The 72,089-nt window shown below is 36.7% G+C and overlaps 3 protein-coding genes, 1 long non-coding RNA gene, 5 other non-coding genes and 1 pseudogene across 20 annotated transcripts; 4 read left to right on the top strand and 6 right to left on the bottom strand.

Moving 5' to 3' along the window:
* Positions 1-4,297: 4,297 nt before the first annotated feature.
* LOC111776879 (ras-related protein Rab7) lies at positions 4,298-8,137 on the bottom strand. Of its 2 annotated transcripts, XR_002812313.2 has the most exons (8): positions 7,777-8,137; positions 7,659-7,685; positions 7,408-7,507; positions 7,168-7,314; positions 5,950-6,030; positions 5,725-5,870; positions 4,533-4,682; positions 4,298-4,413 (listed from the first exon to the last, which is right to left on the bottom strand). XR_002812313.2 is itself a non-coding variant. In XM_023656274.2 (7 exons), exons 1-7 carry the CDS (start codon positions 7,833-7,835, stop codon positions 4,595-4,597), a joined length of 648 nt encoding a protein of 215 aa, XP_023512042.1. In that variant the 5' UTR covers positions 7,836-8,137; the 3' UTR covers positions 4,298-4,594. The 2 variants fall into 2 exon arrangements, 1 of the variants encoding a protein (XP_023512042.1); XM_023656274.2 differs by having other exon boundaries at positions 4,298-4,682.
* An 18,657-nt stretch (positions 8,138-26,794) lies between these two features.
* Positions 26,795-30,792, top strand: LOC111776976 (putative WRKY transcription factor 51). The gene is made up of 3 exons (XM_023656406.2): positions 26,795-27,079; positions 27,167-27,313; positions 30,407-30,792. Exons 1-3 carry the CDS (start codon positions 26,826-26,828, stop codon positions 30,573-30,575), a joined length of 570 nt encoding a protein of 189 aa, XP_023512174.2. The 5' UTR covers positions 26,795-26,825; the 3' UTR covers positions 30,576-30,792.
* Positions 30,793-34,110: 3,318 nt separating this feature from the next.
* LOC111776716 (small GTPase LIP1) lies at positions 34,111-40,881 on the top strand. The gene is made up of 7 exons (XM_023656039.2): positions 34,111-34,596; positions 37,215-37,306; positions 37,392-37,533; positions 38,787-39,091; positions 39,461-39,514; positions 39,622-39,752; positions 40,412-40,881. Exons 1-7 carry the CDS (start codon positions 34,506-34,508, stop codon positions 40,605-40,607), a joined length of 1,011 nt encoding a protein of 336 aa, XP_023511807.2. The 5' UTR covers positions 34,111-34,505; the 3' UTR covers positions 40,608-40,881.
* A 3,127-nt stretch (positions 40,882-44,008) lies between these two features.
* Positions 44,009-44,088, bottom strand: TRNAL-UAG (transfer RNA leucine (anticodon UAG)). Its single transcript has one exon. It is a non-coding gene; the product is annotated as a tRNA-Leu (tRNA).
* Positions 44,089-52,904: 8,816 nt separating this feature from the next.
* On the bottom strand, positions 52,905-52,984 carry TRNAL-UAG (transfer RNA leucine (anticodon UAG)). Its single transcript has one exon. It is a non-coding gene; the product is annotated as a tRNA-Leu (tRNA).
* A 128-nt stretch (positions 52,985-53,112) lies between these two features.
* On the bottom strand, positions 53,113-53,192 carry TRNAL-UAG (transfer RNA leucine (anticodon UAG)). The gene has a single exon. It is a non-coding gene; the product is annotated as a tRNA-Leu (tRNA).
* Positions 53,193-53,663: 471 nt separating this feature from the next.
* On the bottom strand, positions 53,664-53,743 carry TRNAL-UAG (transfer RNA leucine (anticodon UAG)). Its single transcript has one exon. It is a non-coding gene; the product is annotated as a tRNA-Leu (tRNA).
* A 75-nt stretch (positions 53,744-53,818) lies between these two features.
* On the bottom strand, positions 53,819-53,898 carry TRNAL-UAG (transfer RNA leucine (anticodon UAG)). Its single transcript has one exon. It is a non-coding gene; the product is annotated as a tRNA-Leu (tRNA).
* Positions 53,899-58,648: 4,750 nt separating this feature from the next.
* On the top strand, positions 58,649-61,656 carry LOC111776714 (UBP1-associated protein 2A pseudogene; annotated as a pseudogene). Of its 10 annotated transcripts, none has more exons than XR_015412150.1 (3): positions 58,649-60,260; positions 60,356-60,468; positions 61,428-61,656. The product of XR_015412150.1 is annotated as a UBP1-associated protein 2A pseudogene, transcript variant X8 (transcript). The 10 variants fall into 10 exon arrangements; XR_015412148.1 differs by having other exon boundaries at positions 61,410-61,656; XR_002812284.2 differs by having other exon boundaries at positions 61,388-61,656.
* A 3,483-nt stretch (positions 61,657-65,139) lies between these two features.
* Positions 65,140-65,727, top strand: LOC111776717 (uncharacterized). Its single transcript, XR_015412102.1, has 2 exons — positions 65,140-65,382; positions 65,537-65,727. It is a non-coding gene; the product is annotated as an uncharacterized LOC111776717 (long non-coding RNA).
* The last annotated feature ends 6,362 nt before the right edge of the window (positions 65,728-72,089 follow it).

Here is a 72,089-nt window from a genome sequence, read left to right as displayed (position 1 = left end):
TACTTAATTGACTCGTTAGCATTTAAAAATTAGTTCAGGTATTAGTATTCAAACGTATAGTGTTAGCTCGTAAACCAATTTTATAATGACGAACTTTTCCTTCAACACTACCACTCTAGGTAACTAAGTAATTACAGTAGTGTATAGGATATTACTATCTATCAAACTTCTTTGGTTATTTTCATTTGAAACAATTCACTGATATACGTGGACACATCTTTTTTTATGTTTCTGAGATCGCTGATTTAATCATATAACCTTCCTTAGCAAAGTATTTTTCATGCGTATATTAGTATTAAGTAGTCTGTTGATATATTTTCATAAGACTATATCTCCACAATCACAATCACACTGACAATCACACTGCAATCTTGTCCAATCTAACATGTTATAAATCATCAAGACGTCAGATAGCATTCACATTCCATGCCTACTAAATCTTAAAATATAACTATTTCCCACGTAACATTGCATCACATTGCACACAAGGATCAATCTTAGGGTTCATTATTTTTAATCTATTATTTTTCTGTAAGACATAGTTGATGGTAACGAGACGTTCGCTACAAAACCATGGGAACATTTTGAGCCTACATCATAGACTAGTCTACAAAATCTAAAAGCCTATAGCTCTGATACCAACTGTAACGACCCTATTTTTCTACCATTATAAAGTCGTTACTACATGCATGACATGACTGTTAAATGCGAAAACATTCATTTAAAATATTTCATAAACGTTGTCATAGATTTAAATCTTAGTAATAAAATCTTTAAAATAATACAGTGGAAAAATAAATAAATGAAGTTTTAAATAAGATAAGAAAGAGAATAAAAAAATGCACTGATCTAACCTAAGGGCTACAAACAACATAAATGCATCTAACCTAACTTCAGTCTTATAGGCATTATCGTGTCGTCGTCATCTATGCAAAGATGTCTTACTTTCACCTAAAAAATAAGAATAGCACATAGCTTGAGTATTTTAAGAAATACCCAGTAAGTAACTCTATTACCGGCGTCACGAAATGCAATCATTGGGACTTATCATTTCATAAAATATCATAACATGGTCTTAGTCTCTACTTTCTGTTCGGATAGAATTGGATGTAAAATACGTTTTACACAGAGCCCACGTACGTGCACAAAGATCTCCAAACGAGCTCGTATACATACTCTATAAATTTCTTATCAAACATACGTTGAATAACTTATCCAACGTACAAAAGAACATGCTTAATAATATTTGAAGAGAAAACTTATTAGAGAGTTAAAATTGTGTGATTATTATAGCGATTTGCTAAGTAACCCTTTTGTCCTTAACCCATCATTTTCCAATTTGTTCATATGTCAAAGTAGCAACCTAACAATTAGGGTTTAATTATTCCTTTGGGGACCCACTAAAAACAATGGGTTATATGAAAAGTCTATGCCATTATTACTCTTGTTTGCCATTATAAGCTACCAAATTGGTAACATTTTTCTAACAAGCTAATAATATTTTGATACTAAACCTATTGAAGAGCATATGATTCTGTGAGAAAAGTCACCCAAATCATTACCCTTCTTTTCTTTTTGTTTTGTTTTGTTTAATCCCAAGGTATCATTGGATACTCTCTTTTTAAGGAATTGAAAAAAAAACAAGATCATTTAGGTCTAGACATCGATGAATTTACCTACCACTTTTCGAACCTCCCCCACAATGCACCGACCGCCAAATTTAATCCTCATTCAAAATGAATCGAATGATAAACTGTATCGATTTTAACTCTAAATTTTTATTTTGATTGATTTAAACTTTGAATTTAGTGGGTTGTGTTAGTTTTAATCATGAACTTTCGATAAGTGTATCAATTTACATTTTCGGTTTAATTTTCGGTTTAATCTTTATTAGAAAAGTTTTTCGTACATGCCCAGAGTCACGTGTTACTCTATATTATAAATGAAATTGGTTGAAGTGTTTTTCAATTTTAGAGCCGATTGTTTCTTTCTTTTCTTATCTTCTATGATTATGGTACTCATTGGTGGATTCCACTCGATTTTGTTGGTCTTTAACGATGTCACTGCCTGGATCTTCTCACACTTGTCATGACTAGTTAAGACACTGAAGACGAGTGGGAAGACAACGAGTATGTGTGGGTCCTACTTTTAAGAGTCTGATCTTGAATATTTTAATTAGTTTTTTTTTGTTTAAATGTAACATTAGTATCCATTATCGAGGAACATGTGAATTTGAGCAAGGGTGGAAAATCATGCTGACATTACTAGTTAAGGCATCGAACACGAGAGGGAACATAGGAGTCTGTGTGGATTCTACTTTTAGCTAGGTTCGTGATTTTCATGGTGGCAATCATCGAATCTTAAATGATTGAAATTGATGAAATTAAAAGTTTAAAGTTGACGACTAGAATCGATAAGCTACCGAGTTTAGACTAAAAAAAATGACTTAGTTTTCCAAAAATATAAGAATAAGTCATTAATGGTAAGGGAATAGGGTTATGTAGACTCAAAGACAAGCCCAAACTCACAAATGGGTATTAGTTTCTTCGGCCTTTTTGGAAGACTAGCACTTCTTGGACACAATATGATATCCACTTGAGAAAGACAGGCGTAAACCAAAAACAAATTCATTATTTTATAGTTCATCCCATTGTTAGCCTCATAATCTCTCATAAATCAAAGGAAGCACCACTAGCCATGACTACTAATTCTAGATTTTAGAAGAGATATGAAAACGTATTAGTCTGGCTTCATGTCTTCCCGGGTAATGGGACGCCTCTCGGCTAGTAATCGCTTTGTGCTTTCGAGGACATCGAAGAAAATGGAACCCCCAATGCCTATCCGTAGCACTCGAGGTCCGATGCCCTCCAAGAACTTAACATATCATCATAACTTGGCATGTATCCTCTTTTAGGTCACCGGAAACATCACGAGCTGTGTATGCTAACGACGGAGACAAGTGGGAACACAAGGATTTTTAAAAACCTTGAGGGGAAGCCCGAAAGGGAAAACCCAAAAAGGAAAATATATGATAATGGTGGGATTGGGCTATTACAGAAGGTATCAGAGCCGAATATCGGGCGATGTGCCAGCGAGAAGGCTGAGCCCCGAAGGGGATGGAGTTGAGGTGGTGTGCTAGCAAAGGACGTTGGACCTCGAAGGGGGTGGATTGGGGGGAGCCCACATTGATTGGAGAAGAGAACGAGTGCCAGCGAGGATGCTGGGCCCCGAAGAGAGGTGGATTGTGAGATCCCACATCGATTAGGAGGAGAACGGAACATTCTTTATAAGGGTGTGGATGCCTCTCTCTAGTAAACGCGTTTTAAAAAAATCGTTCTAGTAAAATACCCAAGAAAAAGGTTGAACAATTTCAATTGGTTTGGTTGACTCATTTCCACTATTTTGGACGGTTTCGAAATCGTTTCTATGGTAATTCAACCAGAAAAAATTAGTATAGCTACTTTTTGGACAATTAACAATATTTAACATTGTTTAGGATTGGTTTTAAGATAGTTAAGTTATGGTGGCTCCATAATATACTCTAAACTCGATTTTTTGAATAAATAGAATATTATAGGTGAACCTGAATTCCAGTTGAGCTAAACCTATGAACGATTAGCTAGGATGAGCTTAAGAACACCAAGATGTCTTATATTTCATACTTCTAGATTGATCCCCAAAATATCTGATATTTATATCTTTATCTCTAAGTTATCTAGATATTATCTCCTAAATTTGAAACACAAATCAAAACTTGTTCAATCAAGTACAAGTCAAGCTTATTGACTCACAATCTCTCCCGTAAGCATGACTTTGCTCGAGATTCTTCACTGCGAGTAACTATCTATCACTTCTCAACACTCATAGATGAAGTGGAAACAGTGTCGATGTGTTTGCTACGTCCACTCATAGATGAAGTGGAGTGAGTGTCGATATGTTTGCTACGTTCACTCATGGATGAAATGGAAGTGAGTGTCGATGTGTTTGCTACGTCCATGCCGTGGACATAGATTGGAATTGCCACTTTTGAGAAATGGTTCCTAAAATTAGAGAAGTTGGTAGTCTATTCTCACCCCCCTTGATTTTAGTAAATGCTATCAAAGGGAATTAAAGATAATATTCATTCAAAGTCCTCCTCTTTCCCCTTACTTTTTCTTTTTCTTAACTTAAAAGAAAATCTCAGTTAAAATTCACTCCAAACCTAGAAAAAATTCAGCACATAAACTCAGACATTTCAAACGAATGAAGAATTATATTTCCAAAATAATGAATTTGAAACTTAACTAAACATCTATCATCTAGAAACAACCATTCCAATTAATATGATAAAAACGAATAAGATTAGTCTTACTTGGTACGACCGGGTGCGTTACGACCAGTGCACATTATTGGTTCTTTACAAACTTTATTCAACTGTTTTCAGAAGTTCACAACAAAAGGAAAATGAGAAAACACCTGATCTAATCAGGATAAATAATAATTTACATAAAATGGAATGAACAGCTCAAAGAATAAGTAACATTATATAATACCAGGAAACCTCCAATCAATCAAAGAGTTCATGTTAAGGTTGTTGAGTTTCAGGAGAGAGATATTAACAAGCACAGCCTCCTCCTCCTCCGCCTCCTCCGCCGCCTCCTGCCTCCACTTCTGAAACAGAGTCTGAGATACTTTCAAAGTAACTGCAGCAAATGAATGAACATTTAATGTAAGCTCCAATTTCTGTATCAATTCATGTTCCTCCACTTCTACATGTCTATTATGATTCAAAATCAATTTTGATAGTGTGAAAATCGAGTTTAAAAGTGTAAAACTAACCATTAAAATGATTACATGAGAACCGCTTTTTCATAAATCACTTGTAGACAATTCGTTTTCGCTAAAGCCACCCTTTCTAATATCACTATCAAACATGTGTTTAGTACTAAATCATTTTGATGGTTCGTCCTATCTTATAAAGTTTTTTTTTTTTTTTTTGGGATAGTTTGCCAAAAGCACTTCTAAGACACCTTTGATTTGTTTCCTAAAGCAATTCATATAACTTTCAAACGTGAAAAAGGTTTTTTTGGATGGTTACCATTCAAGTAGTAGAGCCAAAAGCACTTCAAAAGACGCCTTTGATTTTTTTTCCTAAAGCACTTTATATTACTTTCAAACGTGAAAAATATGTATGAAAAGTGCTTTTAGTTATTGCAAAGTGCTGATGAGCCTACTACAAACAGTCGCCATCCTAGTTTAAGCGTTATTTGAAGCACCTTTCTATAAGCATGCTTGGAAAAAAGTACTCATTAAGCAAAGCATCGGCACGATAGAAAATTGAAAAATCTACTAAACAGGCATCAACACGTATGAACGATTCTTTATTGGAACTATTATTGTAACAACTCAAGCACACCACTAATAGATATTTTCCTTTTCAAGTTTTCCCTTTCGGGTTTTCCCTCAATGTTTTTAAAATGTGTATATTGAGGAGAGGTTTCCACACCCTTATAGGTGGGCCCCGAAGGGGATGGATTGTGAGATCCCACATCAGTTGGGGAGAAAAATGAAACACCCTTTATAAGGGTGTGGAAACCTCTTCCTAGAAGACGCGTTTTAAAAATTTTGTGGGGAAATTTAAAAGGGAAAGCTCAAAGAAGACAATATTTGCTAGCGGTGTGCTTGGGTTGTTACAATTATGCTATAAAATATTATCACAAAGGAAATTAGATTTTTCAAACTTACTGGTCCTGCTCTTCTTCATTGGTTAATGCAGCTTTTGCAATGCATAGAAATGCTTCATTGACATTATAATCCTCTTTTGCTGAGGTCTCAAAGTACGGCATATTTCCCCTGGAATTACACCATTGTCTTGCCCTTTTCTCTGAGACCTGCACTCAAGGAGGATTCATATAATTCTTGGACAACAACTTTATCAATAGTTTCGGAGAAAGATTTGATAATCCTTACAGCTCGGCTATTTCCATTGTCTACATCGATCTTGTTCCCAAGTAATAGGAACGGGAATGCTTTTGGATCAGCTGGCCCTGCCTGTTCAACATTAGAAAAATTCAATGTGGAAAATTAGATATTAATAACGAAAGGAAAATATATTATCAAGAACAGATATTGAGTTGAACATGCTTCACTTGTATGGTTTGGTAACTGCAAAATAATGAGGATAATTGAAAAAGTATAAAAAAGGCAGGTTGACTTTAGTTTAAGTTTTTACAATAAAATTTTAGACCGTTTATACTCCAAAAGTATTTTTAATACTCAAGTAGAAGTTTCATTTGGGGAAGAAACAACACACTTATAAGTAGATAACAAAGTAGCCAAACTCATTTATTAGATAAGAAGGTGTAGCATGTTGACTTTAGTTTCTCGAAGTTTCTATTTTTTTTTAAGCTTTTGTCTACTTGGTTCCATAACTTTTAGAAGGTATTGAACAAGATTATAGACTGTGAGATCCCAATCGGTTGGGGAGGAGAACGAAACATTCTTTATAAGGGTGTGGAAACCTCTCCCTAGTAGACGTGTTTTAAAAACCTTGAGGGGAAGCCTGAAAGAGAAAGCCCAAAGAGGACAATATCTGCTAGTGGTGGGCTTGGGCTGTTACAAATGGTATCAGAGCCAGACACCAAGTGATAATACCAGCGAGGAGGCTGAGCCCCAAAGGGGAATGGACACAAGGCAATGTACCAGCAAGGACGCTGGCCCGAAGAGGGGTGGATTGGAGGGTCCCACATTGATTAGAGAATGGAACAAGTGCCAACGAAGACACTGGACCCCAAATGAGGGTGGATTGTGAGATCCCACATCAGTTGGGGAGGAGAACAAAAAATTCTTTATAAAAGTGTGAAAACCTCTCCCTAGCAGACACGTTTTAAAAACCTTGAAGGGAAGCCCAAAAGGGAAAACCCAAAGAGGACAATATCTACTAGAGCTTGGGTTGACACATAGACTTTCAACTTTGTGTCCAATAAGTCTCTAAAAAATTGTCTAATCGATTCTTAAAATTTTGATTTTGTAATCAATACCATAAATTTTCAAGTTGGTATAAAATAGGTGATTCGAGGATTAGACAACACCTAAGAATTTAGGAATTGATGTTTCAATTTAACCAACAAGATTTAGAGACAAAACCACCTGAGGAATACAATAAACCATGCATAAGCAAGACCAAACCTGCTTGAGAAACTCCTCATGCCAACTGCTGAGTGATTCAAATGATTTGACCACATTCACATCATAGACAAAAACACAGCAATCTGCTCCTCTGTAAAATGCAGCCCCTAGACTCTGAAACCTTTCCTGCCCTGCTGTATCCCAAACCTGTTTCAAACACAAAAAAAGAATCAGAAGATTTGCTTGACTAGATCATGATGTTAAAAGAAAATAATAATAATAAAGCTATGGTTTACCCACTTGCAATGTGACAAGCTGGTCATCAATTTGTAGCTCCTTTGTCATAAAGTCAGCACCAATCGTTGCTTTATACTGTAGACAGAACTTCTTATACACATATCTAAATCAGTTGTTAACAGTCCACAACACCAAAAACCGAACAAAAATTCTCTCAGGCATTTCAACAAACACTTAGAAGTATATATTTCATTCAGCACTAAGAAACACTTGGAAGTGAAGAACAAAACGCGATTATCAATCAGAAAGGATACCGATTCATCAAAGAGGTTTTCCCGACTCTGAAAATTTCAATAAAACAGCAATCTATGTTGAAACAGATTCATGAAATTGAAACGAAATTAAAAGGTAACAGAAGAAAATGAAGCTCACCCACTGTCACCGAGGAAGATGACTTTGAGGAGCCTTCTTTTTGTAGCAGAAACTTCCATGGGTACAGAAAATGGAAATGTAAATCATAAGAGTTGCAATTTACACCAAATTTTGGTCTGAAACGAGTGAAATTAAGAAGAGGGTTTGCGGGGAAGAGAGGCAATTGAAGATGGTGATCAGTGGAGAAAAGTTGAAACCAAATTTGTTTTCAGGTGGGTGTTCTTGAATCTTCGCTGTGATCCTTTTGCTCTGTGTTTCTACTTTTCCATTTATTCGGTCGGTGTGCGTTGATTGATGCAAAGGGAATGACATGTGAGGCTTCGCCAAACCAAATCCCTGGGCGCCACCGGACCTCTCTTTTTTTATTTTCAAATCCAAATATTTACTTCAATTCAACCCCTCTAAATTATAAATTTAAATTTTTCTATTTTATTTTAATGCTCAAAATTAAACTTTTTTTATTTGTTAATTTTTTTTTTTCAAATTTTAGGTTTAAATATTATAATTTCTTACTAAATTAAAGTACGATGGTTATTAGACAAATGACACCTAAAGACGTACTAGGTTAGAATGTTTTTTTTAACTAACCCACGACCCCAACAACCTAAATAGAGTTTACAATCCAACCCTGTATGTTTTAATTAATTTGGATTGAATTGTCAGTTGTTTTTCTTTTTTTAATTATTTTTTTTTAAAAAATCTATTTATCCTCGTATATATTACATTAAGATTTCATAACACTCAAATATTAAATATTTACTAGTCACGCCACATCACCAACATTGTTAAATATTCTTAATCTTTTTTAAAAGTCAGGTTGGGTTGAATTATAACTCTATTTTCAGATTGATCATAATTTTATTTTCAGGTTGGTCGGGTTGAATTATAACTCTATTTTCAGATTGGTCAAGTTGAATTATAATTTTATTTGCAGGTTGGTCGGGTTGAATTATAACTCTATTTTCAGATGGGTCAAGTTGAATTATAATTTTATTTTCAGGTTGGTCGGGTTGAATTATAACTCTATTTTCAGATGGGTCAAGTTGAATTATAATTTTATTTTCAGGTTGGTCGGGTTGAATTATAACTCTATTTTCAGGTTGGTCGGGTTGAATTATAACTTTATTTTCAGGTGGGTCGAATTGATCTGACTAAAAAAATGTTAACCCACACATCGAATTGACTTTTCAATTTTTTAAGAAAAAAAATCGAATCCAAGTCAACGTTTATAATTTGATCCCTCGTTGTCATCTTAAACCATAGATATTATATATATATATATATATATATATATATATATATATATATATATATATGATATGGTAGAGAATAAAATAAATAAGAGTATTAAATAAAGGTGGAGGGAAGGGGTGTGGAGGGTTAGGTTATAGAAATTTGAAATTGAAACGGTTGAGTGATAGTTATTATTGGGAAAGGACTGGTGAGGGGTCGTGGTTGCCTCATCTTCTTCTTCAAGTGGACAGTTGGCAGATATGTTTTTAATACTTTCCTTTTTAAATGTTAAGAACCAATTTATGAATCCCTTCCTCACGTACCCACGTCCTGCCCCCATCTCCACATTTCAATTTCAATTTCAAATTGAATTCAAATCTAAGCTTACCCCTTGTGTCAAGGACTTGTTGGGAATACCGTCGAGTGAGGAAGACAGATAGCGGATCGAATTCTGGGTTTAGACGGTTGACTCAGGCAATTCGGAGGAAAACGTCGACGAAAAACTGGTCGAAGGAAGGTTTTTTCGAAAGAAAAAATAGTGCAAGTAAAAGGAGAGAGAGAGATGTGTTAAAGACTCCATGTTTTATTTCTAATTTAGTTGAATTGTTTAACTAACAAACCTAATTATAAAAATAGAAAGAGGGGCTAAAACTTAGCCCAAATTAGCCAAAATGGCTGTCCAAATTTAATTTTACAAGGTCAAAACAGCTAAACTACTTTTAAGGACCATAGCTTTTATTTAATAATCTTCTAAAGGTTGTGCTATGTCTACCTTATTATTTGAACTCCGATCTTTGAGCGTAGTTCTTCAAATTTTACCCGCGCCAGGGACTTCGTGAAAATGTCTCCAAGTTGTTCTTCTGTTCGGATGAAATCAATCTTGATGAGCCCTCGATCTGCACATTCTCGAATGTAGTGGAATCTGATTTCTATGTGCTTGCTCCGGTCGTGCAAAACTGGATTTTTTATCAGGGAGATCGTAGCTTTGTTGTCCACGTATAGCATTGGTGGATCGCTTTCTCTCCCAATGAGTTCTTCCATTAGTCGCGCAAGCCAGACCCCCTGTGTTGCTGCCATCGAAGCGGCGATGTATTCTGCTTCGCAGGAAGACAAAGCAACTACCTTCTGTTTTGTTGATTGCCAGCAGATCGCGCCGCCTGAGAGGAAGTAGATCACTCCGCTGGTGCTCTTACGATCATCAACGTCACCGGCCATGTCACTATCACTGTAGCCGACCAGCTTGAGTTTCTCCTTTTCTCTCCCTGCGCAGTATCTTACACCCTAGCCTCTGGTTCCGACTACATAGCGCATTTGCGCTTGACAGCCACTAGATGCTCCTCCCTAGGTGCTTCCATAAACCTGCTCACATATCTAACAGAATAAGCAAGTTCAGGACGAGTGTTTACCAGATAGCGCAGACTCCCGACAATGTTGCGGTAATTGGTGGAGTCGACTGTCGTCGTAGTGCCGGCCTTCCTTAGTTGGAGCCGGGCCTCTACTTGCCATGCCCGTGCGTGTACATGCCATGCTCAGAGGCATAGCGCTTGAATTTTAGTGACAGTAGGGTACTGTCGAGCTTCGTGTTCCAGGCTCTTGAGGCTTGTCGGAGCCCGTAGAGTGCCTTGTGCAGGCGCAGTACCTTACCGGGATTTTCGTTGTCCAGGAAGCTAGGTGGTTGTCGGACGCAGACAGTCTCCTTCAGCTCTCCGTTAAGGAAAGCAGACTTCAAGTCCATATGGTGAACCTCCCAAGAGTAATGTGCCGCAATTGCCAGCAAAAGACGGACGGATTCTAACCTTGCCACGAAGCCCACTCCTTGCTTCTGGACATAGCCCTTCGCCACCAGACGGGCCTTGTGCTTCACAACTTCTTCTTTTTCGTTGCGCTTCAGTTTGAAGACCCATTTGAGCCCTATGGCTCAGTGTCTCGGCGGCATATCCTCTAGACTCCACGTTGGTTCTCGGTGATGGATGTCATCTCCTCTTACATTGCCTTTATCCAGCACGGGTTCCTTTCTACTTCGGCGAAGGTGTTCGGTTCATCTACACTGATGGCATGCAGTTCGGCCACTTCTTCGAGCTCGCGCGCTACCGGTCCAGGTGGTTCACCTCCACCCACTAGGTCGTCCATCCTCTGGTACTTGGCCTCCAGATCAGCATCGTGATCGGCATCCAGCGTCGAATTCGCAGTCCGTGGTGTTGCGAATTTCACTGGTTCAGGGGGTGCACCTGCTGGCGACGGCGACGGCTCCTGATGCCTCCTTCTTCTGGCTCGGTGACGAGGTACTCCACCGTGAATTGATTTGGATTATGGTCTGCCTCGATCACGTCATTCCACTGCCAGAAGGTGCTTTCATCGAAGACGAAGTCGCGAGACACGTGAGATCGCCCCCTACAGGATCATAGAGTCTGTACGCCTTGCTCTCGGGTTCATAGCTGATGAAGACGACCTTCAGCCCCCTGGGATCGAGCTTGGCGAGGTGGGGACGTGTTAACTTCATGTATGCGACGCAGCCGAACAAGCGGAAATGATGTACCGCTAGCTTTTTGGTGTACCAGGCCTCATATGGCGTCTTCCCGTCGAGGCTTCGGGTTGGTGACCGATTGAGGAGATAGACAGTCGTCATTACCACCTCTCCCCAGAATCTCCCAGGCATCCTAGCCGTCACCAGTAATGACCTCGCTGTCCCAACGATGGTCTGATTTTGGCGCTCCACCACTCCGTTCTGTTGGAGGGAGTAGGGCGCCGTTAGGTGCCGTTGTATGTCGAACTCATCGCAGTACTTACTGAAACTTGCTGAGGTGAATTCTCCACCTCGGTCTGTGCATAGCACTCGCATCTTCTTCTCATATTTGGCCTCCGCTCACGCTTTAATGCGCTTAACCGCCTCTGTCGCCTCACTTTTCGCTTGCAGCAGGGTCAGCCATATGAAGCGGATTTTGTCATCGACTAATAGAAGGAAGAGACTCTTACCGCCTGGGGTCGCCGGCTTGATAGGCCCGCAGATATCGCCGTGTACAAGCTCCAACGGCTCATCGGCGCAGTAGGATGTCCGAGACAGAAAGGCTGCGCGCCTCTGTTTACCAATGAGGCACCCGTCGCACAGCTTGTTCACGCCTTTGATTGCCGGCAAACCGTGCACCATCTCCTTCTTCTGTAGCTTTTCTAGAGCAGGAAAGTTTAAGTGCCCGTACCTTGCGTGCCACCTCCAAGATACCTCTTCGGTCTTGGCCGAGAGGCTAACGGGTTGCTCTATCTCTAACTCCAAGATATAAAGACGGTTTGTCGTGCGCCGGACCTGCGTGAGCATCCGTCGTTGATCATCGCAGATTTTGAGTAGCCCGCGCTCGATGGAAATGAAGCAGCCTGCCTCATCGAGTAGCCCGCGCTCGATTGTTACAATAGGTTGCTTCTTTGAAGACCAGCAAATAGCTCCTGAACTCATCATGAAAATACTTCCTGAAGTACTTTTACGATCATCTATATCACCTGCATAATCGCTATCTGTATAGCCAACCATCTTCGGATCATCTCCTTTCTTGTAGAATACCCCCAAATCAAACGTTCCTCTCACATAACGAAGTATCCTTCTTGCTGCATTGAGATGTTTTTCCGTTGGATGCTCCATGTAACGACTTATCATACTAACCGCATACATGATGTCTGGTCTTGTTGAAGTTAGGTACATCAAACTTCCCACAATTTGTTTGAAGTACCTATTATCAACCTCTCGCCCGTCAATATCCTTGTGCAACTTCAAACCCAATTCTGATGGAGTTCCAAATGTGCGCTCATCCAATTTAAATCTTTCAAGTAATTCTTGAACATATTTCTTCTGACAGATAAAGTTACCTGCGGGAGTTTGAGTAACTTCTACTCTAAGAAAATATCTCATCAAGCCAAGATCTGTCATTTCAAATTCCTTCATCATGCTCTTCTTAAAAAATTCAAACATTTCTTCATTATTGCCAGTAAATATTAAATCATCAACGTATAAGCAAATAATGATAATGTTACCTCCTTTTTCAGTTTTCACATACAACGTATGTTCATACGGGCATTTAGTGAATCCCATCTTTTCAAAATGAGAATCAATGCGACTGTACCATGCCCTCGGAGCTTGCTTCAAACCGTACAAAGCTTTCTTCAATTTGTATACTTGTATACTTTTTCCTCTTTGCCTTTTTGATCAAAACCTTCTGGTTGCTCCACATATACCTCTTTGTGAAGCTCTCCATGTAAGAAGGCCGATTTCACATCAAGTTGATAAATAGGCCAAGATTTCTGTGCTGCAATAGAAATTATGAGCCTGATAGTATCTTGACGTGCCACTAGTGCAAATACCTCCTTATAATCAGTTCCAAATTTTTGCTTGTATCCTTTTGCAACGAGTCGCGCCTTGTACTTATCCACCTCACCGTTTTCATTCAACTTGGTTTTGAAAACCCATTTTACTTCGATTGTTTTCTGCCCTCTAGGAAGATCAGTGAGCTCCCAAGTCTTGTTCTTCTCTATGGATTTGATTTCACTGTCCATAGCTTCCTTCCATTTCTTCTCCTTTACCGCTTCTTCATAGACAATTGGATCACTATCCATAAAGAATGCAAAATAACCACTATCACTTGATTCATAGTTCATCTCATAATCAATCATCCAATTTGGTCTCTTTCTTGTTCTTGGATATCTTTGATTATGATCATGATCTTCTTCTACTGGTTCTTCTAGTTGAGCTTGTGATGAGCTCTCTCCATGCTCATAGTGAGGCTGAATAGGGGCTTCAGTTTGTTCTTCTTCAAGATCTACAGGAATCTGCTGATTCACAGTGATCTTTTCTTCCCATGTCCGAGTATTCTTTTCGTCAAAGATTACATCACGACTTACCACCACCTTCTTTGTCAAAGGATCATAGAGCTTGTATGCCTTAGAGGTCTCGCTTACTCCAAGGAACACACACTTCAAACTCTTGTCCTCAAGTTTCTTCCTTTTCTCATCAGGAACGTGTGCATATGCTATGCACCCAAAGATTCTAAAGTGGTCTACTGCAGGTTTTCTTCCGCTTCATGCTTCTTGTGGAGTCATATCTCTAATAGAAAAAGTAGGGCTCCGATTGAGAATGTGAACGGACCACACGACAGCTTCTGGCCAAAATTCCTTCGGGACTGCTCCTTTATTTAGTAAACTTCGAACCATGTTGAGAATGGTCCTGTTTTTCCTTTCGGCCACACCATTTTGTTGTGGTGTATATGCTGTTGTTAATTGCCTCCTTATGCCCTTCTCTTCAAAAAATTTAATAAACTCGTTCGAGCAGAACTCTCCACCTCTGTCAGTTCTTAAAGCCTTGACTCTTCTTCCAGTTTCCGTCTTCATAGTAGCACAAATTTTTTTGAAGCAATCAAAGGCTTCTGATTTGGTGTGCAAGAAATAAGTCCATGTTTTTCGACTAAAATCATCGATAAGGGTCATGAAATATTTCTTGTTACCATTTGATGCTGGAGAGATGGGACCACATATGTCTGAATGAATCAACTCCAAAATTACTTGAGCTCTTCTTGATTTTCCGAATGGAAAAGAGTTTCTTTCATGTTTTGCTACTACACAGCTCTCGCAAATTTTCGTTGGTGGAGTCATATATGGCAACCCAGTTACCATCTTCTTTGAGGACAACGTCTTTAATCCTTTGAAGTGTAGATGACCATACCTAAAATGCCAAAGCGAGGTGGTATCTTCTTTCTTCACCATCAAACTTTTGGCGACAATATTTAACGTCAACGGATATAGACGGTTGGTGGTCATCTTCATCTTAGCAATCGATCCTCTTTTGGAGTCATAAATCTCACATTCATCATTTTGGAATGTGATCACATACCTCTTTTCTTGTAACTAACTGATACTAAGTAAGTTGGCCTTAAGATCAGGAATGTAGAATACATTAGAAATAGACTCTACAAAGCCATTTCTAGTCTTGATATCTACGGTTCCTTTCCCCATCACTTGGAGAGTTGAATTGTTGCCAAGAGAAACCGTAGTATGAAAATTTTCATCGAGAGTTGAGAAGAATTCCTTACAACCTGTCATATGATTGTTGCATCTAGAGTCTACGACCCATACACCTTGATCTGCAACCTTCATAGCATGGAATGACATTAATAATGTTTCTTCTTCTCTTCTCTCCACAAAATTGGATTGATCTCTTTTCTCCTTTTGGAGCCTGGTATAGCATTCATTTTTGTAATGTCCAAGGCGTCCACATCTGTAGCATTCCACCTTAGACTTGTCAAAGTGTCTCTTGCCTTTGTTGTCATAATCGTTTCTGACTAGGTCTGCTGACCTGCCAACATCTCCACTTCTTTCTCGACTGCCTCTCCCACGACCTCTGCCTCTTCTTTGCCCTCTACCTCTAGGGCTTGAAGTTTCACTTGGTGTAGATATCTTTAAGGCTGTCATCTCCTCTATTGCACTTGTACGATTGAGTCTCTGTTCATGTACTAATAGGGAGTTTTGGAGTTCATCTATTTGCATCTCTTCGACATTGTTTGTTTCTTCGATAGAACATACAATGTAATCGAACTTTGGAGTTAGTGGTCGCAAAATCTTTTCTACGACCGCAACATCCGTGATTGAATCACCATGCATCCTCATTTTACTAACAAGACTTATAACCTTGCCAATATAATCGTTCACCGTTTCTCCCTTTTGCATTTGGAGAATTTCAAAGTCTCTTCTAACTGCTTGAAGTTGAGCACGCTTTACTCTCGTTGAGCCTTGATACTTCCTCCTCATAGAATCCCAAATTTCCTTGGATGTCTTCTTCTGAAGCATTGTTTCCAAGATAGTCCTATCAATGGACTGAAATAAATAGTTCTTGACCTTCAGGTCCTTCAACTTCGATGCTGCCAACAGTTGTTGTTGACCAGCTGAGAGTACCTCGCCTTCATTTGGCTCTTCATAACCCATCTCTACCATATCAAAGAACTCCTTTGATCTGAGAAAATTTTCCATCAACATCGCCCAATGATCATAGTGACCATCGAACCTCGAGATGGAGGGCTGAACGTAGCTCTCAACTTGTTTTTCTGCTGCCATTTTTTTTGCTACTGCAAGATGGCTCTGATACCAGTTGTTGGTGACAACAAAAAAAAAAACTGAAGTGAGATTGAGAGGAGGAGTGATTTGAATGATGGGGAGGGAGGTTCTTTTATAAGGGGATTCCCGGAGTTGGTTGGGATTTTTGTGGATGAAATTGAATTCACTTCCTCCTTCTCTTCTGTAGTAACAAATTCAAATTACTATTATTAGCTTCAACATCCCGCTCCATGAAACTGTCAAACATTCTTTTTAGTGCTTCCGAAGAAACTCTACAATAATTAGTTTAATCGACCAAAATCTATGCTATTCACGGGAAGAGAGCAATGTGTTCAAAATTAATTATCATTGTGAACAGTATTGAGAGCAAATGACAAAATTTGCTCTAACCCAATAATAGTAAGAACGGGTATAAAAATACTCAGTAAGTAATCTACTTATAGACTCTCGTTAAGTCTTATCTCATATTCAATGTCCTCAATGTTATGTGTTCGATCAGGGTCCTGGAGTTAGTCAATTCTATAACTTTGTCATCCAACTATATTAGGCTCGTTCATTCATTCAGATCATTTCTCTCCAAGTCTAGGGGTGTAATGAGGCTAATCGGAGTTTTAAATGCACTTAGCCAATTGAGTTCTCATCTCTTTGGTCAATCTAAGTCAATACACAATCGATATAAGAGAATTAGAGTTCCTTCATTAGAAACCACTCTATGGTCTCCCTAGTTGGTTTCATACGTGTCAACAGACCCTTCATGAAAGTTGCTTAGAACCACATCAAATCCAATCTGGATATTCAAATCTGTCAAGAAACGAGGAAGATCGATAGGTAAGAGTTGTGGGTTTTTTGTTTCGATTTTCTTTTTGATATGAGAGATTTTCTTAGAACGTTTTTCTTTTTTTCTCTAACTCCGTATGGGAAAGAGGTTAAATCATAAGCTGTTTGTACCACTAACCGTTAAAGTTTTAATTGGTTGACTTTGCGAAAGACTTCACGAGTCTGAAAGAATGTTATAATGGCCCTAAACGCATTAGAAGTGGTGGGGTATTTCCTTTGTTAAGAAGTTTCTTGCTACTTACATATTCAAAAAAAAAAAAAAATTATAAAAAAGAAACACGTGCACAAAAATAAAGTCTTATATCACTAATCCTTTTGGTCATTTCCCAGCTTGTTCCCACGTCACATCACTCTTTACACCTACCATTTTGAAAATCTAACAATTTATTGCCTTTTTGTCTTTCAAAATCTTTCGATATGGTTCCACTATCAACCTTTCGTTCCTTTTGACCAATTTGGCTATTCTATCTTTCATTTTCCTTATTCAAATTTAAACTCTTCGACAAGAATTTGGTGCCCTCACTTTTGCGTGTTCGTGGATTGAATTGGGTTGGGTGGAATTTTTTTCTAAACTAAGCTCAATTGTTCGAGTTGTAAATTTTGATATTTTTAAGCGTGTTTGTGGATTAAGTTGAATCAGAGTGGAATATATTTTTAAACTCAGCTCAATTGTTCGAGTTGTAAATTTTGATATTTTTAAGCGTGTTCGTGGATTAAGTTGAGTCAGGGTGGAATATTTTTTTAAACTCAACTCAATTGTTCGAGTGGTAAATTTTGATATCCTTAAGCGTGTTCGTGAACTGAGTTGGGTCAGATTGGAATATTATTTTAAACTCAGCTCAATTGTTCGAGTTATATATTTTTTAATCTAAATGACGTTATTAAATAAATAAACTCAACCCAATCTTAAAAAAATTTATATTGGGTTAGTTTGAGTTGTTCGAGTCATTCATTCAAATTTTGTTTTAAACAAAAGTAAAACGTTAGTTCATAAAAAATAATAATAATAATAATAAATAAATAAAACATATATATTTATTTATTTTAAAACATTTAATATTTGCAACTCAATTTCAGCATATATTTTTTAAAAAAATTATTTTTCAGAGAATTAAAAACTATTTTTTAGAATTATTCGAGAATAAATAATTAAAAAAATAATCATAAAATTAAATTAAAATATGTTATATATCTATAATTGTATCGACGAAAGAAAAATCATATTTTAAAATTAACCGCACGTTTTTCTTTTATTTTGTCGAACTTAACCCAAATAAATTCCCAATCCGACACTCCAACGGTATATATATATATATGCCAAATTAGGTTGTTTTCATTAATATCACTTTTATAAGTACAACTATCCTAAACAAACCACTTGTTTCCAAAATAATAATAATTATGTAAATAAATAAATGACAAAGCACTTATTTCTATCCACATATTTTTTTATTAATTTCTTTTTCCAACACGTTTTTTTTTTTCATTAATATTTTATCTTTTATAATAATTTTCATCATTAAAAAATTACATAGTAGTGGATAACCAAATAAATGTATGCATATTTATAAGCTTGATTTTTAAAATAATATAATTACCTTTTTGGGCCTTGTGTATTATTTTACTTGATTTATTAATTTTTATGTCTAGTTGTGCCACGTACATGTTAAAGGGTGAGGCACACTTCTAGCGGCATAGTGCTCAACGAACGTTCAGTGCTAACAGGGAAGGATCATGTTCAAGTAATAACCTAAAGGGTCTGTAGTGTATGGATAAGATTCGATGACTTATCCTGGTAGCACTATTGATACGACCCACTTTGTAATTTTTATAAATGATTTGATCCAAATGATTTATGTTAAGACGTGTGTGGGACTATCCTATAAAATATCTTTCTTTATTTGAGAAGATTGATATTTTACGGGATGATCATATGTAAGTTAATATTAATCTTGAGCCAGTTATGAACTTATGTCTGTGAGGGCTAGTTCTTTGATTTGAATGGGTGCGAATGGCTTTTGTAGCCGATTCAATATGGCTACAATTTTGGGGATTTGACCAAATAGGGAGCTGGAAACGTAATTTCACAAGATGAAATTCAATCGTTCTCATATCTTAAGTAGATGAGTAACTTGTAAGTGTTGATTTCAGGACTTGAACGATGGGATTTACCGTCTCATTGGCATGAGGATCCTCAACAAAATTTTCATTAGAAATTTAGTGGTACTTCAAGCGAAATATGTAATTTATAAGGGTAACCATGGTTAACAAGCTAAGATAGGATAACCATGGTTATTTCAGCATTCACTATCATCCGTGCAAGGGCGCTTTAACTTTATCTAAAAAATATAAAGGTACTACTTGACTTGAGTATTTTAAGAAATGCTCAGTAAGTCACCCCACTGTTAAGGTTAGTAATGCAATCACACTTATATAATGATGGAACTTATCCTTTAAAACCGTCACATGGGCTTAAGCTCTTTCCAGTTTCGGGCAAGGTTAGATGTTTGGTACTTCTCGACATACGACCCACACACACACATGGACCCATCAGGTGGGCGCGTATACGTACCCCTTGAGCCTGACTTGATCGTGCACAACACGTTAACACGTCATCAAATACCATAGAAAAGGAAATGCTCGCATGATATCATGGCAAACATAAATATCGAAGGTACGTGTCCGTACTAACATAACATAACGAGGAAGTATCCCGATGCACATGACATACATACATGTATGAGGTCCCCATGATTTACATTCATAGCATAGCATTAACATCATTTCCTTTCTCCTTTCATCCATGCAATAGTACATACATGCATCATGTATACATTGCAGTCGTTAAATAATCCATCACATATCTTTACATGGAGGGACATAACATTACATAAATAGTATTTCATTTCATTCACAATATGGCCTAATGGATATCACATGCATACAAAGCATAACATCATATTTTATTTATTATTATTATTATTTTTTGTTAACCGTTGTTATTACTTTCCCATTACGATGAATACAAATGCATACACTATGAGATTGATTATGAAAATTATGTTATCCATGATGATATGACAACTGCTAGTCTCTCCAGGTGTCTAACAATTATCCGTCAATGAGTGCTAGCACGACTAACAGATCTAGAGGATGTGCGAGCCTGTCTGGTGGATCCACGTTCGCACGTGTGGGCCGTGTGTAGAGAAGTACTTTACATCTAATTTAACCCAAACTTAAAAGCCGCTTGAGACAATATAATGATGTTCTAAATGATAGGTCTCACCATGTTGTATGTGTTTGCATTTCATGATCTCTATAGTGGGATCACATACTGAGTATTTCTTAAAATACTCAAGACACGTACTGCTCTTACATTTCAAGTAAAGGCAAGACACTCATGTACAGATGACGGAGGCGATGCATGAAGACCATGGAACCGGTATTAGGGTAGTTGCATTTCATATTATCTTATAGTCCTAGGTTGGGTCATAAACCACTCTGGATCAATATCAAGTCACATATGATCATCATGTGAAATATTAATCTTCTCAATTAACATATTTATAATAGATCAAATATTTCGCAGTTAAGTTAAGTGCATACCACTCACGTCTTCCATTTGAACGATTTGGATCAAATCATTTGTAACAATTACAAAGAGGATCGTATCAATAGTATTATTAGCATAAGCCACCCAACTTTATCCTTGTACGGTGGACTCTTTAAGTTATTACTTGAACATAATTCTCTCACAGGTCAACTATATATTGTTTAAGACTACACTAATAATATTGGATTATTCATATAATGAATAATATTAAATTGCAAATAAAATCCTCAAATTATTATTAAAATAAAATAATTAATTACGAGGTTTTATGACATAAATGTCAACAATATGACGTGGTTAGTGATTTGAGCGAGATTCAAATAAGTAAAAATATTAATTTTTAATATATAATATTAAAATATATATGGTTAGAGGTGTACATAGTCCGGGTTGGATTGAGTTGAAAGATTTTTTTGACCCAACCCAAAAGTTCGGGTTGGTTAGATTGATAACCCAACCAAACCCGAAAATTTTCACAACCCAACCTAACCCTCTATTTTCAAGCTGGGGTGGGGTTTTTTGGGTGGTTAAAAAAAATTATTTTTTTAAAATTAGTCTTTATATAATTTGAGATATAATAATGTTGCAACAAATAGATAATAAATATATTAGAATTTAGAATTACTTCTCTCAATTTAACTAATTTTTTATTGATTCAATATAATAAAAAATTCTCTCATCGAACTTGAGGATGAGTGTTTTAAGTTCGGACAAAATACTAGCAAACTCATCATTAATGTAAACTTCTTAGTATATTTTATATATTTTTATTTGACTCGGGTCAATCCAAGGATTTTGTCTCATGAAATTGAAACCGAATCGAGTCAGTTCGGGTTCAGAAAAAATGAACCCCAAACCAACCCAAAAAACTAATCCAACCCTTATAGTTCGGGTTGGGTTGGTCGGGATTGTCGTGAAATTATCCCGAGATATAAATTAATTTTTATTAATTATTTTATGTATTCAACTCCAACTCAAGCGAAAATTTATTTTAAATTATTAGTATATATTTTAGTCCCTTATCTTCAATGTTATCCCACCTTAGGTTAAAATATATGATTATTATTATTAATATTATTATGTATTATTATTATTATTTTTTTAAAATTTATGATGACCTTGACCTTGACCCAGCCTTGATTTTGACTCCAAACTTTATTAAATTTATTTTGTATTTTATTATAATAACATAAAAAGAGGTTGATTGCAAGGATAAGGACGTGGTGTAATACATTATAATTAAAAATTAAAAATAATTTCAAATTCCGTGATACAGAAGGTAAGCTATGGATATCGTCACATCGTACTTTTCAAACAGATAACGCGTTCTAGATATATATAACCGTGACAAATTAAGATTAAAGTTTTATAACCAAACAAAAAAAAATGAAAACATAATTTATTTTTACGATCGAAGAAGATCAGCAAACAAAGATTGATCTAAGAAGATGAGTATGCTCGAGAACAAGTGTATCAGAGTAATAGCTCAAGTTCACCGCTAATAGATATTATCCGCTTTGACCCGTTACATATCGCCGTTCGTCTCATGATTTTAAAACAAGTCTACTAAGGAGAGATTTCTACACTGTTATAAAAAAAGCTTTGTTCCCCCTTTTTATTCGATGTGGGATTTCACAATCCACCCCCTTGAGGGCCAGAGTCCTTACTAGCACACTATCCAGTGTCTGGTTTTGATATCTTGTTTCCCTGTCCAACCATGTAGGATTTCACAGGCCACCCCCTTGGGGGCTTAGCGTCGTTGCTGGCACACCGTTCGGTGTCTGGCTCTGATACTAATTATAACAGCCCAAGCTCACTGCTAGTAGATATTGTCGACTTTGACCTATTACATATCGTCGTCAGCCTCACGATTTTAAAACGCGTCTACTAGTAAGAGATTTCTACACTCCTATAAAAGAAAATTTTGTTCCTTTCTCCAACCGATGTGAGATCTCACAATCAATCTTAGAGTAAAAAACGCGTCTACGCGTCTACTAGTAAGGTACTATTTTTTATTATTTTATTATAGTATGATTATATTTTATTAAATTAAAAAAAAATATAAATAAATAAATAAATAGTCAAATGAATGATCCTCGAAGGATTTTATTTTGTTAATCTAGTCACCATTCTCCACTGATAAAGAAAGCAGCTTATAATTATGGTGGGACCACATTGCTCTCCACCATATAAAAATAACCCAATTTATTATTATTATTAAAAAAAAAAAAGTTTATTACATGTATAGAATTAAATTAAATTATAATATTTACCTAAGTTCTACGACTTTGGTAAATATCATGATAGAATATTATGGCTTTTAGGGTTTTACTTTGTTTACGGGACTCGGTTGAATCGTAAATAAATATAACTTTAGGCATTAAATTATGTAATGACTAACTTTTCGAGATTATTTATCAATGATAAGAAGTTTTGAATAAAAACCAAAAGTTAATGAAACAAAACATATTTTATTATAACAAAAGTCAACGAACTGTGTCGTGAAAAGTATAATTATATACCATGTAAGTTAAACTCTAAGTCTCACAATTCGGTTTCACTATCACTGTAGTCATGCAGCCAAACTATCACAATTTATGAATGGTCGCATGAACCCACTAAGTAAGCTCGTAGATGTGCCCCCTAAGTTTGACTACAGGCTAGCACACGCTCACGTTACCAAAAATCAATGGAAAGATTGGAATGCGTATTTAGATATCATTATCAAAATTAGTTCACCTAATTGGTGAGCTAATCCAAATTTGGCCAACAATGGCTACATTAACCTTAAATGGCTTCAATTACGTAAAAAATGGCTTTAGAACGGTCCAAAATGGTGGGTAAAGGGTCCAAAGTCCTAATCCAAGTTGAATAAGCTTCCTTAGTCATGCGGGAGCCACCAAGTCGAATCAAGGCGAGCCTGGAGAAGGTGCACGGGTTGCATATTAGAGGTATGAGGCGCGCTTGTGGGCTAGAGGTGGAACGAGCCTAGGGTTGCTGGGTCAAGGCGTCTACATGTGCAGGAGATGCAGAACGAGTCGATAGTTGTTGGGCATCTAAGCCTAGCATGGTTCAATTTCGAGCCTATAGTTTAGATCAAATTTGCCAATGCTGAGGTTTGGATTCAAGTTCGATTTTTGAGTTGATGACTACATATATGTACAGTAAGAGAGAATACAGAGAATATAGAGAAGTACATTCTCAAACCTTTGCCTGATGGTATATATATATATAGTTCAACTTACTATATATAATTTTACCAGATATAACATCTACTATATATAACTAGAATATAGTTTTTTACTATACATATCTATTTACTATTTATGACAATTTACCTTATATCTCATTTACCATATATAATTTTACTATTTATAAGTCATAAATAAGCAGTATACTCCCTAACCTAACAATTCTCCCACTTGTAAACTGATCTAGTTAACCAAGAATTTCATTCTCAAACGATCATGAGCATCTTATGAGCATCTTCACTGCACCATACCAATTGAGGCTTTGCACAACCTCAATATTCTAACATCAACACATTTTGTCAACATGTTTGTTGGATTCTTTGCACCCTCTATCTTCTCAAAACACATCACCATCTTCAACTAACCTGCAAGTGAAATGGTATCGTCTTCCGTGTTTTATCTTTAAATGATAGATCGGGTTTCTGACCAACTTAATGACACTCTGACTATCTTTATAAAGAATCTTTTCGTGCTGCTTCTTGCCCAATTCTTCCAGATAGTAAGTCATTCATATCGTCTCCTTTACAGTTTCAGCTATTGCCACGTACTCAGCCTCAGTACAATGCATTTTTGAAGCCTAGACATCCCATCATCCATGACTAGCTCTCACTTGGTTGTATCCTCCAACTGTAGGGCCTCATCAAAGGGCTCTGGTTCCCTCTCATCAACAACAGATAGTGTAATGAAGGTACATACATATATGATACTCTGATAGTACTGGATGACCTTTTCAACACCGATTCAGATGTCACTTGCTCTACCGCTGGTTCCTCTGCAACAGTCTCAGGAGTTTCTTGAGTATCTGCTACAACATCACCAGGTGATTTTTTTCACAACTCAACCTCAACTCCCACTTGCTTTGTTGTCTTGGAACCTTGCTCCACATCTGGTTTCTCAACAGTAGTCTCAGGAGTTTCATGAGTATCTGTTACAACATCACTAGGTGAGTTTCCCTGCAACTCAAGCTTAACTTCCACTTGCTTCGTGGTCTTGGAACCATGCTCCACATCTGTATGGACCATTTCCAACCGCACTTTCTTCAATTCTCTGGCAGTCCTTGTAAAGCTAACTCATTTCTGCTTGCGCATAACACAGTTCTCACAACGACCCACATCAACAGATTTTAGACCTTCTAAAACTCCTTTCGTAGCCAACATCTTTATTCCTTTCACGCTCATATGTCCAAGTCTATTGTGTCATAGACTTGAATTTGAAGCACTCTCAGCAACAACAACTATGTTCATACACCCTGCAGTGGTGTATAAAGGTCCAAGATTTTGTGCCACGTGGTATCACCATAGCACCCTTCATAATCTTCCACAAACTTTTCCCTAACTCTGTTGCATAACCTGTGCTGTCCAACTGACCAATAGAGATCAGGTTCTTCTTGAGACCAGGAATATATCTGACATCCTTTAATGTCCACTGATTTTCTGCCGGAGTTTTTATGCATACATCTCCTTTTCCTTTAATCTCCAAATCTTTGTTGTCAGCAAGATACACCTTCTCGAAATTTCCAGACTTGAAATTCTGGAACAACTCTTTATATGGAGAGGAATGAAAAGATGCACATGAATCCAAATCGAGGAATCAATCAAACTATCCACACTGAGGATTAGAGCATCCCCAATATCTTCTGCTGAATTTATAGAATCATCATCATCTCCAGATTTGTGATTCTGCTTCCTCTTTGGTCTTGTACAATCTGTCCGAAAGTGACATTTTTCTCCACAATTCCAACACGTTACGTTTGGTCTATTTGGAGATTTTTCTCGGTTTTTAATTTTGATCGCCTTTTGTTTAGGCCATTCGGTTTACTTCTTCCCTGTTGGTCAACACTGAGAGCATTACCTGATGAATTTCCAATTTCTCGTTTGCGAGTACTTTCGCTGAGAACTGCATCTCGAATTTCATCAAACTTCAGTTTATCAAATCCTCGGGAACTACTGATTGCGACAACAACAGTATCCCACGACTCGGGTAAAGATGACATCAAAATCAATGCTTTAATTTCATCCTCGAAATTAATTTCCACCGAACTCAGTTGACTTACGATCATATTGAATTCATTTATATGATCAACAACAATATATATATGTGTGTGTGTGTGTGTATATATATATGTATGTATGTATATATATATATGGTTCAGCTTATTATAAGTTAGCTATACCAGATATAACTATCTGCCCGATATAACTTTTTACTATACATAGCTATTTACTATTTATGACAATTTACTTTATATTTCATTTACTATATATAGTTTTATTGTATAACCGTTGACTAAGCTATAAATAAGCGGTCTCCATAACCTAACAATAAGCTATTAAGGAGTCTCTATAACCTAACAATAAGCTATAAATAAGCCGTCTCCATAACCTAACAATAAACTAATAGGGTTAACCCTAACAGTCTCACAACGCGAAGGAGACACAAGAGAGAGCAACCCTCAAAAGAATGTTTTTGCAGTTAACAGTCTTGTCATGCATGTCGTAGCGACCCAATCTAACTCACGAACACCCTTAATAATTAGTCACATAACTCGTATAAAACATTATTGATTCCATTTCAAAATTAAATAAACTCTAATTTCCTCATCTTTCTTCAAAATCAAAATAATTTTAAGTTTTATACTAAAAAAAAAAAAAAAAAAAAAAATCCTAAATTAATGTGACGTGTCAAAGTCTTACAATACTAAAATACTTCGTACGAGAAATTTAAAAAAAAAAAATAATAAATCGGACGAATTCAAAAATTGTAATTTAATATATAAAAAAGTAAAATAATTTCCTAAATTAAGGAAAGTGGTCCCTAGAAGTACAATAAAGTGTGCACCATACGTCATCATGATGACGTCATCACACTCACTAGAAATCCGCCACGTGTCCCAGTGAAGAACTTTCAAAGCATCTTCATCCAGGAGGAAGCTGCTTTGAAAGAGAGAAAATATTTATAAAAAAAAAAAAAAAAAAAATTAATATTATAAAAACTCATCCATCCTTACAAACCAGCTGCTTGTTTTTACAGCAATGGCGAGCTTCCCTTATGAAGATCCAAACCCTAACCCTAACCCTAATTTCACGCAATTCTCCCCAATTCTCGACCCCGCTTCCTTCTTCGACTTCGATCTCTCCAATTTCCTCGTTGGCAACGACGACAGCTACGTTGACCAACTCGCCTCCTCCTCGTCGGAGAAGATCACCGGCGTGGACAGTGGCGGTAGTAGTGTGGCAGTGGACAGCGGATCTAGCTTCGTGGTTTCATCGGAGCCGTCGCCATCCATGCAAGTGGCTTAATCGATTCGAACCTCTAAATTCAAACTCGTTCGAGCTTCAATTAAAGGGTTTTTTTTTGTTTGTGGGTTTTGCAGAGGAAGCAAAAATGGTGAGAGGAAGAGGAAGGGGGAGATGGGGTGTAGGGTTGCATTCAGAACCAAATCGGAGCAAGAGATTATGGATGATGGCTATAAGTGGAGGAAATATGGGAAAAAGTCCGTCAAGAACAGCCCGAATCCGAGGTAAATTCAAATTAGCGTTTTGATTCATAGAGTTATGCTTGTTTGGATTAAGATTAACTAACTCAAAATTTCGAGTTGATCGGATTGGTGACTCGAGTAACTCGAATAGAGTTCATAACTCAACTGGGTTGAGTTGGGGTTGTCGGAATGTTTTTTAAGATATCATACTTATCTACAATACATGTCTCGTTAATTGTTGAGTTATGCTTGTTTAGATTAGGGGCAACCAACTCAAATTCAAGTTGGTCCTATTAGTGACTCGAGTAACTTGAATAGAATTCATAACCCAATCGAGTTGAGTTGGGTTACCAGGATGTTTAAGATATCGGACTTATCTACAATACATGTCTCGTTGATTGTTGAGTTATACTTGTTTGGATTAGGGACGACCAGCTCGACCAACTCAGATTATGGTCGGATTGGTGGCTCGAGTAATCTAAACAAGTTCATAACCCAACAGGGTTGAGTTAAGTTGTCGGGTTGTTTTTAAAAATATAATACTTATCTACAGTACATGTTACGTTGACGACTTAACTATTAATTGAGGTATAAAGCTATAAGCAAATGAACGGTAGACATGTCGGATGGAATATATAAATCGTTGAGCTTTGTTCATGTTGGTACGGGTATACAATTTTAGGTGACATATTCGGGAGGAATAGACATATTGGAGGCGGCTTGAGTAGTCAATGTATAACTCAATAAAGTTTTAGATAATATATACTTGGTGTGTGATTCATATTTAGTTTTGGAGGCAGAGTAGACTTGGGACAAAAAAACAAAGCAGTCAACTTTTTATTTATTTAATTTTTTTTTTAAAAAAGAATATTTATAAGCTTTTCAAATCTTCGATTCCATTGGTTCAATTGGGTCGTTGGATTACGGGTTACTTTATTGTAGGCTCGTAAAATATTTCAACCTCGTTTAAGCTTGTACACGTGGTTCTTATCTTATATATTTTTTTGACTTTTTAAATAAGAGTGTTCATATGATCCTAGAACCCGACCAATCCAGACTATCCAATCCAAACAATAAAAATTAGATTGGGTCAGATTTTTTCGATTTGGGTTCGGTTGAGTTTATGAAAAATCGAAAAATTCAGGTCGGTTTGCTAGTTGACATTTTTTTTATCCAGTCAACTCAAAAATAGAGTTACGAGTGGACTCTACTTACCTAACTATTAAAGTTATTATGAAAATTAAGAATATTTAAGTCTGTAATCAATTTTAATCCGACCATACAATCCAACTGAATTGAGTTGTGAACTTTATTTAGGTTGCTCGAGTGACTCAGTCAATTATCGGTCCTTATATAATTTGTCAATAATTAAAAAATTCTATATATATATATATATTTATATATATTTATTTATTTATTATTATTTTTTTGGTCTAATTTTTTATTTTTTGTTTTACTTTTTTGGAGTTTAGTGGGTCCAATTTTCATTCTTATCGCTTGTATGTTTGTGTATTGAGTAGCCAAATTACTTTATAGGGTTCCACATGAGCATAATTGAAATAAAATATAATTTTCAACCTTTTTCTTCCATATTAATTTAATTTATATAAGATACAAGACATGTTCTTTTACTTCGATACGTGTCATTTTAGCATGTTTTGTCTTCTTCAGTCACGTGTTTTTTTACGAAGCTACCCAACATAAGGTAGAATGAATAGAGGCTTCTGAAAATGATGTTGCATCTTAGCCTCTAGAAAAGGATGTTAAATCTTCTGGTTAGTAATAGTTATATGTAGCAGTCCAAGCTCACCGCTAGCTGATATTGTCCCTTTGACCCGTTACGTATCTCCATCATTCTAATGGTTTTAAAACGCGTCTATTAGGGAGAGGTTTCCACACCCTTATAAAGAATGTTTCGTTCTTCTCTCTAATCGATGTGATACCTCACACTATATCAATTTTTTAGGTTTAGGACCTTTCTTCATTTGAATATGGGGTTAGTTCACACACGTACTCTTTCAGTGGTATAATGCTTCAAGTTTAGGTATACTTCACGGGAAAAGTTTTTTTATTTAAGTTCAGCCCTAGCTATAGCTATGAAGGGAAAAAAATAAAATAAAATAAAATAAAATAAGCATGTGTGATACCTTCATGCAGATCTCACTAAACTCGAGGGATGTAACTCAGTTGGTAGAGCTCTGCTCTTGCAGTTAGGTCATTATGATTACGAGTTAGATGTCTAAATTTTTAGACGGTAATGATATCTGATGTCCCACATTGGTTGGGGAGAAGAACAAAATACCCTTTATAAGGGTGTGGAAACCTTCCCCTAGCAAACACGTTTTAAAACCTTGAGAGGAAGCCCGAAAGGGAAAGCCCGAAAGAGGACAATATCTACTAGCGGTTGATCTGGACCGTTACAAATGGTAACAGAGCCAGACACCGGACGATGTACCAACCTTCTTGCTGTTCCCCGAAGGGGGGTGGATTTGGTGGCGGTCCCACATCGATTGGAAGAAGGAAAGAGTGCTAGCGATGATGCTGGGCCCCGAAGGGAGTGGATTGTGATATCCCACATTGGTTGGGGAGGAGAACAAAACACCCTTTATGAAACCTTCCCCTAGCAGACGCGTTTTAAACCCTTGAGAGGAAGCCCGAAAGGGAAAACCTAAAAAGGACAATATTTGCTAGTGGTGGATCTGGGTCGTTACGTGATAGTATCTTGTACTTGAACTAGTACTCACTTTTTCTAAGTAGTGGAAAAGAGTACCAAAACATGTTATTGAATGACTCTATTAAGAGACAAACTGAACTATCAAAAAAATCATAGAGAAAATAAGGTATGGATCGACATGACTAGTAGTTGAAGTCGACGATTATTTTAGGGTTCCCTCGTTTGAGATTCTTAAGAAAGAAGATCAAATCTAGTATGTACTATCTCACCTCCACGTCGTATGATAGTGACCTAGAACAAAATTTTGGATCACCCTCATTGCCAAACTAGTTCAGATCCCGAAAGATTTCTATTCCAGTGATAGTTTTGAAACGTTTATGAAAAGTCCATGATAATATTGCAACTATTAACGGGTCATTTTTTTATACATTATTATTGACAAGGGTATGGTTTTGGTACAGAAATTACTATAAATGTTCAAGTGAGGGATGCAATGTGAAGAAGAAGGTGGAAAGAGACAGAGAGGATGCTAGCTATGTGATCACTACTTACGAGGGTATCCACAACCATGAGAGCCCCTTTGTTGTGTATTACAATCAAATTCCATCCCTTACCTCTACTTCCACTTAGCTCACCCTACTCGTCCTTTACTTGTCCAAATTTAAGGGTCGGGTTCATTTTCTAATTGCTTAAAAACACTTTTTAAGACACTTAGAAAGTCAACTCGAACATACCCTAAATTACGAGATGATCTGTTTTTATTTCTGTGTATATGGTTCAATTTTGTATTTTGTATAATTTTTGCATAGATAAATAATTCAGACGTGAAAGTTCTTTTTGTTTTTCATTTTTCCGCTATTTGTTTACGAAGACTTTAAGGATAGGAGCTTGTAAGAAACTGGATTTGAATGACGTTTTGTTGCACTTAAAAATACGTATTCTGAATAGGCGTTTATACTTGTAAGAAGCATGTTAAGATTACCATTTCACCTTTAGCATGGTACATCGAGCTTTTTAGGGCTTCGGTTCATCAGGTCAAAATTTGGAAGCTTGTTCGAATTGATCTCGTTCAAGGTTAGCTCCGTTTTGTTCAAAATTTGGAAGCTTCAAAGGTTAGCGTAGGAATGCATGGATCTTGTTTGAAGCGTAGGAATGCATGGTCATGTTGCAGGAAATCAACGGAAAGAAAATGAGCACGTATCATATCATAGTGTCCGCGTCCGTACATAAAATATTGGGGAAGTAACCGATGCTCGTGAGATACAACATGCACAATATATTATTAAAGAATGAAAGATTAATGAAAACCTTAGAAGTAAAATTATTAAAGAATGAAAGATTAATGAGCGTTTACGAGGGAAATGAGCAAAGTTGTTTTACCGAGTTCTCGAAATTAGATTCAAACGTAATGAAGCGCTTGTCTTACTTATCTAAAAAATAGAAAAACCCTGCTACAAATAAGCGGCATATGAACGGAACGAGACTTTTTGAAAGACAAGACTCAGATTTGGGCTTGTCCTTTCCCTTGAACATTCTCGTGACTACGAGGGTTGGACGTTTGCCCGAATTGACTCCCCATAACATGGAAGAGCGCTTGGGAGACTTGGCGCTCCACTATCTATTTTATACCAAGTAATACGTAGTGTAACTCCCGATATAACAGTAAATGTAGAACACGTGCAAGTGAATTTAAAAACTAAAAAATTAGAACTCAAATTTATGAATTAATCAAGAAATATGTAATTGATTCTTAAGTAACTACATTTTAATTTTTTGTCGTAGACGTGGAAGACTTCTCTACCCTCATCCTGTCACCTACTTTATTCTCATGCTCGTGAAAATTTCCATTTATTTTTGCAGGAGTTCTGTACAGTAAATTTGCACGGATTCCTCACGACTAATTTTTCCTTGCTTTATTATTCTTTACATCTTTTTAGAGAATATCAAAAGAATTGGACGGTGGCGGCGGCGGTGGTGGAAAAGTTGTTGAACGAAATCGAGTGAGGAGGAGCTGAACGAAGGTGAGGATGATCGGTTTGGCCCGATTCACATGGTTTGCTCATTTCAACCCTAATTTTCACTTCGATTTTGACGGTTCTCATAATTTTTTTCAATGTAGGACCTTTTTCAATCGGTTAAATGTTATAACTTTGAGTCGAGAGAAATTGAAAATGTTATGTCTCTATTTATGACTTGCCCACACATGTGATTATTATGTAGTTATATGGGGATTCGCCAACTAACCCCGAACCGTAAACTCGATTCGATTGTCAAAGATATGGATAACAATAGAACTGACTTATAATGTCTTATGATCTATGATCTTACTCTATGAGAATTATTAAGAAGTTTTCGTTTAGTGAACCTATCATAAGTGATAAGGGTCCACAGTTGTATCTTAGAGTTGGTTGAACCTGAAACTTATGATTACTTATTCATGCATGTGATTTTCGTGCAGTTATATGGAGATGATTAGTGGTTCGACAACTAGCCCCTAATCATAAACCTGAAGTTCAGATAACTATAGAACTAGTTTATGATGTTCTATGATGTATGATCATACTTTGTGGTGATTATTATAAAGTTTGCTAGTTAGAATTCCTTTAGTGAATGTGTCACAAGCGGTAGTGTGATGTCCCACATTGGTTGGGGAGGAGAACAAACCACCATTTATAAAGGCGTGAAAACCTTCCTAAGATGCGTTTTAAAGCCTTGAGGGGAAGCCCAAAAGGGAAAGCCCAAAGAGGACAATATCTGCTAGCAGTGGATCTGGGCCGTTACAAATGGTATTAGAGCCAGACACCGGACGATGTGCCAGCCTTCTCGTTGTTCCCCGAAGGGCGGTAGACACGAGGCGGGGTGCCAATAAGGACGCTGGGCCCCAAAGGAGGGGTGGATTTGGGGGCGGTCCCACATCGATTGGAGGAAGGAAAGAGTGCCCCCGAAGGGGGTGGATTGTGATGTCCCACATTGGTCGGGGAGGAGAACAAACCACCATTTATAAGGGTGTGAAAACCTTCCCCTAGCAGACACAAACCACCATTTATAAGGGTGTGAAAACCTTCCCCTAGCAGACGCGTTTTAAAGCCTTGAGGGGAAGCCCGAAAAGGAAAGTCCACCCGAAAGGGAAAGCCCAAAGAGGACAATATCTGCTAGCGGTGGATCTGGGCCGTTACAAATGGTATCAGAGCCAAACACCGGACGATGTGCCAGCCTTCTCGTTGTTCCCCGAAGGGCGGTAGACACGAGGCGGGACGCCAATAAGGACGCTGGGCCCCAAAGAGGGGTGGATTTGGGGGCGGTCCCACATCGATTGGAGGAAGGAAAGAGTGCCCCCCGAAGGGGGTGGATTGTAATGTCCCACATTAGTCGGGGAGGAGAACAAACCACCATTTATAAGGGTGTGATTATCAAGGATATTTAGACCGAGGCAAATGCGCACATGGACTATTAACTACAAAGAATCATGTCATATTTGAGTCTATATTTTATTTCATACCATTTCGTATATTTTAAATATTCTAAACTTGTAATATTGTATTTTGGTGGTCTCTATTTATCTTTTATAAATAATTTTTTTATTACTATTTTAATTAAATTTTAAATATACACAGTACATGCTTAAATGTTTTAAATTTTATACATTTCTACTTATTTTCATGTCAGTGAGTAATGGTATGTAGTTCGAGTTTTTCGAAAAGCAGGTTGCTATATGTATACGAGCTCGTGCAAGGACATTTAGTAGGTTCGTGTGAATCGTACAAGAGCAGATCTAGAATGGATTAATTACAACTAACTTTTCTCTCGAAAACACAGTTATGGTATTACGTGTTTAAATACAAAATACTGAAATTTAGAGGAAAATAAAAACAAATACTGATTAGGAATTTAAATATGAGTCTACCCATGCACGTGTCACAGTCTCTGCTCGCGATGTCACTGCCCTCCATATAAGTGCGCCTTACTTTTACCTGAAAATGATGTGGCACACGGATCGAGTAATATTATATATATATATATATATAAATTAATTACAAGATTATTAATTTTTCAAAAAAAAAAAAAAACTAAATGATAACAAAATCCAAGCTTTAAGGATATAATTTTTTTTTTTTTTTTTTTTTTCCGAAAGGAAAGGAAAAATAAAGCGTCGTTTTGTAAACGGACATTCACCAATGCCCTTCGTCGGTTTCATTTCGTCTCTCTTGCGCGCGCGGTGATTATCACTGTTCTTCTCTTTCGGCTCTCTCTCACACACCAATCTCACTTGCATGCCCATTCCCCCAGATCGCTAATCCTCGCTTCATTTTCATCGCTCTCGAACTTTCAAACTCTTGCCTCTTGAAGAAACTACGATTCTGTTGAGAGATGATTGGACATAGGTTCTCCGGTTTCAGCTTTGATCTGTATTTAGTTCTCATGTAATATGGATTTCAGATTAAACTTGGAGGTGTTTCTGCTGAGGAATTGTTCTTCTTGGAGATTAAGTCAGTTTGACGGTACTTGAATATTAAATTCGTCTTCGGAGGTGTATACGGTTTTTAAGGTCTGGAAGAAAACATGTTCTGGAAGGACCGTGATTGGGAGCACAAAGAACTGAATGGCGGTCCTCTCTGTGGGCAGGTGCGAGTGTTTGTGGTTGGCGACTCAGGTGATATATATGTTTTTTTCTTTTTTAATCATTCTAGTTTCTTTTCTTCTGCGTTTTGTGATTGAATGCTTCTTACTTTTCTACTCGGGTTTTTGTTTCTGGTAGCTCCACTGAAATGTTACGTTAACTGGGAGTATCCTCTGTTTTTGTTTGCCATATTCTCTGTCTAGCTATCTAGGTGGGCAGGTAGTTATTTCCATAGAGGAGTTCAGAGTTTAATGTGCGTAATGGTGGAGGTTGTGATTTTGATCCTCTTCATAGAGTTACTTGGAGGGTTAGTTGGGCTTCTTTGGAGTTGTCCATATTTAAATGGGAACTTGACTGATAGCATGCTCAATCATCTCCTCAAGTCATGATCTTAAAAGATACAATAAGTTACAAAGAAAAGAACACGACACTTAGCATTCTTGGAAATTTTATTGACAAATAAGGAATTATAGGCTAATTTCGGAACATGAAGAACATATTGTAAAGAAATTTTGTTAGTCAATCGAATACTTCCTTTTCCTACAATAGAAGTGAAACTGCCATTGGCAATTCAAAAAATTTTCAGTGTAATACAAAGGAGAATATGAGTCTAAGAGGCGAGAGGAATTAGTCATATGGTCTGTAGCTCTAGAGTCTGTAATCTAGGGGGATGAATTAATGCAAGAGAAGGCTGGAGGATAATTACTTGTTTGTGTCAAGGAATCGCTAAGATTACTAGATGACGAAGTGGCTTTTAGTAGTTTCAGGATTTGAGTCAATTTTCTCTTTTCTGAAAAGGCCAAAGTTAACTAGATTGGTATGGGAAGACTAATTTGTACACATTTCACCTTGCTTACGGTTCTTCCAATTAGCAAGCTTGATTTTCCAACAGGTTTTATGAGTGTGGCGGGGTTCATTATAGTGGTCACACCATACCCAAGTTTTGTTTGACTAAGTATTTGTAGAAGCCTTATTTGCAATAGCCTCAGCTACCTAAGCAGACATCTCAACTGAACCTATGGTTTTCTTATTGTGTGTAACATTGCACGAGGACTCTCTTTTCTGCGAACCTTAGAAAAAATTACATAAATAAATGGAAGAGGATTTTTAACGATGATTCTATGTCTAACCTCATTGAACTCAACATTGAGGCTAACAAGGAACTTGTAACTACGACCATCCTCCACAACTTTCTGGTAGTGAGTTTTATCCGTAGTTGACTCTCATTCATAACTCATTCATAAGTATCAAATAAATCTAGATCTTGCCAAATATTTTTCAAAAAGTAAAAGTATTATGCAACTGTATCTCTTCCTTGTCGAATGCCATCCAATTTGAGATTCAACTCAAAAACCTATGATTGATTTCGCAAGTTGAAACACGTTCGGGTAACACTATCCCATAGTTCCTTTGCATTGGAATAACATATCTAGTTACAACTGCTCTCCTCAATCATAGAGTTCACCAACTAAGTCAATCATAGAGTTTTTCAGCATCCCAACTAGCAAACAAAGGATCATCCTTGTTAGGTGCCTTATTGTCTCCAGTGAGATAGCTAATCTTCCCTTAGTATCATTCGTATCGTTCGTCGAAGCATTAGATTGGCTATGTGACAAGTCCATTGTCTGATCTCTATTCCTCAGACGGACTAGCAATCTCAAGACAGATGATATTAGGGAGTGGAGAAGTTTCTAAAAGATTATCTTCTAAGTTGGAGATCTCTCCCTGGAGAGAATTTGAGCTGAATAAAGGATGCTTTTTCTAAAAACAGAACTTCTGGACTTTCAAACTATTTTTTTGGGTGAGGGGATCAAAACACCTATACTCCTTTTTGGTGGAGGCAAACCCTAGAGAAACACATTTAACTGCTCGCAATTGAGTTTAGACTGAGAAAGACTAGGAAAATGAACATAAGTAGTGCACCCAAAAATTTTTATCGGCAAATCAAAATACAAGCGGGCTGCGGGGAAGAAATTTTTAAAGAGGAGTTTTGAAATCCAAAATGCTACCTGACATTCGATTTATGAGATAATCTGCTGTGAGGAAGGTGTTTCCCCACAAATAGGTAGGAATATGCATAGAAAACATAATAGCACGAGCAACATTTAGTAGATTGTTTCTTTTGTTCAACAATGTCGTTTGTTGGGGAGCATTCTGATTAGTAGATTGATGAAATACCTTTATCTTTCTTGGAAATACTATGATTTGATAGATGATAATTGGTGCTTGGATTAGGGCTTCTCTGAACTAAAGGGTCAACATGACTGGCTGTGCTTGTATCTTGGATACCATAAATACTGATTTATGTATGCCTGTATTTTTAAAAAAGTTTGTTGCCCGTAATTGGTTGGTGACTTTAAGAAAATAGATAAAGTTGGATTTCATTATTGGGGCTTAGATTGAGGCTTCTCTGAAAACAGTCCATTACTTTGTACTTTATTTATGTTTCTTTTTTTTTTAAAAAAAAAAAAAAAAAAAAAAAAAAAAATCTATTACTCGTAATTGATTTATGTTCCTCTTTAAAAATAATGTTAATAATAATAATAATAAAATAAAAATTGTGTAAAGTATTTTTCTATCAGTTAGTTCCGTGCACACCTAAATTTCCAGCCATATTTCTCTGCATAAATTAAATTTCAATATTTTTCTAGGTGTGGGGAAAACTTCTCTTGTTCATCTAATTGTAAATGGTTCTTCGATTTCTTGTCCTTCTCAAACGATTGGCTGTGCAGTTGGAGTTAAGGTAAGACTCACCTTCTGTCTCTAGTGACACCAGTTCTTCTTGGAAGTTCACTACTTATCAAGTGTACTATTTATTATTTTGATAGCATATCACTTATGGAAATGCTGGTAGCTCTTCAAGTAGCATAAATGGTGATTCCGAGAGAGATTTCTTTGTTGAACTTTGGGATGTGTCAGGGCATGAGCGCTACAAAGACTGTCGCTCTCTTTTCTATTCTCAGATTAATGGTAAGACCTCGTACTTGTCAGTTTTTCATATTTTCGAAATAATGTTGGTTAAAGAAATTTTAACTTGTATGAATGTGACTTATTCTTCAGCATGTTGCCTAAATTTCATATAAACACTAACCATTGACAATGTACTGGTACTATTGGGAGGTTTATCCTCGTGTCTGTTTCATATTTCTGAAGGTTCTTAACTTTCTAAGGTATTAGTTAGGCCATATCAAATACCCAACATTTTGTGAGGCACAATAAATAGAAAAAAAAAAAAAAACAAATTTGAATATATATGCAGATGTATACATAATAATAATAAACATCCATGGAAAGAAATGGTTTTTAACGAAGGAAAGGATGTAGCATATAAAACTTAGAAGATAAACAAGGTACTAACTTTCTCTACATGATAGAAGGTTTGGAGGAGAAGAAGAATCATGGAGAAATGGTAGAGAAATAGCAGATTTGTGGTAATGTACGTGTTGTTGTGCTGGGAATATGAAAAGAAAAACCCTAAGTGCAAGGGTTTTTGCATTTAGGATTAGGAAACTTTTTGTGCGTTTTAATTAAACCACCTTATGGCTTCACTGGAAGGCATGGGTGCTAGAGTTGTGCCTAGTGCCTAGGTCCAGGCCTTAGGGTCTCTTTTATCACTAACTCAATTTGGGTAGCAAGTATTGAAGTATCTGAAGAAGGTGATTCTTGTTGAACACGCCCATTAAAGTGTTAGCATTCCTGACCTTATTTAAAAGGGCCTTTCTTTTAGCTTTATCTCCCCGTATAATGCTCTCCATGTAACATGGATTCGGATTCCAAGGATAAATTTTTAAAACTTTCTGCTTTCCTGGAAAATTTTGGAACTTCTTTCTTCACTTGCCTTCGTCAGCAGGTGGCTCTAATCTTCAATTTTTGGCGGCCACCCTTTTAAAAGAGAGGAACGTCTTGTTCAATTTTTTAGGGCTTTCTTTTAGAATTTATGGCTTGAGATAAACATTTGAGTCTTCAACAAATTTAAAGGAAAGGTCATTTGGGTATTTTTATCACTTCGTACCTCGTTCGTGGTGAAAATTTGATGTCCCTTCTTATACATCCATTTAAGTTCTCTTGATGCCATTTGCAAAATGTTTGGGGCTTGGCTTTTCTCCCTTTGTTTTTTCTTGGTAATTTCACATTGTCTATTTAGACATTTTCCCTTAAATTTCTTATTTTTCTGAAGTTTAATATGTATTTTATTTCAGTTCATGCTTAAATTGTGTATACAGGCGTTATTTTTGTTCATGATCTTTCCCAGAAAAGAACAAAATCAAGCCTACAGAAGTGGGCAGTAGAGATTGCAACCATTGGGACATTTTCAGCTCCCTTAGTATCTGGAGGCCCTGGTGGCCTTCCCGTACCATATATTGTTATTGGTAACAAAGCAGATATTTCTGCTAAAGAAGGTACAGGAGAAAGCAGCGGTAATCTAGTTGATGCCGCTCGCCAGTGGGTTGAGAAGCAGGGTCTGCTTTCCTTTAGTGAGGAAATTCCATTAACTGAAAGTTTCCCTGGTGGTGGAGGACTTCTTGCTGTAAGAACTGTAGTTTATCCATCACATTTCTCAACATCGTATCTAAATCGATCAATAATGTTTTATTTAGCTTGTCGATTGTTACTAAGCTTTGAATTTCTTTTATACTTCCCTATTTCCCCAAGCTTTTTGGAGCAAACCAGTACTTTGTGCTGTTGAAAAGTGTGGGATTATTTGAGAGAAGAAATCGTTTGGTATAACAACATAAAATAACTAATCTAACTTCCGTGAGCTTAAATAATGAATGCCCTTGTAGAAAATTGCACCCAATTCCTTTTGATTGTATTGAAAAATACGACTTCTGAAGCTGCGAATGTTACTCTACCATTTCACTTTTCGTTAAGTCTTATGGGGATATTCTGTACGTAGGCTGCCAAAAAGGCGAGATACGACAAGGAAGCTGTGACCAAATTTTTTCGCACGGTCAGTTTTTCTATTCCTATGATCTCGTGTGCTGCTCTTCTTTTACATGTAAATGACAGCCCCTTTCTCTCCCCATACTATCCAATGTGTTGATTCTCTTTTTCCAGCTCATCAGGAGAAGATATTTCCCAGATAGTTTGCCTGCAACAAACACTTGGTCCATTTCTCCAGTTCCAAAATCTGTACAACGCCTAGATGACACTACCCGTGACGAGGATCAGTCCTACAGTCGTGCAAGGTACTTTCTGAAGAAAAATGCTTCTGTTCTTCCCCCTTTGGCTAAAAATTGCAACTGTTTTTTCCTCTTTTAAATGTTAGGCTTTCATGTTAATGACAGGACGTTTATCTAATATCAAGATAGTTCCTACACTGTTTGTTAGTAAGGTTCTTGTCTGGTTTATCAAATTATCTTTATCTCTGTATGCATTACAATAAATTTGCTATGTCGACACCATAATGATTACATCTGATTGATTAGATGTACATTAGTTTATTTTTCTGCTTATATCTCGACTACGACATACAGTTCCGAAGGAAAATTTTTGTAGGTTGAAGCGAGAAATGTTGCTTAGAAATCTACTCTCAACCACTTGTAGGTTTTATTTCGTAATTTTAGGGAGTGGATTAGCCCAGACAAAACTCGTTCTCGAACATGAGTATTTAGTATGAAACTAGTAGCCCTGAGTTTCAACTTTGTATCAGAAATTTCTCGGTGCTTCAAAGAAGGAAAAGGAGGTTTCTATATGTGAATCTTATTTAACTATTATATGGTTAATGATCAATATTGCAGAAAGTAGACTTTAGACGTATATGCAAATTCATATGTGATTCCATAAGATCTCTTCTTCCTTTACTTATATTACATTAGCTTATTGTACTGGTCTGAACTAATTGCAGTGTAAGCAGCGAAACATACAAGTACAACACGCGTCCTCCGCTCCCGGCACAACGCAATCTTACTCCACCTCCGACGCTTTATCCCCAGCAGCCATTTTCAGCCTCTGAGAACTACAGCCTTCCAAAATTTGCTCATTCAGCCTCCCAGGAGATCAACAATTCCACCAGATCAAAGCGCTCGGACATTAACGTATGATCAACCGATCAGTAACGAGCTTGGGCGATAGCAATGTCCATGATATACTATCGGTATGAGTTGTGTGCAGTTTGATTGATATAAAATCAGTTCATTAATTCTTTCATGTCTCAAGGAATCCGTCTCTGTAATTGGTGTTTGATTCCTAGCATGTTTAATGATATGCTATAAAACAACTACTGCCCATTCTTTTCATGAGAAAATTGCATTTATTATCTGCACATAGAATATTAGAATAAGATCTGCTTTTATTATGTGACGTTAAGATTTCTTTCCTTGCATACAAATTGGGTTCCAACTCTAGATCCTACATGTTCTAATTCTTCCAGAGTATGCCCCCATACCCTAACCCTTACATTGTCAGGTTGAATTTAATTGCAGGGGTATAAACGGGTAAATACTCAATACTTGACCATTTCGACCCATGGTATGGTATTAACAGATAAATACTCAATACTAAACCATTTCGACCAAGGGTATAAACAGATAAATACTCAATACTCGACCATTTAGACCAAGGGTATAAACTGGTAAATACTCAATACTCGACCATTTAGACCAAGAGTATAAATAGGTAAGTACTCACTACTCGACCATTTAGACCAAGTGTATAAACTGGTAAATACTCAATGCTCAACCATTTAGACCAAGGGTATAAATAGGTAAGTACTTACTATTCAACCATTTAGACCAAGGGTAGAAATAGGTAAGTACTCAATTCTCGACCATTTAGACCAAGGGTGTAGACAGGTAAATATTTAATACTCGACTACTTAGACCAAGGGTATAAATAGGTAAGTACTCACTACTCGACCGGTAAGTACCCAAGACTCGACTATTTAAACCAAGAGTATAAACAGGTAAATACTCAATACTCGACCATTTAAACCAAAGTTTAAAATGTTGATGTTGATGAGATATTAATCGAAGTTCTATCAATATTTCTAGAAAATTAAAAAGAAAAAAAAATTACTTTAATTAATAGATAAACATTTTGCATTTTTAAATAGGTCAATATATTTATTATTTATATTATATTTTAATTTGTGACATTTTTTTTTATTATTTATTTATTTATTTATTTATTTAGTGTTGTATCAATTTCTTAATGGTATTAGGGAAATGTTGATTCATGCCTTATGTCCATGTTAAATTAAGAGACTAAAAATGATAGAAATATTGACGTATTTATTAAAATTTAATACTCAGATATAATTTAAGTATGCTAAGAAAAATATATTATTTTTCTCCCTATGAGCGCCTCCTCCAAGTGTCATCTGACATGAAAACAAAATGTCTCTATCTAAGTACTAAGATATAATAAAATGCATCATATTTGAATGTTGATATAAAAATTATATGCGAAAATCTCAATAACAAATAATTATTAATAGTTAAAAAACCAGCAAGATTTGAACCTACACCCTTACACATTTCTCGATCTAGCTCATTTCCGTGTGATATTTGCTTTGACTTTGTGAATGAGTATGTGCAAATTGATACTCCTCTTTGCAACCCTTGACTTCTGGTCTGGCCTCTATTGAATATAATGTTGATTCCTCTTCTTTTTTGGGCTCTCATCCTATGATCACACGAGCCAAAGTTGGTATCTTCAAGACTCATCATCTAGTAAATCTTGGTATTTTGGGCTCATTTGGACTTCTTTATGTTATTCTTGCATACACTGAGCCAAGAGGATTCAAATTTGTGGTTAAGAATCTTGCTTGGGTTACGGCCATGGATGAAGAAATTCGAGCTTGGAACAAAATGACACTTGGACTTTGGTTCCTCGCCCTGCCAACACCAACATCGTGAACTCTAAATGGATGTTTCGCATTAAATATTTTTCTGATGGATCCGTCGAGCGTTTCAAGACTCGTCTTGCTACCAAATGTTATAATAGGTTCCTTGTCTCAACTACACTGACACTTTCAGTTCGATTGTCAAAGCTACTACTGTCTGTGTTGTGCTTTCTCTTAATGTCACAAATAAATGACCTCTTCGGTAACTTGATGTAAAAAATAATTTCCTCAATGGCACTCTTATTGAATATGTTCATATGGAACAACCTCCTGGATGTATTGATTCTCGATTTCTCACTCATGTATGTCTATTCAAAAAAACCCTCTATGGTTTAAAGCAAGGTCCTCACGCCTGGTTTTAGTGTTTTAGCTCATTTCTTCTCATACTTGGTTTTTCTTGCAGGCGCGCTGACACGTCCCTTTTTGTCTTTCATTAGCAATCTAACCTTATTTATCTACTTCTTTATGCTGATGACATTATTGTTACTAGCAACCACTCATCTCTTCTGTTACTAGCAACCACTCATCTCTTCTGTTACTAGCAACAACTCATCTCTTCTTGAGAGCTTTACTTGCAAACTTCATTCTAAGTTTGCTACCAAGGATTTGGGTTCTCTCACTTACTTTCTTGGTCTTGAAGGTTCACTCACTCTTGATGGTCTCATTATTATTCAGTTAAAATATGCTCGAGATATTCTTACTCGTGCTTAGTTGCTCAATAGAAAACCAGTCTGAACCCTCATAGTTGTTTCTCAACATCTGACTGTTGATGATTCTCCATTCTCTAATCTTACTCTCTATCGATCTCTTGTTGGCGCCCTTCAATACTTGACCATTACGCGTCCAGATATTACCCATGTCAATCTCTTGTTGGCACCCTTCAATACTTGACCATTACGCGTCCAGATATTACCCATGCTCTCAATTCTGTCCGTTAATTTTTGCATGCATCTACTGCAGATCACTTTCTTGCTGTCAAACGTATTCTTAACTATGTCAAGGGAACACTCTATTTGGAGTTACCTTTTGTCCATCTAGGGTGCACATCCAACCTGACCCAACTCGAAAGTAAAATTATCTTATTTATTGAAAATATGAGGAAAGAAAATAATAGATAATGAAAACTATGAGATTTGAACCCACATCCACTGTGGGATTTGAACCCACGCAGCTCTTTTGAACCAAAGAATACATCTGACACCTTAGACCACTCGATCAAATTTACTTATTCAACAAAACAAGAAATCGATAATTTACTTACCTAACAGTTAGAACAAAGCAAAAAATTATATGCATATACTTGTTTAAGATATGGGCATAGAAAATTATAGATCATTAATGACAACGAACCCCGCCCTTTCGGACCAGAGCCTAAATCTGGCACCTTAGACCACTCAGCCAAATTGTCATAGTATAAGACACAAATAATTTACTTATTCAACAAACGAGAAATCGATAGTCATAGTATAAGACACAAATAATTTACTTATTCAACAAACGAGAAATCGATAATTTACTTACCTAACAGTTAGAACAAAGCAAAAAATTATATGCATATACTTGTTTAAGATATGGGGATAGAAAATTATAGATCATTAATGACAATTGTGGGATTTGAACCCACGCCCTTTCAGACCAGAGCCTAAATCTGGCACCTTAGACCACTCGGCCAAATTGTCATACTATAAGACCCAAATAATTTACTTATTGAACAAACTGAGAAATTGATCAAGAACAAGAACAAATCAAAAAAATTATATGCATATACTTGTTTAAGATATGAGCATAGAAACTTATAGATCATTAATGACAACTGTGGGATTTAAACCCACACCCTTTCGGAAAGGAACCTAAATTTGGCGCCTTAAACCACTTGGCCAAACTGTCATAGTGTGAGGCACAAATAATTTACTAATCTAGAACAAAATTTACTAATCTAGAACAAAGAATGACAATTGTGGGATTTGAACCCACACCCTAAATCTGGCGCCTAAAACCATTCGGCCAAATTGTCATAATATAGGGCACAAATAATTTACTTATTCAACAAATTGAGAAACAAAGCAAAAAATTATATGCATATACTTGTTTAAGATATGGATATGGGCATAAAATATTATAGATAATGACAACTTTGGGATTAGTACCCATGCCCTTTTGAACTAGAGCCTAAATCTGGCACCTTAGACCACTCGGCCAAATTGTCATACTATAAGATACAAATAATTTACTTATTCAACAAATCGAGAAAATTGTAAATAATGACAACTATGGAATTTGAAGCCACGCCCTTTCGGACAAGAGCCTAAATCTGGCGCCATAGACCATTCGGCCAAATTGTCAAACTATAAGACATATATAATTTACTTATTCAACAAACCGAGAAATCAATAATTTACATACCCTGTAACGACCCTAAATTTTACCTATTTAATCTAAGATCCTACAAGCGGAATTTTATATTAAATGGGCTCTCATCATAAATGCGCCTTACAATGGCCTTTTATTACCTCATGAAAAACGATTACAAGGGAAAGAAAGGAAAAAGAACAACACCGAAACAACTATCATATACTACCCTATGGTTTACTATGCGATTAAAATTCAACCTATTCTAACCTATATTAATGATGCAAACGGGAATTCAACCTAATCTAACCTATTCTACAAAATGAAAAACAACTATCCAATGCATGTGCCACGGTCCCGGGTGTGCGATGCCGCCGTCGATCTCACATGGATGCCTTACCTTTATCTGAAACGTATAGTAGCATGAGGCTTGAGTATTTCTAGAATACTCAGTAAGTGACCCCCTATCGGGGTTATGCAACAATCACATTCAATGAGATGATGGGACCTATCATTCAATCTGTCTTCCTACGGTGCTGTTCTAACGGGTAACTTTGGACGTGTACCATATACTCTACACACAGCCCATACGTGCGAGTATGGGCTCACCAGCTAGTTCGCACACCGCTGGGCCACTTTCCTTGTCGGGCGAGCATACTCTCGGAGCTCCTTAGGTCGGACACCCGTTAGAACTAGTAACCGTCACGACAGCGCTATGCAAAGCATAATGATCGTTGTCCTGCCATTGATTGTACGCGTCCGTACCCTCGTGATGGAATAGGGGTATCCCCCTAAATGCATGAGCACACATAATGAATAAGGTCCCCATTACTTCTAATTTTGGCATTAATGAATATAACCCCACTATCATATTTCATGCTTAACACGTCATTTCTCATTTTCAGTCTACTTGTCTGGCATATTCCTAACGAGGTTATAATTCAAGCAATTTACCATGTTTCATGTTATACATTTCATGCCATAATCATTCAAGAACACCCTAAACGTCATAAACATTACATATCACATCATTCTAAACATACATTCACGTTCAGGTCATACATTTCATGCAATAATCATTGAAGAACACCATAAACATCAGAGACATTACATATCCCATCATGCTAAACATACATTCACGTTCAAAAGGTTACGTACATAAGCACAACAATCTAGCATACAATTTAGGTCGTTCACGTCAAGCAATGTCTCGAGGTGATCGGGGATGACCTGCAACATCCTATTTCTGTCTCGCTAATGCTGCCACCGAGAGTGGTGATGCTGCTGCCAAGCCCCGTGATCCGCATTGAAAAATCATCAACGGATTCGCCGTCCTTAAAGCGGATCTCCGAGAGCTCTTTCCGCAACTGCTCGATGTTGGATTCCCGCACTCGCTGTACACGATGTCCCACATTGGTTGGGGAGGAGAACAAATCACCCTTTATAAGGGTGTGGAAACCTTCCCCTAGCAGACGCGAGGACGCTGGGCCCCGAAGAGGGGTGGATTGTGATGTCCCACTGGGGAGGAGCAAATCACCCTTTTCCCCTATGTTTTAAAGCCTTGAGGGAACGCGTTTTAAAGCCTTGAGGGAACGCGTTTTAAAGCCTTGAGGGAACGCGTTTTAAAGCCTTAAGGGAACGCGTTTTAAAGCCTTAAGGGAACGCGTTTTAAAGCCTTAAGGGAAAGCCCAAAAGGACAATATATCTGGGTCTGCCCAAAAGGATATATATAGGATTTGGGTGTTATTACAAATCACAACATTCTAAACATACAAGCACAAAGAGGACAATAAAGAGGACAATATAGCTAGCGGTGGATCTAGGTCGTTACAAATCACATCATTCTAAACATACACATACAAGCCCTATGTTTATTTTCGCACTTTGCATTTTCTTCTACTTGAACCTGAGACCTCTGTGTTATTAGGTCAACATTCTAACCACTTGAGCTATTCAACTTGACTGTTGATAAATTGGCTCCTCCGCAATGATATACCACCGATGGCTTCAACCGGGCTCTGATACCACTTGTTGTTTTTCGATAATGGGCCAGGAAATCCTTTTCTTTTCGGTGAGAGGAAATCGTTGACGAGAAGTTGTTGGAAGAAAATAAAACGCGTAAAATAACAAAGAGAGAGAATTGCTGAAATTTTGACTGTACTTAAAATCAAGTAATCCATTTGACGTGTTTGTCAAATGGTCAAACAGAGGTATTCAATCAACTAATGAAATCGTGTGAATCTAAATAAGGAAAAACTCAGATTTTATCTAACAAAGATTTTCTCCGAGGAAAAACTCAGGTTTTATCTAACAAAGATTTTCTCCAAGGAAAAACTCAGGTTTTATCTAACAAAGATTTTCTCCACAACCCGCGTCTCGAGTAAAATTTCTCCGTTTCGATTTAGCTGATTCGCCACGTTTTGTACACATGTAATGTAGTTAGATACATTTTTTGACTCCTTCATCTTTATGTTCTCCAACTCGCCACGTAAAGTTTGGAGATGCACTTGCTTGACTCGGTCGGTTCCTTTGAACACCTTTTCTATAGTGTCCCACGCTTATTTTGAAGTATTTACCCTTGCAATCTTCTCAAAGCCCGACTCGTCAACAGCCCAAAACAACATGTATAATGCTGCCTTCTTTGGTTCTTCGAAACCTTCTTTGACCACCACCCATGCGTCTTGAGAACCGAGAAGAGCTTTCATTTGGATGCTCCAATTCTCGTAGTTCGTCTTCGTTAATCGTGGTAGTGGCATTTGTCCTATCATATTTGCCATCAGTTCTGATACCAATTTGTAGAAATAAAACTCGCTCTGATACCAAATTGTTGAAAATAAACGCTCGCTCTCATATTAATTTGTTAGAATAACACTCAAGAAATTGTGAGGGAGATGTCCAGAGGGGAGAGACAAGGAGACAAGAAATTGTGAAAAACCCTCTTCTATTACACTCTACTTAAAATGAGACAACTTCTTGATGCGTGCTATTTGCTCTATGCTATTACATTAGAAACAAAATGTATTTATAATTTTTCTAAAGCTAAAAATAGCCATCAGAATCACAGTTTTTCTAACCCATAAAACCACTAGAATGAATGTTGGTTTTTTTTTTTTTATTGAATTTTAAAACTCACATTAACTAAAAATAGAAACTAAACTATCTTTTTTTTTTTTTATTTAAGTTTATTCGGAACCATTGATGTGTGAGCAACTTGAAGCACTACGACCGTGACACAGACGACGACCAGCAAAATGTAATCACTAGACTGAACATCGATCTGAAACAAAGAGACACCAAAGAAATAGAGGAGATCCTAGCTGATAGGGTTAGGAAGATAGGAAGACCTGTACGGAAGATTCGCGAATTTCTTGTCAAATGGAAGAATCTCCCTACGGAGGAAACTAGCTAAGAACGCGTCGAAGATCTGGACTCCGCCACCACCCACATCGCCAGGTTTGAAAGTAGTCAGTTGACAGAGACGTCAACCAATTAGGTGGGGGAGGATGTCACGGTCATGCTCGTCCAAGGCATATTGCCCATGGCCGCATGCCCATGACAAGCCAAACCTTTTATATCTTTCCATGTTCCAGTGTTTTACTTTTGTATTTATAAGGAGTATGACATTTGGAAAAACTCATGTCTAGACCTGTCAGACATGAAATGCCTCAGAGTGTACTAGAGGGGATATGACTAGTTGTCAACCTCTCCCTACCAATAGTTATATACTGTGAGCCATTGTTCTTACTCTCTTGCTTGCATATATAACGTCTCTTTCAAAATCTCTCTTTAAAAAATCTCTCTCCCTCGTTTTCAAAAACCTTATTCTTAAACCAAGGCCAGAGGCTCAAGCATACGTCGCTTGCCCGTAGGCGACGTAAGAACGAATTGGCTTAGCTCACTTGTTGTTGGAAAGTGAGTGCCGCAAAATCGCAAGTCCGCTGCCACCAAGAGTGCGATTGTGACACTGGGCACCCTCCCTCTTTGCTCTCTGCGTCCTATGGCTGCGTCCCTCTCTACTTCTCTCTCTGCCCCTACTCTCTACCTCTCTCTCTCTCTTTGGTTATTCTATTCTCTCTCAACCTCTTCTCTCTCCTTCTCTCCCTCCTCTCTTTTAGCCAAACAAACTTTTGTCTTACTCTCACACTTTCACCCTTTTTCTCTCTTTCACAGCCTCACGCAAAAATACAAACCTTCAGCCAAAATACAAATCTCTCTCGACACTTAGTCTCTCACAAGGAATTTGATCTCAATAGCATTCTCTCACGTTCTTTATCTTGTTTCTCTCTCGCGCGCCGTCTTTCTCTCTTTAGTCTCCTGGAACGCCATAACAGGTAAGCCTTTTCTCTTTTTGTTATATCCTCTTGCAAAGACTAATTGTATATTTTAACTTTGATGCATTCTATGGTAATTGTTTATATTCGGTTGAATGTTTGAATCATAATAGTTCTATTTTACTTTTTATAGATGAAAAACAATAGTGCAACTGTATGTGCAAATTGTATGAGTTGTCATTCAAATTTGTAGAGAAGGAGGGTTTCAAATTGTTTTGTAGTATTGCATGTTCTAAGTTTGACCCTCAGTAACCATGGCTAAAGATATATTTCAACTCTATCTAGAAGAAAAAAAAAAGAAGTTTGAAAGATTTTTTAGTCAGTCATTCCAAGAGGGTTTGTGTTATTACTGACACATGGACTTCGTTGCAAAACATTAATTACATGGTAATCACGGCACATTTTATTGATTCATAATGGAATTTGCATAAAAGAATTCTCAACTTTTGTCAAGTTGCTAACCACAATGGAGAGACTATTGACAAGATTATTGAGAGTTGTTTATTGGAATTGAGAATCGATAAGGTTTTCTCTATCACAATTGATAATGCAATTTCCAATGATATAGCTATTACATATATTATGAGAAGGCTTAGAAGTTGGAATTCACTTGTCTATCTTAGATGGAGAAATATTACACATGAGGTGTTGTGCCCACATAATTAATTTAATTGTGAATGAAGGGCTTAAAGAAATGCATGACTCCATTTCTAGTGTTCGCAATGCCGGGAGGTATGTTAGATCATCCCCAAGAGATTGACAAAATTCAAAGATCATGTTGAACAAGAAAAAATTAAATGTAAAGCACTTGTTTGTTTGGATGTAGCGACTCCATGGAATTCCACTTATTTAATGTGTGATCATGCCTTGAAATTTGAAAAAGTTTTTAAAGTATTAGAGGAAGAAGAATTAGATTATGTTATTACTTCAAAGAGGGGATCATGGAAACAAAAGAATAGGGCCACCAACCATTGATGATTGGAAAAACTTTGCGTGTTTGTAAAGTTTTTGAAGGTTTTCTACGATGTCATTACAAAGAGAAGTGGGTCTTTATATGTGACTTCTAATTCTTATTTTCATGAACTTTGGGGTATTCGAGAACTTTTAATTGAGTGGAGTATAAATGTGTACCCTGTTTTAAGTAAACATGAGTTCAAATATGAAGGTTAAGTATGACAAATATTGGGCTTAGTGGAAAGAATTAATAAGTTGATATTCATAGCAGTGGTACTCCATCCTCGTTACAAATTGGATTCCATATCATTTTGCTTTTCAAATATTTAAGAAGATGTTATGGCTAAAGTGATGGTGGATGACATAAAGAATTATTTAATTCATTTGTATGATTACTACAAGTTTTATGATAATGCTCAAGATCATCATTGTTAAGGATATTTAGTAATAAATTATAGTTTACCATATATATTATATTTGATATTTTATTATAAGGCAAATATCTAACATTTGCCTTATTACCATAGGTATCTTTCCATTTATTGTTATTTCCATTTATTACTATTTCCATATCCTTGTAATTTGTTTGATTATAAATAAGATAACTTTCCCACCATTTAGGTGTGGTGGATTAATCAAACATTCTCATGGTATCAGAGTCCTTTCGGTTTAACAACCTCGATCCTTTCTCATCTATGGCTTTTGAATCCTCTAATCTTCTTCTCCACCACCCCTGCTGGCTTTGACGCCGTAGGGGCAGTCTTCATGGCTGCCGCAAGCGGAGCTGATTGATTACTCTTCGGCTCAACCCTTTTGACCTCCAAATCATCCTTCGTCATACTCTGTACATACAACCTCACATTTTCCAAACATAGTCTCTTTCGTTTTCTTCCCAATTTTCCCTTCATCCTTCATCCTTCACAGAAACCCTAATCTTAGAATCGTCATCAGCGTTCTCTTCGAAAATATATAGAATCTTGATAAGCCCATCGACCTTATGCAGAGATTTACCTTTGGAATTGGGTGCCACACTGGCCTCTTCGCCAACAAAGTTGCCGCCGCCCTTCTCGCCAAAATTGGCTTCTTCACCCAATGTGGAGACTCTTCCTGCTGCCCTTCTTGCCATAATTGGCTCCTTCGCCCAATGTGGCGACTCTTCCGGCTTCAACATTATCTTTGTCTCTTGCTCTAGGTTTCCCCTTCTACTTCTTGGGGTTAGACATATTCTCACCAGAGCCAAGGTAGCATCGTCGCTAAGCGACAATCCCTCTTCATGGGTTAGACATATTCTCGTCGAAGCCAAGGCAGCATCGCCGCTAAGCGACGATCCCTCTGCAATTTTCGATGGCCAAGAAAGTGTTTCTCTACGCCTCCTCTGAACCAGGTTGTTGACATCTTCACGAAAAGTGTTTCTCAACCACTTTGAATTTTTCAGATCCAAGCTTCACGTTCGTTCAAATCCGACGCTCAGCTTGCGGTGGGATGTTAAGGATATTTAGTAATAAATTATAGTTTACCATATATATTATATTTGATATTTTATTATAAGGCAAATATCTAACATTTGCCTTATTACCATAGGTATCTTTCCATTTATTGTTATTTCCATTTATTACTATTTCCATATCCTTGTAATTTGTTTGATTATAAATAAGATAACTTTCTCACCATTTAGGTGTGGTGGATTAATCAAACATTCTCAATCATCAATCTGAATCAAGACTCACTCCTAAGTCCATGAGTATGGAGATGGACACAATTGATGAAGTGAATTTGAGTGGTTCAATATTAGTATTATCAAGATACAATCGAAGAAGAGAAGAGCAAAATTCACTCGAGTACAATGATGTGGATCGATATTTATCTGACCCTAGTGAAGAACTTGATGATAATTTTGATGTTATGGCATGGTGGAAAGCAAATGAGTTTAAATATAGAGTTTTATCGAAAATTTTCCAAGATGTTTTGGTTGTTCGAGTGTTGACTGTATCTCCTGAATCAGCATTTAGTACGGGGTGGGAGGATTCTTGATTCTTTAAAGAGTTCCTTAACACCTAAAACAGTGGAAGCTCTGATATGCACGCAAAATTGTATATCAGAATTTCTAAAATTGTACTAACTTTGAAGATGCTATTTTTCTTTTTGCAGTAATTAGAATTCTTTTGTAAGGTCATACATATTAAATTTTTTTACTTTTTTTTTGGACCAACCCGAACCTACGAAAATAGAGGGTTGGGTTGGGTTCAAAAAATCCTTCAACCCAACCCATGTACACCCCTAATTTGAACCCACGGCCTTTCAGACAAGAGCCTAAATCTAGCGCCTTACACCACTCGGCCAAATTGTTATACAATAAGGCACCACTTATTCAACAAACCGAGAAATCGATAATTTACTTACCCATCAGTTAGAACAAAGCAAAAAATTATAGATAATGACAAATATGGGATTTGAACCTACGCCCTTTCGAACCAAAACCTAAATTTGGCATCTTAGACAACTTGGCTAAATTGTCATACTATAATACACAAATAATTTACTTATTCAACAAACAGAGAACAAAGTAAAAAATTATAGATAATGACAACGGTGAAATTTGAACCCACCTTTCGGAAAAAATTATATGCATATATTTGTTTAAGATATAGGCATAAAAAATTATAGATCATTAATGACAACTGTGAGATTTGAACCCACACCCTTTCAAAGGGGAGCCTAAATCAGGCACCTTAGACCACTCGGCCAAATTGTCATAGTATAAGACACAAATAATTTACTTATTCAACAAAACGAGAAAGCAAAAAATTATATGCATATACTTGTTTCAAATATGGGTGAATAGAAAAATTATAGATCATTAATGACAACTATGGGATTTGAACCCATGCCCTTTCGGACCAGAGCCTAAATCTGGCGCCTTAGACCACTCGGCCAAATTGTCACACTATAAGAACCAAATAATTTACTTATTGAACAAACCGAGAAATTGATCAAGAACAAGAACACATCAAAAAAAATTATATGTATATACTGGTTTAAGATATGGCATAGAAAATTATAGATCATTAATGACAACTGTGGGATTTGAACCCACGCCCTTTCGGACCAGAGCCTAAATCTGGCGCCTTAGACCACTCGGCCAAATTGTCATACTATAAGACCCAAATAATTTACTTATTGAATAAACCGAGAAATTGATCAAGAACAAGAACACATCAAAAAAAAATATATGTATATACTTGTTTAAGTTATGGAATAGAAAATTATAGATCATTAATTAATGACAACCGTGGGATTTGAACCCATGCCCTTTCGGACCAGAGCTTAAATTTGGCGCCTTAGACCACTCGGCCAAATTGTCGTACTATGAGACCCAAATAATTTACTTATTGAACAAACCGAGAAATTGATCAAGAACAAGAACACATCAAAAAAAATTATATGTATATACTTGTTTAAGATATGGAATAGAAAATTATAGATCATTAATGACAACTGTGGGACCCAAATAATTTACTTATTGAACAAACCGAGAAATTGATCAAGAACAAGAACACATCAAAAAAAATTATATGTATATACTTGTTTAAGATATGGAATAGAAAATTATAGATCATTAATGACAACTGTGGGATTTGAACCCACGCCCTTTCGGACTAGAGCCTAAATCTAGCGCCTTAGACCACTCGGCCAAATTGTCATACTATAAGACCCAAATAAAAATTATATGTATATACTTGTTTAAGATATGGCATAGAAAATTATAGATCATTAATGACAACTGTGGGATTTGAACCCACGCCCTTTCGGACTAGAGCCTAAATCTAGCACCTTAGACCACTCGGCCAAATTGTCATACTATAAGACCCAAATAATTTACTTATTCAACAAACTGAGAAATCGATCAGAACAAAGCAAAAAAATTATATTCATAGACTTGTTTAAGATTTGGGCATAGAAAATTATAGATCATTAATGACAACTATGGGATTTGAACCCATGCCCTTTCGGATCAGAGTCTAAATCTGGCACCTTAGACCACTCGATTTGTGTCAGCAGCCGCCATAATATAGAGGATGCAAGCGTTATCCATAATGAATGGGCGTAAAGAGGTGACTTTTTAAGTTCGCCGTCAAATCCCAAGGCTCAACCCTAGATAGGCAGTGGAAACTACCAACGGCGAAAGCACTTTGCTGGGTCAACACTGATACTTAGAGATTGAAAAAAAAAAAATTATATGCATATACTTGTTTAAGATAAGGGCATAGAAAATTATAAATAATGACAATTGTGGGATATGAACGCACACCCTTTTGGACCAGAGCCTAAATCTAGCGCCTTAGAACACTAGGCCAAATTGTTTCCTACAAGACAAACAATTTACTTATCCAACAAATTGAAGAATCGATAATTTACTTACCCAACAACTAGTTCAAAACAAAAAATTATATGCATATACTTGTTTAAGATATGCATATACCTGATAGAGCAATGTGTCGTGGAGGTAGAAGGCCTATGAGTCGTGAACTTGTTTTCGCATAGAAGAATCTATGATGGATCTGGGGAATAAGCATCTACTAACTCTATGTCAGCCGCCGCGATAATATAGAGGATGTAAGCGTTATCCGGAATGATGGGGCGTAAAGTGTTTGTAGGTGGCTTTTTAAGTCCGCCGTCAAATCCCAGTCTACTGGGCCGACACTAACACTTAAGAGACCGTAGAGATTGAAAAAATTATAGCAAGCGTTATCCGAAATGATTGGGCATAAAGTATATGTAGGTGCCTTTTTAAGTCCGCCGTCAAATCTCAAGGCTCAACCCTGGACAGGCGATGCAAACTACCAAGCTAGAGCAGTGAAATGCATTAAGATCGGAAAGAACAACGACACGTCTGTGGGCAGACATTGAGAGTACAAAATTCTATGCATGTGCTTGTTTAAGATATGGGTATAGAAAATTACAGATAATGGACAACTATGAAATTTGAACCCATACCCTTTCAAACTAGAGCCTAAATCTAGCGCCTCGACCAAATTGTCTTACTCTTATTCGCAAACAAATTATGGAAAATGACATAAGTGGGATTTGAACCCACACTCTTTCAAAACAAAGTCTAAATCTACCTCGGCCAAAATGTCTTACTATACGACACAAACAATTTACTTACCCAACAACTAACACAAAGAAACAAAAAAGACCTATGATTCATGCGGTAGAATGGTAAAGTAATAGTGTATGCCTCTAAGTAGCTCAGGGAGTTGTTAGGATCGATACCAGTTGTTAGCTCTAATACCAATTGTTAGGATCGCACAACAACGCACACGTTCGATCTAGATGAACATAAAGAATGGGATAGTGAAAATTGCAAGGAGAACTCTGGCTAGAAGGATTTTTCTGATGACTTCAGGTATGTACAACAAGAGAGTACAGAGAATAGAAAAGTACATTTTCAAAGCTGACCAGATATATATATATGGTATAGTTTACTATATATAGCTTTACCAGATTTAGCCATCTACTATATATAACTATTTATCATATATAGCTTTACTATATATAGCTTTACCGTATATAACCGTTGACCAAGCTATAAACAAGTATCAGGCTCCATAACCTAACAGGAGTATGAGATTAACTACCCGACTCATGACTTAGAGCTAGTATAAACAAGTATCAGAACCTAACAGGAGTATGAGATTAACTACCCGACTCATGACTTAGAGCTAGTATTAGTAGCATTTGCACTCAAGATATGACAAAGCTACTTGTATGGGGAGAATATATAAGTATACATTGACCATAAAAGTCTCAAGTATCTATTTACGCAAAACGAACTTAAGATAAGGTAACAAAGATGATTGAAATTGGTAAAGTATTGTGACATAGAAATTCTCTATCATCCAGGTAAAGCAAACGTTATAGCTGTCACACTAAGCAGGAAGACGATTCACTTATCTACATTGATTATGATTCTGAAGGAGCTACAAGAAGATATCCAAAGAGTTGAGATAGAAGTCATTGTCTAGGGCGCCATGGCACGATTGGTTCAGTTTACAATCCAACCCACCTTAAGGAAGCATATAATAAATGGTCAAGGAATCGACTCATACCTCAGCAAGATCCTACAACAACAAGCGGTAGACTAACCCAAAGGGTTCTTGATTTCATAAGACGATAGTTTGCTTTGGTAGGCCAATTATGCCTCCCCAAGAAAGAGGTGATCCTAAAAGAGTTATTGCTTGAGGTTCATGACTCTCCTTACACGTTCCACCTAGGGAGCACAAAGATGTACCATAATTTAATATCGTATTATTGGTGGCAAGAAATAAAATATGACGTTGCAAAACATGTGAGTCGATGTTTGACATGCCAACAGATAAAGGTGCCGAGACAACGGACTTAAGATTACCTTAAGACAACCCTTGAGCATTCCTCAATCGAAGTGGGAGAAGGTAGCCATGAATTTCATCTCAAGGTTGCTCAAAACTAAGAAAGGATTCATAGTGATATGAGTCATCATCGACAAGTTGACTAAGTCAGCTCACTTCGGAAAGACAATATAGTCAATCAATAAATGGGTTTAGTTGTACATAGTGGAGATAATTCAACTTCAAGATGTACTAGTTTTCACAGCATCGGACCAAGATGCAAGTCTCACATCTCATCTCGGGAAAAGCCTCTAAAAGGCATTTGTCACACAACTTAGGTTCATTACGTCATTCTATCTTTAGATAGATGGACAAAACCAAGAGGTTGAACCAGATACTTGAGAGTATGTTGAGAGCGTGCATCATGAATTTCACAAGTAGCTGGAGTGAGCACTTGCATCTCATAGAGTTTGCCTAGAATAGTAATTGTTAGTCGACCATACAAATGACACCTTATGAAGTGTTACATGGATGAAAGTGTCAATCTCCTATCTTTTGAGAAGAAGTAGACAAAAACAGCTACTAGGGCCGAAATTGGTTCATGCTACCAACCAATAGTTTAGAAGATCAAGTTAAGGATTCAAACACCACATAGTAGTAGAAGAACTCTGCAGATTCCCGACGAAAGGACCTTCAATTCACTGTGGAAGCTCATGTATTTTTTAAGATAGCACCCCTGAGAAGAGTGCTCAAGTTTGGAAAGAAGGGCAAGTTAAGTCCTAGCTTCATTTGCCCTTTTTATAATTTGGAAAGGGTTGAATCGGTGGCCAATAAATTAGCACGGTCACCTAACATCTTTGTCTTGCATAATATATTCCACGTCTCAATGCTGTGAAAGTACACTGTGGATCCTTCACACATCATTGAGCATGAGACACTTTTTTTAAGATATGACTTGACTTATGAGGAGAAACAAGTGCATATCCACGTGAGGGAAGTCAAGAGATTACGTAACAAGGACAAGGTTCTGTGGAGGAACCATCTAGTTGAGGAGGCGACCTGAGAAAGATGGGAAGAGTGAGACTGTTGTACCCTAGACTGACGGATATGTAACGCCTGATAAAGTTAAGAACAAATAAAGGAAAAAAAATGTAACTTTTAATTTTTAATGAAGTTATTCCATTTATATGAACTTCTAAAACATCTAAAATTCGGGCATTTTCGACGGAGACATGTCTCCCCAAAACACAACCACACAATAGAAGAAATTTTCAAAAAATTGAGAAAAATTTAAGAAGTTAAAATCAAGTATAAGAATCCATAAATGATCGAGAATTTCAATCAAAGATTTGTAAGGTTCTAATTATGTTTGGGGTAAGAATCCTTAAATATGGTTGTTGTTAAGCCCACTCTAATGGCCAGCACAACAATTCAAGCAAGAACCGTAACATATTAACCTTATAAGATTAGAATTAGAATACTTACATAATCGTTCTAAACTGAGTCACTCCATAATCAAACTTGATCAATGCTTGATTAAATGACTCAGATGCAATCTACAACAAGAATTCATCCTATCCTGAGAGGTTTTTTTTTTTTTTTTTTTTTTTTTTTTTTTTTTTTCTTTTGCGGAAATAGTTAGTGGACAAATTGTAAATCTAGAGATGTGTTCCTACAAAATTCAAATACTTACTGGTTTCATCCTGAGCTATGGAAAGGATTGAGTTTGCTCTTAAACTCGTAAAAAGAGCTGGTTAAAGTTATTTATTCAAATGCTCAATAGGCGCTTGAGGAGTAGAGTAGCTGTGTTTGACTGAAACACTTAAAACTATGGTGTCATATTTTTTAACTCTTCCTTATTTAATTTCAAAATTATTACTGTGGCATGTTCTAAATTTATCATAGTTGATTAAGGTTTTGACTTGAACTATTTTGTTCTATTAATTATCGTTTTCTACTCATCGGTAAAAAGTTTCGTAATTAGAAAAATTAATCACGCTTAAATACTTTTATCTTAAAACTCTATTCACCACCTCGGTGTTCCGATCCAACAAAATTAAGCCTAGCTTATCTTATAGTTATAATAACATGACCCAATCAAATTAAGTGATTAACTATTGATGGATCAATAAAATTGCACTATTTTTATTTAGTGATTTGATTGAATTAAATTTTGTAATGACTTAAATAATTGTGGACTGCCATTTCCAGAGGTCCAAAAAAGCTCTCACATCTCAATTTCTGATCTCCAGACCTCATCCTCTTATCGTCACTGCTTCCCTTTGCTTTCTTCATTCTCTGCAAAACCCTAGACCCCCCCCACCCCGTCAAAGCTTCCTCTACTCTTCCATGGCAAGGAAGCGAAAGCTCGACTCCTCCAAATCCTCTGAGCCTCCTAAGAAGCTCCAACAGCAAGAAGCTCAAGCCGTCCTCGACGAGTCTAAGCCCCAGAATGAACCCCTCAAGGAAGTCGTTGCTGAGGATCTTTCGAATTACGAGGTGGTCGAGGAAGAAGACGATGCCGATCAGGACGATGATAACGAGGGGGAGGAGGAGGAGGAGGAGGAGGAGGAGGAGGAGGAGGAGGAGGAGGAGGAGGAGGAGGATGAAGGCGATGCGAATGTCGATAACCACCATCAAGCCCCCGATATTTCCTCCTCCTCCGCCGCTGCTGCAACTACTTCTGACGACGACGAAGACGAGCCAATTCCGAATCTCTTAGATCCTTTCGGCAAGGACCAGCTTATAAATCTGCTTTGCGAAGCGTCGGAGAAGCATGCGGATGTGGCTGAAAGGATTCGAACGGTTGCTGATGCGGACCCGACCCACCGCAAGATTTTTGTTCACGGGCTGGGTTGGGATACAAATGCCGAAACTTTGGTCAGTGTGTTTAAGGAATATGGTGAGATTGAGGACTGCAAAGCTGTGTGTGATAAGGTCTCTGGCAAGTCCAAGGGTTACGGTTTCATCCTCTTCAAGAAGCGCAGTGGGGCTCGGAAAGCTCTGAAGGAACCCCAGAAGAAGATTGGCAATAGGATGACTGCCTGTCAGTTGGCTTCGGTCGGGCCTGTTCCAACGTCTAGTGCGGTGGCAGCCCCCCAAGGACCACCTGCTTCCGAATATACGCAGAGGAAGATTTATGTGAGCAATGTCGGAGCTGATGTTGACCCCCAGAAGTTGCTCACTTTCTTTTCCCAGTTCGGTGAAGTTGATGAAGGACCATTGGGGCTTGACAAGACGACGGGTAAGCCTAAAGGTTTCTGTCTATTTGTGTACAAGACGATAGAAAGTGCGAGGAAGGCATTGTTGGAGCCCCACAAAAATTTTGAGGGTCATGTCTTGCATTGTCAGAAGGCGATCGACGGTCCCAAGCCAGGGAAGTCTCAGCACCAGCATCATACACAAAATGCGCCGTTTCAGAGGAATAAGAATCCTAATTATGCAGGTGGGGCGACATCTGGATCGGGACACTTGATGGCGCCTGCAGGGCCTGGTGTTGGTTATAACCAAGGACCTCCACAAGCATTGAACCCGGCTCTTGGCCAGGCCCTTACTGCTTTGCTGGCGGGTCAGGGTGCTGGGTTGGGACTGACTAATTTGTTAGGGACAATCGGATCTACTTCAGGGCTTAATCCAGTCATACAAGGCGCTGGACCTGGAGTACAAGGTGGGTATGGGAGTCAAGCAAATATAAGCCCTGGAGTGATGGGATATGGAAGTCAAAGTGGTTTGCAGGGTGGATATCCAACCCAACATATGGGACAGGGTGGAACTGGAAGAGGAGGGCAGCATGGGGTTGGGCAGTATGGTGGTCCTGGCGGTTATATGGGGCACTAGTGCCTCGATGCGGTACAGATTCACTCTCCTTATACTCCTTATTCTTTTGCTTTATCTTAATATATGTATACTAACGTACTAATCTTTGAATGGTTGAGCTATGGAAGATATTAGCTATCGTTATAGAAGGATATGACCTTAGATTGAACAAAAAATGGCATTTGTGGAGTAAAAGATTGGTTGGTTGAAATACTTCTGTTGGTGACAGGACTATTAGATGGTAACAATATGACATCCCTTTTCTTATGTTGTAGGCTGATTTCACTAACTAATATTGCTGTCTGATTCCATTTAAGAATGGTAATGGCTGTGGCATTTTTGTGATGTACTCATTGAACTTTTTTAGTTAAGTTCTGAAGTGTTTTTTTGTGCTTTCAGATTTTAACTATGTATTTGTGTTTGTGCTTATTTTAGATTCCCTGTATTTAAATTAAGTTTTGAAGTTTTTGTGTTGCGTATAGTTCTTGGAATTAGTCAGAATAGTAAGATGCAAGTTCCAACATCTAAGCTTGACTAATGATTTTTCTGACTTTTTGATGTTAGTATCCTAGGATGATGTAATTAATCTGTTACTTTTTTATGTTGAAGGTTTTCTAGAGTTTGGCAATTTTCTAAACATTATTTAACTACAATCCATTGTTTAGCTATTTAGCACTCTTTTTGAAACTATCCATGGGAGTGCAATACAATGCTTTAAATTCTGTTTTAAGATTATGGAGAGAAGCTCTTGTTCTTTCAATTCAAAGCTTCAATATAAAAGTTATTTGCTTTCTCCCTCCTTTTACCTTTCTTCTTCTTCCTTGTTTTTTCCTCCATTTCCTTTAGCTAATATTTCTCCACTTTAGCATGCTATAAACCAATTTAGGTCTCATGTTTAGTACGTTACCTGTTTTCTTGGGATAAGGATGTTGGGAAGTGATCTTGATTTGTGATAGTTTTCTACTCACTTTTTGGAGCCCAATGATGGTTTTTCCCATCTTCATATCATAACTAAAAGTATTTAACGGAAGTCAAAAACATCTTTCTTCTCCACATGATATCCTGAATTTAAATAGCCCTATTGAACAATTTGAAAAGGATGTTTCTGAAAATTTTGTTTTCTGAAATTATTCTTTCATGCTATCTTATTCGTTGTGCAGATCTCACTCATATGTGCGACAGTATTTTTGTACTGATCAGGTGATTCTCTGAAGTTTAAGGAGCTGATGCAAATGACGTTTTCGACCCTCTTCATTTAAGCTTTGTTTTAAATCTGTAGTTTTTGATCTATTGAAGATTTGTTTCAAAGATTTGGATCAGTTTTAGTACTTTTGAGTAAAACTATGTAACCTCTAGCTCAATGGTTGACCAAAAATATTTTAAACTCTTTCACCCCTATGGTTTTAATAGATCTTGCACTTGACAGTGAGGTTATGGCTTATTCTTTTTCATTGATTTCTTTTGTGATTATTCCAACTAAAATTCTATGCTTTGCAAGGGTTTATACCCAACTACTATTTACATCTCTTAGCTTTATTGCTCTTGAAAGTTTTGAAATTCATCTCTATCTGGGTTTACAATGATATTTTTCTTTTTATGCTTTGGGAAACTGTAAAATGTGGGTTGTTTTAGTTTATATTTTTTACGTTTGGCATTAAAATCCTAGTCTGAGAATCTGTTTATCCAAATCATTTTCATGGTTCATCCCCTTCACATCTTTTCTTCCTTGTGGAGGAGTTAATTCTAGAAGCTATTGTTATTTTTCTTGAAAGGTTTCTGATTTTAAAATGTGCATCACACTGTCCTTTGATCCACAAATTTCAATTTCCATTGAGCTTTTTATATTGGTTTTACGTGTGGGCCAGCTGAGGTCTGGATCACATATTGTTCATGCTATGAGTTTGTGGTTTGCATATGATAGTTAATATTAATCTAATCAGGTTGCTCGGTTGGAATGAAGGGCTACTATTTTGCAGGTTGTCTCCTTCGTAAGGTATTTTCATTCTTGTATTTTTTTTCATAGTAAAGCCTAGAGTTTCTTTTTTACAGCACCAAAGGCTCTGAGGGATCGGTGCTATCTTATACTAAAAATCATTTATTTTTTGCATTTTGTATGTTTTCACTAGGATGCTATTAGGGTTATATGTTATCTACATTTAAAAAATAGAAACAGTAGTACTTCAAACTTTTGAATTTACCAAGTTAGAGGGTTGGCTTTAGGTCTATTAGACAGATTTTAATCCAATGGGTTTATTGAGTTCATTATCATTTCCTTTATAACGTATAATAATAGGTCATTAATCTCATTAAAGTGATTACGTCAAGACTTGTCCATCTTGTAAAAGTGATTGTTCTCCTTTTCTTTTCTTGTTATCACTTTTTCTCATCAAGTTCGCCTGCACCATTCAAATCCTTTTTATATGTGTAAGCATCTTCATACTTTCAATCTTATGAAGAACATACTTGCTTCAACATTTTTCATGAGATAATTTTTTTTTTTTTTTTTTGGTGAACTTTAATTTGTGGTGTTCTTTGATTTGCTGAGTAAACTTCTTTGATTTTTTGCTTTTTTCTATCTCAATATGGTTTATAATCTAAGGGTAGGAGGCATGACTGGTGCCGTTTAATCCTAGCAATTGTTGATTATATTTTTTTTTTATTATCTTGGGATAGACTGTGTGTAGGTATATCAATGTCTTGTGGGCTTGCAATTTCTAAAAGCTAGTCAGAAAAGTTCATAGGTCTTGAGGGAAAAAATGGGTTGCTTGACAGTGATTCGTCTCCATTTCCTTGTATTCATCTGTTTTAACCACTTTAATACTCTCAAATCAAATCTTACATTATCTAGTATGTTGCAACATTTAGTTTTCGATTTAGTCACAGTTTTTGGATCTGTAGATTGCTCATAGTCGTAGAAATGTCTGAAGAAAATGAATGTTGATTTAGTCACAGCTTTTGGATCTGTGGATTGCTCTTAGTCATAGAAATATCTGAGGAGCATGAATGTCGATTTAGTCGCAGTTTTTGGATCAGTGGATTGCTCGTAGTCGTAGAAATGTCTGAAGAGCATGAATGTCAAAATAGTCACAATTTTTGGATCTATGGATTGCTCTTAGTCGTAGAAATGTCTGAAGAGCATGAAGGTCAATAGAGTTACAATTTTTGGATCAGTGGATTGCTCTTATTCGTAGAAATGTCTGAAGAGCATGAAGGTCGATTTAGTCGCAATTTTGGGTAAGTGGATTGCTCTTAGTCGGAGAAATGTCTGAAGAGCAAGAAGGTCGATTTAGTCGCAATTTTTGGGTCAGTGGATTGCTCTTAGTTGAGAAATGTCTGAAGAGCATGAAGGTCGATTTGGCCACAATTTTTGGGTAAGTGGATTGCTCTTAGTCGAGAAATGTCTGAAGAGCATGAAGATCGATTTAGTCGCAATTTTTGGATCAGTGGATTGCTCTTAGTCGAGAAATGTCTGAAGAGAATGAAGGTCGATTTGGTCACAATTTTTGGGGTGGATTGCTCTTAGTCGTAGAAATGTCTGAAGAGCATGAACGTCGATTTAGTCACAATTTTTGGGTCAATGGATTGCTCTTAGTCGTAGAAATGTCTGAAGAGCATGAAGGTCGATTTAGTCACAATTTTTGGGTCAATGGATTGCTCTTAGTCGTAGAAATGTTTGAAGAGCATGAAGGTCGATTTAGTCACAATTTTTGAATCAGTGGATTGCTCTTAGTCGTAGAAATGTCCGAAGAGCATGAGGGTTGATTTAGACACAATTTTTGGATCAGTGGATTGTTGCTCTTAGTCATAGAAATGTCTGAAGAGCACGACTATCTTAGCTTAATCTCATTGGAGTCACTTTGAGAGAGAGAGTTTGGAATGTATTTGTTGTACTAACATATTTGTAGTGTCTTCTTGGCTTTGTGTATTTCAGCATTTTCTGACGCATAGATATTCCTTTTGAGAACCTCTGTTTTGAAGTTGGTTCACATGTCACATGTGGATGTAGGGATAGAACAATTCACCTGAATAGCCTTATAAATGTCTTTTGGTTTGGTTTGGTTTGGTTTGGTTTGTATTAGAACTGGGTAGAGCCTGCATGAATGAATCTCTTAAAATTGATCCTTATCCCTAAACCCAATTTCCTAAACAGTATTTTATCCATCTGATTTAATGTTGGATTAGTATATTATTAAGCATTATGGATATGAAACTTAAGTTACTAAAAAAAAAAAATAAATCAAATTAAAGAGGATAAAAATGGGGTACTGATTAGAAATAATATGGATTATAAAAAGAGTACCATACATCCATTGCAGTTTCAAGAAGTTAGAATCATATTTTATATTTCATTTGAACTTAAAAGGTAATATAATAAAAATAAGATATGTGTTTAAATTAAATGTACATTGAATAAGAATATAATATTTAAAATTTTAAGACGTTTAAATTACGAAATATATATTGAGATACTTTATATGATATAAGATATTATATCCTATATTTAAAAATTAATAATAAATTAATAATTATTTAAATTCAACCCAATGCAACTCAAGTTCATTATATTTTGGGTCAACAAATTTTTTTTTTAACGAAATTGATAACATATTGTTACTTTTAGCCCATTAATTTGCTTTAACGTATTATGGATCGATATGGTTCTCTTTAGCTTATTAGTTTACTTTAGCCTATTATGAATTGCCGAGCCTACTGTTAACATATTGTTACCTTTAGTCTATTAATTTGCTTTAACTCATTATGGATCGAACTCACTGGAAGTAGATATTGTTCTTTTTTCTTTAATCTATTAGTTTGCTTTAGTCCATTACGAGAATCAGGACCATCTCAAAATTTTAAAACTGGTAATACAAAACATGATAAGGAAAAAGGTTTTTTTTTTTTTTTTTTTTTTTTTTTTTTTTTTTAATAAATATTTGTCGTCGTCCGTAAATGAACTTTAAGTGGGTCTCGCAGCTTCAGTATTTTTTCAGTCCACTACTCAGTTGAGTTTGGGTTGAATAAAGGATCTCTCTCTCTCTCTCTCTCTCTTTCTCTCTTTCTCTCTTTCTCTCTTTCTCTCTATAGCCTGTATTTCCAGCTATTCAAACGAAATTCCGAAGGAATCGAGATCGATCTCATGGAGAATCACAAGGAGGTAATTCTTAAACTCATGCTTCTGTCTTCATTGATTTTTGGTTTTCCTCTGCTCCGCGAAAAAATGGTTGAAGTTAACGAGGATGATTCCGATCTCTTGTTCTTGTTGCCTTTTCTTGACTAGGACGATTAACAAAACCTTAGTGGATTTGCAGAATTTAGATTATTAACTGCTCAAAATACATCGAAGATTCTTTATATTTTAATCATTTTGATGCACTTTCTCGGCAACCAAACAGAAATTAGAGAGTGTATTCCTTGATCTTGTGCTGTATGTAAACATCGGTTTGCATAGAACGATTGAACACTTTCTGAAATTCGACCTTCGACATTTTCTTTTCCCGAATTCTTTGTTGAAGTTCTGCCGTGTCTTCTTCTGCTTCCGATTTCTGTTCTTACAAATCTCAATTAGTTTCTTCATCTGCTAAATTCTAATCTATCATGATTCGAAACTTTCGTCTCTAAATTCGTTCCGCTCTCAGACATCGCTTCCGTTTCTCGATAATCTCTGTTGATTCGTTTCTGATGTTACTCCTCTCTCAGACATCGCTTCCGTTTCTCGATAATCTCTGTTGATTCGTTTCTGATGTTACTCCGCTCTCAGACATCGCTTCCGTTTCTCGATAATCTCTGTTGCTTCGTTTCTGATGTTACTCCGCTCTCTGACATCGAAATTGCCGAATTCTGGAGTCCAATCCAGGACTTGAATAGTTAGCTATTGGATGAAATTTCAGTTTGTTGAATGAATTTGAAGGAATTTTTTGAAAACTCGTCTGCAAGAGATTTTGAGCCTAAGGCCGGACCAATCCTTTGCAGCAGATAAGATAAAAAATTGGGGCAAATTTTTTGAAAATTCTATTTATTTCAATTTTACTCGCTTTTCGAGGGAGTTCAAATCAATCGTCAAATCAATCAGTAGGTTCATTATTGATAGTGCGCCAGTACCTAAACGCGTAAACCTACTAGTAATTGATTACCTGACATGGCTATTGAGTCCGAACCTATTCTTAAAATTTGTTTTATTAAATTGAACCATGAAATTGGATAATTAGTAATATAACTATTTTGCGAGAGATGAGCACGATTCTCCACAATGATATTCCTTGATTATGTATTTATGATCATTCTCTAAATTAGTTGATGTGGAATTTTCATCCAACACTAGGTTTGACTTTTTTTCTTTTTGAGTCTTAGTCATTTTTTACTATGCCTTCGAAGCTTAACTTTTGTTGCATATTAAGTTTTATTCATTTTTTACTATGGTTTCGAAACTCACAATACTTTTATTTCTTTTTTAGTCTTAGTCATTTTTTACTATGCCTTCGAAGTTCACAGTACTTTTGTTCACATTTGAGGATTCTATTGACATGACTAAGTTTAGGGCATGACTCTGATACCATGTTAGATGAACACGACTTCACAATGGTATGATATTGTCCACTTTGAGCATAAGCTCTCATGACTTAGCTTTGGCTTCCCAAAATGCCTCATTCCAATGGAGACAGTATTTCTTGATTATAAACCCATGACCAAGCACCCAAGCTCCAGGTTAAAACGTATCCAAAGCCTTGGTAATTCATACAGGCCTAGAGAAAAGTATTGGAATAAACTCGTGCAATCTCAAAAGCCAACGTATTCAAGGAAAAGGTATACCCCTACAAAAACCCATAGAGGAAAGAAAATGCGAATTTGCTTCAAATGTCGAGAAGACGGACATTATGCTAATAAGTGTCCAATCAGAGGAAAGATCAATGAGTTGGATAATGATTAAGAGCTGAACAATTAGCTACTACAACTAGTTCTAACCGACTCAGAACAATCCAGCGAGGGAGAGATCCTCGAACTTCAAGAAGAATCCGATTCATATTCTAGCACAGTATACGAATTAGAAAAAGAAGGAAAAAGGACATGCGAAGGATGCATAAATGTCCTTATAAAGGATCAAGAAATTCTACTCGAGGTGGTAGAAAAAGTTCAAGATCCAGAAATTCAACAGAAAATTGTTCAACGACTTAGAGATGCCATGATAATCTCTAAGCCATCTGAAAGGGAAAAAGAAATCGCTACAGACTTCAATCAGTTCTCCAAAGGTTTGAAAAACCTAGAGAACTAACTACTCAAGATCTTAGAGATTAATAATCTCAAACAAGTAGTGCAGGCATTAAGATCTAAAACCAGGTCAGAATCTTATATGCTTCACCAAAAAATTCTCCAACTTCAGGAAAGGCTGTCCGAACAAGGGAAAACGGCGCAATCGAACCTGGACGAAGATGATTATCAAAGTTCATTCGTTGGAGCCATCACCACTTCTCAATATCAAAAATAGTACGCTCTCGTTACCCTAAAAATTTATGATTTCAAAATCACATTAAAAGCTCTCATAGATACCGGAGCCGATCAAATTTGCATTCAAGAAGGCCTAATACCTACAAAGTATTTTGAAAAAACTACTAAGGGCCTTCGAGGTGCAAACAACAACCAACTCAAAATCAATTACATATTATCAATAGTTCATGTTTGCAATGATGAAATTTGTTTCTTAAATTCCTTCTTTTTAGTAAAAGACTCGGGACAAGAATTAATCCTAAATAGTCATTTCATTACTCAATTATACCCTTTCAAAATAACTGAAAAAGGGATAGAGTCAAAAGACTCCGGGAAGAAGATAAAAATTAATTTCCTCTCCCCTGTGAAGATCAGTGAGATAAATTACTTTCAAAAGAATACAATTATTCAATCCGTAAATATATTAAATTACAAAGAAAAACAAATCTCTTCTCTAAAGGAAGAGATTTCATTCAAAAGAATAGAAGAACCGCTTCAAAGTAAGACGGTCCAGTCTAAAATCAAAACATTACAAGATCAAATAGATCCCTAATGCCTCTTGGAATAGGAAGTAACATATAGTTAATCTTCCTTATGTCAAAAACTTCGAGGAGAAAAATATTTCTACAAATGCCCGACCTATTCAAATGAATAAATAATTGCTAACATTGTGCAAGACAGAAATTAATGATCTTTTGCAGAAGGGTCTTATTAGGCCATCAAAGAGTCTCATGTCATGCGCGACTTTTAACGTTAACAGTAATAAACTATAAATCCTTAAATAAGGTTTTGGAATGGATTAGATATCTCATTCCAAATAAATCTGATTTAATGCAAAGAATTTCAAATATAAAAATATTTTCAAAATTTAATATGGAGTAAGGATTTTGGCAAATCCAGATTTCAGAAAAGGACGAGTATAAAACGGCTTTCAACGTCCCTTTCAGACAGTACGATTGGAACGTTATGCCATTTGGGCTAAAAAACGCTCCATCCGAATTATAAAAAATCATGAATGATATTTTCAATCATTTTCAATCTTTTTCAATTGTTTATATTGACGATGTTCTGATTTTCTCTCAAAACATTGATCAACATTTTAAGCATCTTTAAACATTTTTGACAACAGTAAAAAAAAATACGGTTTAGTTGTTTCTAAACCAAAAATTAAACTTTTTCAAACAAAAATCGGTTTTCTTGGATTTAAAATTCATTTTGGTCCAATTAAACTCATTTAAAGATCCATTGTGTTTGCCTCAAACTTTACGGATCGCGGATAAAATCCAACCACAAAGATTTTTGGGACGTCTCAATTATGTGTCTGATTTCCTTCCAAATATCAAACCCATTTGCAAGCCACTCCACATCTTGAAAGGCTAAAAAAGAATCCAAAGCCCTTAGACTGAAGTTTAAAAAATTAAATCCCCTTGTCAAATCAATTCCGTGTTTATCTATGATAACCCGAGGGCTAGTTTAATAGTGGAGACCGACGCATCCGATATAGGATATGGAGGAATCCTGAAACAGTCCCTTGAGAAGAAAGTGATGGTGTTAATATAACACATGCGGAAGCAATTTGGATCTTAGGCACTTTAAGAACATTAATTATAGTATATAACTAACATGTTCATAAGTATTAAAACTTAATTAGTTTAGATACTAACCTTTTGTCGTTCAAACTCCTTTTTCCTCACGAACTGGTTTCGAACCACCACTAATGTCTTCTCCACTAACCTCCGGCCTTAGAACGGGATTGTGGAATCCGGTGAGTGACTAAACTTGGAAGAGATTTTGTATATGTGAAGAGATATTTGTGAGAGGTTTTTCTCAAGGTTTTCCACCAAGAAGAAGACCTTCCATGTACAATGATCACTCTATTTAAAGAGTGATGTTTGCATGTTCATGCAAATTTGAGATCACCAAATTTTGACACTTAAAATTCCACTCAAATGTTTGGGATTATGTGGCAAACATGCATGTTTGAGTTAACAAAATTTTGACACTCAAAATTCCACTCAAACTTGTGGGGTTTATTTGGCCAACATGCAAGTTTGGTTAAACCAAATTTTGACACCTCAAAATTTCACTAACATGGATTTTTTAATTAAATGAAGTCAACATTTTGACTTTCTTCATTTTAATTCAACAATTAATTTGAATAATGAATTTCAAATTAAAGTAACATTAAATGATTAATTAAACTATTTAATTAATATTTAATATTAATTCAAATGCCAATCCCAATAAATTTCTACACATAATTGATTAAGATATTTAAATCTTATTTAAATATCTCCGATTCTCTCCTTTTGTTTAATTCGTAAATAAAACAAAAATGCGGTTAAATATATCGTATATATGTAGCGCATATTCCCTAATTTGAATTCGAACACTTCGAACTCACTCGTCACACTGTTCTATGGTTTAGTCCGATATGAGCTAGCAGAGGGACCTAATGGACCTATAGATCATGGGCTCCAACGATCCAAGATTAACCGGCTAAACTCATTAACCTTGTTAACCAACATTCGTTAACTACTAGGACACTCCACTATAGCCTAGTAGTTGCACTCCCCTCACTATAGATATATTTCTGTCCATTTGATATAACCATGATTAGTAAGTCGATCCTTCACAGGTTGTTCGTAACTAGAGCTGGGTCAATTTACCGTTTTACCCCTAAAGTTACTTCTTGTTCCTTGTCTCACTGATCCTCTAATGAACAATTGGTTTGTGGTCCAACCAGTAAACTGAATCTCTCTCAGGCCAATGAGAGGGTGGGGCCCCTTGTTCAAGACCTGGAGTTAGTGCTTAAGGGAACTACCTTTCTTCTATCCCTAAAAGTGGGTAGGAGTGAATTCCATTTTGCACCCCATGTCCCCAGCCATTCACCCAGTCTTACCCCTGAAATGGGAGGCCTATTGAGTCGGCGAACTAGAGCCACTCTCACCCATGCAAATCTAAGGATAATGCTGAATAAACAGGAGTTCATGGTTAGCTCAGGATTAAAATCGAGTTACCTAGGTTATCGAATGAAAAGAAAATCAGTCTCAACAGTAAACGACATTATAAAGTGAGAGTGGTTTTCTTCATGGTCCGATCTTATGCAATACTCATTGCATAGGACGCCCCCACTTACATGTCTCCACATGTACAATTTAGTGATCACATTGTTTATATCATATACAAAAGTGGGTCGCATCCATAGTGTCCCCAGAATAAGGTACCCAGAATAAGGTACTCAGCCTTATCCTTATACTATAGATCATTTTGACTATATACCTGACCTTGATCCACTCTTATGTCTCTATATATAGTTCAAGTAATCATACTATAGCTAGAGTGTTCTTAGTTTATTGGATTTAGATTAATGATCGTAAAGTTCACTTTATTCAATAACAATCTTTACTGAATAAATAACAATAATAACTTTATTGAAAATAGAATATGTTTTTGTTTACGAACTATGAGTTTTAGGACATAAAACCCAACACGTACAACACCAGGAAAGCTACTGTAGAGTTGACTATCCTTTTTTAAACACAAGGTTCGTCAACATTCTGTTTAAAACCATAAGATTTGATCGCAGGATCAAACTTTATATTCCAGGAGCGAGATGCTTGCTTCAACCCATAAATGGATCTTTTAAGCTTGCAAACCCTTTGCTCGTGATCCTGTTCAATGAACCCCTCTAGTTGAGCCATATAGATACTCTCTTCAAGATTGCCGTTTAGAAAGGCTGTCTTAACATCCATTTGCCAAATTTCATAATCATAAAATGTGGCAATAGACAAAAGTATTCTAATCGATTTAAGCATAGCAAAAGGAGAGAAGGTTTCTTCATAGTCTACCCCCTCTCTTTGGGTATAACCCTTTGCTACTAGTCGAGCTTTAAAAGTTTGTACCTTACCGATTTGGTCTCGTTTCCTCTTATAGATCCATTTGCAACCAATAGGTTTTACCCCATCTGGTTGATCTACAAGTTCCCAGACTGAATTGAAGTACATTGACTCCATTTCAAGATTCATGGCTTTAATCCACTGATCTCTATCTTCATCATTCATTGCTTGTTTATAGGTCAATGGATCCTCAATGCCATCATCAGGTATGATGACTTGAGTTTCTGCCAAACCCAAGTAACGATCGGGTTGAGTTATAACCCTCCCACTACGTCGAGGCATTCTCAACTCTTGAGAGGGATGTGATTGACCAGAAGTGTCAGCTCCATCAACAACTCTTGTTGAAGGACCAGCTTGATCAACAACTCTTGTTGTTTTATCAGTAGCTTCTTTAGAAATCCCACTTAATACTAGTTTGCTGCGAGGTTGATGATTTCTTACGTGGTCTTCCTCTAAGAATGTAGCGTTTGTTGATACAAACACT

Source organism: Cucurbita pepo, chromosome 16, assembly GCF_057944985.1.
Source record: "Cucurbita pepo subsp. pepo isolate OVF chromosome 16, ASM5794498v1, whole genome shotgun sequence".
Taxonomy (NCBI): Eukaryota; Viridiplantae; Streptophyta; class Magnoliopsida; order Cucurbitales; family Cucurbitaceae; genus Cucurbita; species Cucurbita pepo.
Note: the sequence above shows the minus strand (reverse complement) of the source record. Positions and strands in the feature narration are given on the sequence as shown.

Bases quoted from the DNA above. Each gene is read 5' to 3' on its own strand.
- LOC111776879 (XM_023656274.2), bottom strand. From the start codon at position 7,835: ATGGAAGTTTCTGCTACAAAAAGAAGGCTCCTCAAAGTCATCTTCCTC. The intron at 7,508-7,658 runs GTATCCTTTCTG...CAACTGATTTAG, and splicing joins AAAACCTCTTTGATGAATCG to ATATGTGTATAAGAAGTTCT. The intron at 7,315-7,407 runs GTGGGTAAACCA...TGTTTGAAACAG, and splicing joins ACCAGCTTGTCACATTGCAA to GTTTGGGATACAGCAGGGCA.
- LOC111776716 (XM_023656039.2), top strand. From the start codon at position 34,506: ATGTTCTGGAAGGACCGTGATTGGGAGCACAAAGAACTGAATGGCGGT. The intron at 39,092-39,460 runs GTAAGAACTGTA...TTCTGTACGTAG, and splicing joins GTGGTGGAGGACTTCTTGCT to GCTGCCAAAAAGGCGAGATA. The intron at 39,515-39,621 runs GTCAGTTTTTCT...CTCTTTTTCCAG, and splicing joins TGACCAAATTTTTTCGCACG to CTCATCAGGAGAAGATATTT.
- LOC111776976 (XM_023656406.2), top strand. From the start codon at position 26,826: ATGGCGAGCTTCCCTTATGAAGATCCAAACCCTAACCCTAACCCTAAT. The intron at 27,080-27,166 runs GCAAGTGGCTTA...TGGGTTTTGCAG, and splicing joins TCGGAGCCGTCGCCATCCAT to AGGAAGCAAAAATGGTGAGA. The intron at 27,314-30,406 runs GTAAATTCAAAT...GTTTTGGTACAG, and splicing joins AAGAACAGCCCGAATCCGAG to AAATTACTATAAATGTTCAA.